General features: G+C 34.0%; 3 protein-coding genes and 2 long non-coding RNA genes across 5 annotated transcripts; all 5 read right to left on the bottom strand.

Annotated features, from left to right (window-relative positions):
- Window positions 1–897: 897 nt before the first annotated feature.
- On the bottom strand, window positions 898–1585 carry Cp16 (Chorion protein 16). Its single transcript, XM_075306135.1, has 2 exons — window positions 1159–1585; window positions 898–1054 (listed from the first exon to the last, which is right to left on the bottom strand). Exons 1-2 carry the CDS (start codon window positions 1523–1525, stop codon window positions 984–986), a joined length of 438 nt encoding a protein of 145 aa, XP_075162250.1. The 5' UTR covers window positions 1526–1585; the 3' UTR covers window positions 898–983.
- Window positions 1586–20530: 18945 nt separating this feature from the next.
- Window positions 20531–23277, bottom strand: Cp19 (Chorion protein 19). The gene is made up of 2 exons (XM_075304426.1): window positions 23118–23277; window positions 20531–22939 (listed from the first exon to the last, which is right to left on the bottom strand). The coding sequence occupies exons 1-2, from the start codon at window positions 23130–23132 to the stop codon at window positions 22565–22567; spliced, it is 390 nt and encodes a 129-aa protein (XP_075160541.1). The 5' UTR covers window positions 23133–23277; the 3' UTR covers window positions 20531–22564.
- A 13685-nt stretch (window positions 23278–36962) lies between these two features.
- Window positions 36963–38103, bottom strand: LOC142233046 (uncharacterized). Its single transcript, XR_012721294.1, has 5 exons — window positions 38048–38103; window positions 37877–37919; window positions 37641–37705; window positions 37243–37318; window positions 36963–37146 (listed from the first exon to the last, which is right to left on the bottom strand). It is a non-coding gene; the product is annotated as an uncharacterized LOC142233046 (long non-coding RNA).
- Window positions 38104–65147: 27044 nt separating this feature from the next.
- Window positions 65148–67220, bottom strand: LOC142232909 (uncharacterized). The gene is made up of 2 exons (XR_012721249.1): window positions 66994–67220; window positions 65148–65312 (listed from the first exon to the last, which is right to left on the bottom strand). It is a non-coding gene; the product is annotated as an uncharacterized LOC142232909 (long non-coding RNA).
- A 2144-nt stretch (window positions 67221–69364) lies between these two features.
- LOC142234678 (uncharacterized) lies at window positions 69365–70878 on the bottom strand. Its single transcript, XM_075305858.1, has 2 exons — window positions 70192–70878; window positions 69365–70112 (listed from the first exon to the last, which is right to left on the bottom strand). The coding sequence occupies exons 1-2, from the start codon at window positions 70217–70219 to the stop codon at window positions 69415–69417; spliced, it is 726 nt and encodes a 241-aa protein (XP_075161973.1). The 5' UTR covers window positions 70220–70878; the 3' UTR covers window positions 69365–69414.
- Between the last annotated feature and the right edge of the window lie 1211 nt (window positions 70879–72089).

Raw genomic sequence — 72089 nt, forward strand, 5'->3', positions numbered from 1 at the left:
TGTTTCCAAAATTTTACGTTTATATATTTTTTCTATAGAAAGTCTTGACCAAACTTTGTCCAAATTTTATTTCTATAGATAAATTTGGTCAACATTTTATTCGATTGAAAATTGGGACAAAATTTATATATAGAAAATTGAAATACCTCTTAGTTGGAGAGGAATATTTTGCAAAATCTACCAATTCATAAAGAATTCTACAAATCATTAAACAATTTACCGTTTTTTTTGGTAGAATTCTATCAATTGTGGAAACCGTGGATATAACTCGATATACAGCATTTGAAAAATGCTTTACATTCTGCAACAGTACAAGGGAAATCGTAGTTTCCAGACTCTCACTCAACACTAGTGTTTTCAAGAAATAACCAGCAAACTCTTAAAAGAAACATGCACATGACAGGCCATGCAAACAAATTTTTCTCAACTTTTTTGCTATTGCATAAAACCAAATTGAACGTGCAGAACACGAATTTACTATAAACTCGTCTCCATGGCCATCGCAATATTAACATCAAGCTATGAAAAACCCAATTCCCACAAACGTAACTGAAATTCAATTTAGTATCCTGTATTTGTGCCCAAATGGCAACGAGGGTTCCGATGATGGCTAACAAATTGGGGGTCCTTCGAGTTCTCTTTACCGATTTTCAAAGTGGAAACTTTTTTCTGATATAGAAACTGATGGCTCAAATCTATGGTAAATGTTATTTGGCTTTGGGCCGGGTTAATTTAGCTCTTCCTATATCTCACTCTATTTTCAATCGCCCTGGGTACTCCTATTCCTGTCCCACAAGGTATTTTAGGGGGAAATAAAAAACAAATTTTTTTTGAGTGGGCTTCATTAGAAAGACATCTCTCTGCAGATTGCACTTTTATTTAAGATGAAAAAAGGGGTTCTTTTTCCGTTGTGTTGTCTTAATTAAGGTACATTAGCATTTAAGGGATACTGAGCGGTTGTTAAGAGCATCTTTAAGAGCAACTTAGATGGCGATGGCACCGACGGCGGTTTCATCACGGAATTTAACCTTGCCGTAGGAGTCTTTGTAGAAGCCTGGAAATAAGAAAGATAAGTTTCACAATAAATATTCGCTCAGTGTGGAAAGGAGGAGGGGGGCGAAAATGGGTCAAGAGATGAAATCGTAACTAGCTACCAACCTGAGTCGATTGTTCCAACGAAAGAACGTTTGGGGGCCAAAGCAGAGTACAATGGGGTCAATGGGCCATAAGGACGGACCAATAGAGGAACACCAATTTGATGACCGTAGTTGTGGACGGCATGGAAGTTAACTTCATCGATTTTGGCAGCGGAAGCCTTGGCGGCAGCAATGTCGGTAACGGCGGCAGCGGCAGCTTCGGCATTTTCGGGGGCGTAGACGGCATTGTGTCCATAACCATGGTGGCCATAGCTATGTTTGTCGTAACCGTGGTTGTCATAACCATGGTGACCATAAGGAGCAGCGTAGTCAGCGCTGACAATGCCGATAACGGCGATAACGGCCAAAGTAACGAAAGAGAATTGCATGTCGACAAAAAATTGGATTTCTCCTCTAATGTGTCTTCAGGAAAGCGTCTGTTGAAACTAATGTTGCCCTAATGGCTAAAAAACATTTTTATAGTGAACTCATTTTGGCCAGCATCCAGATCTCCTACGTGACTTAAACTACAATTTCCACAAGAACTCCAAATGCACCGTGTGTGTGGTGCGACGCGACGTAGTCATCAAAGCCCCCCAATGTCTTTTGTATTCTTTGCGTGGTGTTTGGTCGTCTTGTTTTTCTGTATGTGTCTTATTGCAGTTGCTCCATCCGTCCAACCATCCACCTAACCCGCGAACCATCCATTCAACCTGAAACCTAGTCCCATCATCTTCCATTTCTGTCCATTTCTGTAGTAGTAGTAAAAAACCACAAAACGGGGACTGTTGTTTGGTCAGTTAAGGTGGTAGGTGATGTCTGGCTGAGTGGGCTAGCAAGGTTGATTGATTGTCAAACTGCGACGTATGCAGAGCTTTATGGGTTAGCAAGCGGTGGTTTTGTGGATCGTATTAACTTTTATAGGTTTTCTTGCCTCTGGTCTGTTGTTCTTAGCGCATCCAGTGATAAAAAGCTCTTTTAGCATTTTGTATTTTCATATACCACAGTGATAACAAGGAAGCCAATTAAAAGCTAACTAAGGAACGTTTAAAGTTGGACGTTGCCGACTATGTTATACCCTATGCTATTCTCTAAGACATGCAATGGCAGTTTCCCCGCAATTCGTGGGTGGTCGTTGGCCAAAAAGAAGTATTTTTTGTGTCAATTAAATAAAGCAACGATAGCAAATCAATGCTTACACTGAAATGTTTCCCAATTAAAATTTTAATTTGATTTACCCCCATTTTCATAAAGCTCCGTTAGTGTTCCGTTAACTAACCAACTTTTAAACCGTATTATGGACGAGGCTGTCATCTTGCCTTTATATTCCATAGGCCAGTTAGGAACTTAACTGACGAAAATGTTTCTGTTAAAGTTAACCGGAGAGAAGATATTTGCAATTTACTTTCTGTTAACTGGCAGTTAAAGCCTAACGGAGCTACATGAAAATGGCCGTTAATAAAATTTATTTTTTTAAGTTAGGGTATAATAACTTTGATCTACAAAAAATGTGCCTACCAGAAATATTAATTTTAGACCACAACAAAATGTGTACCGGATGACTCGGAATCCCCTCTTGAATCCATTTAGCTCTTGGTATTCGTTCGTCCGTCAGTCCGTGTATTTGTTGTTCGCAGGATTCCGGTAGCAAGTATTAAACCATTTTGATTAAATTTGGTACATAGTGTTTTTCCCATATCTACACGCAAAGAAAACTGAACGTTTGGAAAACGTGTATCGAAAACAGAACCTCTAACAGAAGAGTTAGAGGTTTTTGAATTTCTTCGAAAATTTCAATTTTTTACACCCAATTTTTATTTTTACAAAATTTTTATTTTTACAATAAAAAAAAATAATCTTTGTTCCAAACATTTTGGAACAAACATTTTGCGAACATTTTGGGAATATATGTAAAATTAAATTATTTCTGTTTCCAAAAGTTGTATTTTTAGAAAGTGGTCAACTAAAGGTATGTTAATGTGAAATAAGATTTCTTTACATTGGCTCGAGAGCACTCAAAACTATGCTCTATAAATATAACTGCTTGACTGTATGCGTTGTTTGAGCGTTGATGACTATAGCGATAATTGTCCATATTTGAAAATTTAATAACAATCTGATCAGAAATGTCTGAACCTACAGAGTTATTTTGCCACTAATATTGAGTCCATTATTAAATAAATGCATTCTGACCCCATTTATCGAAATGGCATGACACATATATATTTGATCCGATTTCAATAGCGTTCGTCTCTGTACCAAAAAACCGCCACATACCAAATTTCATCAAAATCGGTTAATAATTCCGACCGGATTCCTGCGAACAACAAATACATGGATGGACGGACGGGCACCAAGCGCTAGATCGACTCAGGAGGTGATTCTGAGTCGATCGGTATATATTTTATGGGGTCTAAAATCAATATTTCTGGTAGGCACATTTTTTGGCAGATCTAATTTATTATACCTTGACCACTATGCGGGTTAGGGTATAAAAAGAGGAAATCGCTCAATTAGTGTGGTAATAAATCAAGATGATATTATCCAGATTTGGTTGATACCACAGAAGGATACCTTGTGCTAAATTAGAGTTAGATCGGGGACTAAATAAGACTATTATGGTCAGAAATAAAGTTATAAGGAGTACATTTTTAAAAAACGGGTCGTGGGTTCGATCCATGCTACGACCAAAGTTTTTTTTTGTTTTTTTTTTTACATATATTCCAGATATGTTCGGAAGATTCCGAAAAAATGTTCAACATTACATTGTACTATATTAAATTTTGAACTGTAAAATGTGTCTTATTAAAGACCAAAAGTCAGAAAACAACAGTTTTTGATATAAATGAAATTGACTGTGTTGTTGGTTCCAAAATAACTTTTTTTATTGAAAAAATAAAAATTTTGTAACAAACGAATTTTTTTTGGTGATAAAAGTGTAAAATTTTCGAAGCAATTCAAAAAACTCTAACAAAAGAAAAACGTTTTCAGTACACGTTTTCCAAACGTTTTTTTTTCTTTGCGTGTATGAGGAAACACAATGGATCAACATGGTCTAAGTGGGATCCAGCCGTTTTTTTGCTACGGGCTGGTCTCATCCTCCGTAACCTAACCTAACCTACACTCACAAAAAAGTGAACCCTACACAGAAAAAAATATTGTGGTGAAACCAAAGATTTCATGTTCTTTAAATGAAAATGAATGCGAATTTAGCTTAGAATGAAGACGCATTTCTCTGTTATAAAACTTCTTTCCTTGCCCAAAAGTCGATAAACTTTTCAATGAAGACCTCTTGTCCTTATTGTTAAGTGATTCGATTTAAAAATATGTATATTAACATGAAAGAAAATTTCGTTTGACTAAGGTCAACATGGCTTTAATAATTCTGAAAAATTATTCCAAATAAATGTAATTCTCTATAATTTTTTTGTTTTTTCGTGCATCTTGATTACAGACCAAAAATTCGTTCATAAATAGGATATGTTTTTCAAATGTTTATTTTAGAGACTTTTTTACTTCAAACATAGCATAATTTCTAGTTGAAGACGAGTCTCAATTTGAATTTTTTTGCTCTCTTTAACACATTTTTAAAGGACTTTGAAATAAAATCTTTTCCTAGAGAAAAGTACGCAAAACTATCCTTACTTCAATTCACTGTTAGCGTAAGAATAAAATCTTTGGAACAGGACATGCTTTTTCAGTCTATATAAAGGGTGATTTGTTAAGAGCTTGATAACTTTTTAAAAAAAAAAAACGCATAAAATTTGCAAAATCTCATCGGTTCTTTATTTGAAACGTTAGATTGGTCCATGACATTTACTTTTTGAAGATAATTTCATTTAAATGTTGACCGCGGCTGCGTCTTAGGTGGTCCATTCGGAAAGTCCAATTTTGGGCAACTTTTTCGAGCATTTCGGCCGGAATAGCCCGAATTTCTTCGGAAATGTTGTCTTCCAAAGCTGGAATAGTTGCTGGCTTATTTCTGTAGACTTTAGACTTGACGTAGCCCCACAAAAAATAGTCTAAAGGCGTCAAATCGCATGATCTTGGTGGCCAACTTACCGGTCCATTTCTTGAGATGAATTGTTCTCCGAAGTTTTCCCTCAAAATGGCCATAGAATCGCGAGCTGTGTGGCATGTAGCGCCATCTTGTTGAAACCACATGTCAACCAAGTTCAGTTCTTCCATTTTTGGCAACAAAAAGTTTGTTAGCATCGAACGATAGCGATCGCCATTCACCGTAACGTTGCGTCCAACAGCATCTTTGAAAAAATACGGTCCAATGATTCCACCAGCGTACAAACCACACCAAACAGTGCATTTTTCGGGATGCATGGGCAGTTCTTGAACGGCTTCTGGTTGCTCTTCACTCCAAATGCGGCAATTTTGCTTATTTACGTAGCCATTCAACCAGAAATGAGCCTCATCGCTGAACAAAATTTGTCGATAAAAAAGCGGATTTTCTGCCAACTTTTCTAGGGCCCATTCACTGAAAATTCGACGTTGTGGCTCGTTAGTAAGTCTATTCATGATGAAATGTCAAAGCATACTGAGCATCTTTCTCTTTGACACCATGTCTGAAATCCCACGTGATCTGTCAAATACTAATGCATGAAAATCCTAACCTCAAAAGAATCACCCTTTAGTACTAAAGTCATTTTAGTTCATGTTTTTAGAAAATTTTCTTGACTTTAATAAATTTATGTGTATGTTAGTAAATGAACTGAACAACGGGGAAAATTACACTAATAAAAAAAAAACGAAACTTAAACGTTCACAAAAATTCGGAATGTTCACGATTTCATGAACGACATTCGTTTTTCTTTGGACATGGTGCAGACAACAGAGGTTCGAGTCATGGTAGCGGAAATCTGTTTACTTTACTTTTTTAAATTAATTAAATTATAAATATAAACTGTTTCACAATCTATTCCTTAGATCTCTTCCAATCATTAATTCACAAGACTTTATAAAAATATAATCGGCTTCATATATATTTTTGTACTTTTAATTTTGTCTTTTTGGTGAAAAATACGACCATAGTACTCACATTTACAGTGAAAAAATTTAACTTCTCCGATTTACTTGAAATTTACAGAGAACGTAGAAGGAGATTATGAAGTTAATATGAGTTACCAAATTTTTTAATATTTGGACGCAGAGGGGCACTTCCCCTTGCCAAGCATTTTGCAAATCGGACCTAAGGTATTCGATTTGCTTGAAAATTTCAAGGAGGAAGTTCTTCGATTTGCTAGAAATTTTCAGGGTTGAGGTTGGCATCTAAACAAAAAGCCGCTACTATAGTTTACGATATTTAGTCGGGGAGGGAGACCTCCCCCTTACGCGACTTTTTTTAAGTGCGGTGAAAATAATTTAATTTTAGAAGAAGAAACCGACAATAACAAAACTTCTCGGATTTGCTTACAATTTTCAGAGGACGTGGAGGAGGCTATGACTTTTATATGGGGTACCTGTTTCTTAATATTTGGACGGGGAGGGGGATCTCCTCCTTTGAAAGTTTGACCAAAGATTTCCGATTTTCAGGAACCGCTACTTTATTTTTATACCCTCCACCATAGGATGGATTTGGTGTAAGTATATGGTCTCTAACAACCATGCAAAAATTGGTCCATATCGGTCCATAATTATATATAGCCCCCATATAAACCGATCCCCAGATTTGACCTCCGGAGACTCTTAGAGGAGCAAAATTCATCCGATCCGTTTGAAATTTGGTACGTGGTGTTAGTATGTAGTCTCTAACAACCATGCAAGAATTGGTCCATATCGGTCCATAATTATATATAACCCCCATATAAATCGATCTCCAGATTTGTCCTCCGGAGCCTATTGGAGGAGCAAAATTCATCCCATCCGGTTAAAATTTGGAACTTGGTGTTAGAATGTGGTCTCTAACAAACACGCAAGAATTGGTCCATATCGGTCTAAAGTTATATATAGCCGATCCACAATCACACAAGAATTGATCCATATCGGTTCATAATCATGGTTGCCACTCGAGCCAAAAATAATCTACCAAAATTTTATTTTTATAGAAAATTTTGTCAAAATGTTATTTCTATAGAAAATGTTGTCAAAATTTTATTTCTATAGAAAATTTTTTCAAAATTTTATTTCAATAGAAAATTTGTTCCAAATTTTACTTCTATAGAAAATGTTGTCAAAATTGTATTTCTATAGAAACTTTAAACTTAATTATATAAGTATTTAATCGGCCTTTTTTGTTTAATATATACCACGTATGGACTAGGTTAGGTTAGTTTATGTGGCAGCCCGATGTATCAGGCTCACTTAGACTATTCAGTCCATTGTGATGCCACAGTGGTGAACTTCTCTCTTATCACTGAGTGCTGCCCGATTCCATGTTAAGCTCAATGACAAGGGACCTCCTTTTTACGTATGGACTATATTGTTTATATTACGGTGTTAGTAAGTTTTAAGATACCTTGCCATCGGCAAGTGTTACCGCAACCCAAGTAATTCGATTGTGGATGACAGTCTTCAGGGTACATAAGCTTCGGCCTAGCCGAACTTACGGCCGTATATACTTGTTTGAATTTGAATTTTGAAACTTTAAGAAAAGTTCCCCGATTTTTTTTTTTTTAAAATAGCGTGGAAGTTTAGGGTTGTCTCTAAACAAAAAATGCCTAGCCCTTTTCAATATTTGATCGGGGAGTGGGATGTCCTCTAAAACAATTTTTTTAGTACGAACTCAAAATAGTGGTAATAGGACATGGCTAAAAATGACTTAGACCACTTTAGACCGAACAAAGCTTTTTGCCCTTTTTTGATTGGAAAAACTGTAGTCATCACAGGCTACGTACAATATTAACCATAATTTTTGATAGAAGTGTCAAATAAACTCGACCTTTTGCAAAATTAAAATTATATATATATATATATATATATATATATATATATATATATATATATATATATATAATATATATATATATATATATATATATATATATATATATATATATTTTTTTTTTAATTTTGCAAAAGGTCGAGTTTATTTGACACTTCTATCAAAAATTATGGTTAATATTGTACGTAGCCTGTGATGACTACAGTTTTTCCAATCAAAAAAGGGCAAAAAGCTTTGTTCGGTCTAAAGTGGTCTAAGTCATTTTTAGCCATGTCCTATTACCACTATTTTGAGTATATATATATATATATATATATATATATATATATATATATATATATATATATATATATATATATATATATATATATATATATATATATATATATATATATATATTATATATATATATATATATATATATATATATATATATATATATATATATATATATATATATATATATATATACATATATATATATATATATATATATATATATATATATATATATATATATATATATATATATATATATATATATATATATATATATATATATATATATATATATATATATATATATATATATATGTATATATATGTATATATATATATATATATATATATATATATATATATATATATATATATATATATATATATATATATATATATATATATATATATATATATATATATATATATATATATATATATATATATATATATATATATATATATATATATATATATATTTATATTGCACATATAGTCAGTACTGTAGAAATTAGTGTAAGCCAACTTTGAGTAAGATCGGTTTATAAATAAGGGTTTTATGGCACAATTTGTGAAAATCGGGCGATATATGGGAGCTATAGCCAAATCTTAACCGATTTCGTTGATTTTGTGCACATATAGTGAGTGCTATAGAAAATTAAATTTGGCCAACTTGGTTTATAAATAAGGGACTTATGGCCAAATTAGGAAAATCGGGCGATACATATATATGGGAGCTATATCTAAATCTGAACCGATTTCGATGAAATTTTGCACATATAGTTAGTGCTATAGAAGATTACATTTAGCCAACCTTGGTTACGATCGGTTGAAAAGTAAGGGTTTTACGGCCGAATTTGGCCAAATCGGTCGATACATATACGAGTATATGGAAGCTATATCTAAATCTGAACCGATTTCGATGATCTTTTAGCACATATTGTCTGTACCATAAAAGATTAGAGTAAGCCAGGTTTGAGTAAGATCGCTTAATAAATAAGGTTTTTATGGCCAAATTTGGGAAAATTGGGCGATACGTATATATGGAAACTATATCTAAATCTGAACCGATTTCGATGAAATTTTGCAGACTTGAAGGGTGATGAAAAAGTTTACTATGTACAAAATATGATGACGATCGGTGAAGTTTTCTGCCACTGAATTCATAAGTTTCTCAACTGAGTACATTTTACTTAAATTGTTTCTGTCTAGAACTTCATACAAAAATTGTTAAAAGATATTTTAACAATTTTCAACTTCAATTTTTTTTACCAAAATGTGAAATTTTATTAAACATTAGAAAAAAATTAATTATTTTTATTAATTTTTTTTTTTCAATTTGAAAAAAAAATTAACTTACTTGTATCATATTGCAATCACTAGAATATTTTAGTTAACATTTTGTAATATAAACCTACATTTTCTTTTATGGTGGGTTCACTTTTTCTGGGTGTACTACATAGTTGTCAATGATGCTCGTATTTGCTTTTCTTCTCTGTGGTTGTGTGCTAAATCGCAAGCTTTAATTTAGGGTATCATATGGTCGGCTCCGCCTGATATAATTAAATCGTATACTCTCATATTTTAGAAGCCAAACAAATAAAGCTTTTGAAGCAAGAAGAAAAGCTCTTTACTAGAAGTATCATATAATTGATCTACTATCTGCTATGATAGCTTGTTAACATTTCACAACTATTTTGAATTGTCTAAATACCACCAAGACAAACACTTCAACAATTAATCATTGTAAAAAAATAAATCACAATTAAATGCAATGTAATCCAAAGCTTTCTTTGTAACTCTCTATTCTTACAAACAAACAAAAATAAAACAAGTATATACGGCCGTAAGTTCGGCCAGGCCGAAGCTTATCTACCCTCCATCATGTATTGCGTAGAAACTTCATCTAAACACTGCCATCCACAATCGAATTACTTAAGTTGCGGTAACGCTTGTCGATGGAAAGGTATCTTAAAACCTCCTAACACCATCTTCTAAATTGTATGTAAGTCCATACGTGGTATATATTAAATCAAAAAAGATCGATCCAATACGTATATAATTCAGTTTGACAAAGTAGACATAAAATTTTGACAAAATTTTCTACAGAAATAAAATTTTAACAAAATTTTCTATAGAAATAAAATTTTCACAAATTTTTCTATAGAAATAAAAATTTTGACAAAATTTTCTATAGAAAGAAAATTTTGACAAAAATTTCTACAGAAATAAAATTTTAACAAAATTTTCTTTAGAAATAAACTTTTGACAAAATTTTCTATAGAAATAAAATTTTGGTAGATTATTTTTGGCTCGAGTGGCAACCATGATTATGAACCGAATAAAATTTGAACAAAATTTTCTATAGAAATAAAATTTTGACAAAATTTTCTATAGAAATAAAATTTTGACAACGATGAAAATTTTATTATGAACCGAATAAAATTTTAACAAAATTTTCTCTAGAAATAAAATTTTGACAAATTTTCTATAGAAATAAAATTTTGGTAGATTATTTTTGGCTCTAGTGGCAACCATGATTATGAACCGATATGGACCAATTTTTGTGTGATTGGACTAATTTTGGTATGGTTGTTAGCGACCATATAAAGGGTGATTCTTTTGAGGTTAGGATTTTCATGCATTAGTATTTGACAGATCACGTGGGATTTCAGACATGGTGTCAAAGAGAAAGATGCTCAGTATGCTTTGACATTTCATCATGAATAGACGAACGATCTGCCACAACGTCGAATTTTCAGTGAATGGGCCCTAGAAAAGTTGGCAGAAAATCCGCTTTTTTATCGACAAATTTTGTTCAGCGATGAGGCTCATTTCTGGTTGAATGGCTACGTAAATAAGCAAAATTGCCGCATTTGGAGTGAAGAGCAACCAGAAGCCGTTCAAGAACTGCCCATGCATCCCGAAAAATGCACTGTTTGGTGTGGTTTGTACGCTGGTGGAATCATTGGACCGTATTTTTTCAAAGATGCTGTTGGACGCAACGTTACGGTGAATGGCGATCGCTATCGTTCGATGCTAACAAACTTTTTGTTGCCAAAAATGGAAGAACTGAACTTGGTTGACATGTGGTTTCAACAAAATGGCGCTACATGCCACACAGCTCGCGATTCTATGGCCATTTTGAGGGAAAACTTCGGAGAACAATTCATCTCAAGAAATGGACCGGTAAGTTGGCCACCAAGATCATGCGATTTGACGCCTTTAGACTATTTTTTGTGGGGCTACGTCAAGTCTAAAGTCTACAGAAATAAGCCAGCAACTATTCCAGCTTTGGAAGACAACATTTCCGAAGAAATTCGGGCTATTCCGGCCGAAATGCTCGAAAAAGTTGCCCAAAATTGGACTTTCCGAATGGACCACCTAAGACGCAGCCGCGGTCAACATTTAAATGAAATTATCTTCAAAAAGTAAATGTCATGGACCAATCTAACGTTTCAAATAAAGAACCGATGAGATTTTGCAAATTTTATGCGTTTTTTTTTTTAAAAAAGTTATCAAGCTCTTAACAAATCACCCTTTACTAACACCACGTTCATAATTTGAACCGGATCGGATGAATTTTGCTCCTCCAAGAGGCTCCGGAGGTCAAATCTGGAGAATGTTTTATATGGGGGCTATATATAATTATGGACCGATATGGACCAATTCTGGCACGGTTGTTAAAGATCATATACTAACACCATGTTCCAAATTACAACCGGATTGGATGAAATTTGCTTCTCTTGGAGACTTCGCAAGCCAAATCTGGGGATCGGTTTATATGGGGGCTATATATAATTATGAACCGATGTGGACCAATTTTTGCATGGTTGTTAGAGACCATATACCAATATCATGTACCAAATTTCAGGCGGATCGGATGAAATTTGCTTCACTTTGAGGCTCCCCACCCCAAATCTGGGGATCGGTTTATATGGGCGCTATATATAATTATGGACCGATGTGGACCAATTTTTGCACGATTGTTAGAGACCATATACCAATAGCATGTACCAAATTTCTGCCGGATCGGATGCAATTTGCTCCTCTTTGAGGCTTCACAAGCCAAATCTGGGGATCGGTTTATATGGGGTCTATATATAATTATGGACCGATGTGGACCAATTTTTGCATGGTTGTTAGAGACCATATACAAACATCATGTACCAAATTTCAGCCGAATCGGATGAAATTTGCTTCTCTTTGAGGCTCCGCAAGCCAAATCTGGGGATCGGTTTATATGGGGGCTATATATAATTATAGACCGAGGTGGACCAATTTTTGTATGATTGTTAGAGACCATATACCAACACCATGTACCAAATTTCAGCCGGAACGGATGAAATATGCTTCTCTTAGAGGCTCCACAAGCCAAATCTGGGGATCGGTTTATATGGGGGCTATATATAATTAAGGACCGATATGGACCAATTTTTGCATGGTTGTTAGAGACCATATACCAACATCATGTACCAAATTTCAGCCGGATCGGATGAAATTTTCTTCTCTTTGAGGCTCCGCAAACCAAATCTGGGGATCGGTTTATATGGGGGCTATATATAATTATGGACCGAGGTGGACCAATTTTTGCATGATTGTTAGAGACCATATACCAACACCATTTACCAAATTTCACCCGGAACGGATGAAATATGCTTCTCTTAGAGGCTCCACAAGCCAAATCTGGGGATCGGTTTATATGGGGGCTATATATAATTAAGGACCGATATGGACCAATTTTTGCATGGTTGTTAGAGACCATATACCTACATCATGTACCAAATTTCAGCCGGATCGGATGGAATTTGCTTCTCTTTTAGGCTCCGCAAGCCAAATCAGGGGATCGGTTTATATGGGGGCTATATATAATTATGGACCGATGTGGACTAATTTTTGCATGGTTGTTAGAGACCATATACCAACACCATATACCAAATTTCAGCCGGATCGGATGAAATATGCTTCTGTTAGAGGCTCCACAAGCCAAATCTGAGGGTCCCTTTATATGGGGGCTATACGTAAAAGTGGACCGATATGGCCCATTTTCAATACCATCCGACCTACATCGATAACAACTACTTGTGCCAAGTTTCAAGTCGATAGCTTGTTTCGTTCGGAAGTTAGCGTGATTTCAACAGACGGACGGACGGACGGACGGACGTACATGCTTAGATCGACTCAGAATTTCACCACGACCCAGAATATATATACTTTATGGGGTCTTAGAGCAATATTTCGATGTGTTACAAACGGAATGACAAAGATAATATACCCCCATCCTATGATGGAGGGTATAAAAAAATAATATACACCCAAAAAAAGTGAACACACCGTGGAAGAAAATGTAGGTTTAAATGTAGGTTTTAACTAAAATAGTTTTCTAATTCAACATGTTATAAATAAGTTAATACTTTTTGTCAAACTGAAGAATTTTTTTTAAAAATAATTCATTTTTTCTGTTATTTAAGAAAATGTCATATGTTAAAAGAAAAAATTGGATTTAGCAAGTATATGCGGCCGTAAGTTCGGCCAGGCCGAATCTTATGTACCCTCCACCATGGATTGCGTAGAAACTTCTACGAAAGACTGTCACCCACAATCGAATTACTTGGGTTGTGGTGTATTAAAACTTCTTAACATTGTTTTCTAAATTGTGAGTTAGTCCATACGTAGTATATATTAGACAAAAAAGTTATGTATAGGTAAGTCTACAAATAATTACGAATCGACATGGACTTTTGCACGGTACGTAGAGAGCCAGAATTGAAATATGGGGGTCGCTTATATGGGGGCTATATAGAATTATGATCTTGATATGGACCAATTTTGGTGTGATTGGGGATCGATTTATCTGAGGGCCATATATAACTATAGACCGATATGGACCTAGTTAGGCATGGTTGTTAACGACTATATACTAGCACTCCAAGAGGCTCCAAAACCAAATCTCTGGATCGGTTTATATGGAGGCTATACATGATTATGGACTGATGTGGACCACTTTTGGCATGGTTGTTAAATATCATATACTACCACCACGTACCAAATTTCAACCAGATGGGATGAATTTTGCTTCTCCAAAAAGCACCAGAGGTCAAATCTGGGGATCGGTTTATATGGGGGCTATATATAATTATGGACTGATATGAACCAATTCCTGCATGGTTGTTGGATACCATATACTAACATCACGTACCAAATTTCAACCGAATCGGATGAATTTTGCTCTTCCAAGGGGCTCCGGAGGTCAAATCTGGGGATCGGTTTATATGGGGCCTATATATAATTATGGCCCGATTAAGACCAATTTTTGCATGGGTGTTTGAGGCCATATATAAACACCACGTACCAAATTTCAACTGAATCAGATGTGTTTTGGTCTTCCAAGAGGCTCCGGAGGTCAAATCTGGTGATCAGTTTATATGGGGGCTATATATAATTATAGACCGATATGGACCAATTTTTGCATGGTCATTAGAGACCATATACTAACACCATGTACCAAATTTCAGCCAGATCGGATGAAATTTGCTTCTCTTAGAGGCTGCGCAAGCCAAATCGGGGGATCGATTTATATGGGGGCTATATATAATTATGGACCGATGTGGACCAATTTTTCCGTAGTTGTTAGAGACCATATACTGACACCATGTAGCAAATTTCAGCCGGATCAGATGAAATTTGCTTCTCTTAGAGCAATCGCAAGCCAAATTTTGGGTTCCGTTTATATGGGGGCTATACGTAAAAGTGGACCGATATGGCCCATTTGCAATACCATCCGACATACATCAATAACAACTACTTGTGCCAAGTTTCAAGTCGATGGCATTTTTCGTTCGGAAGTTAGCGTGTTTTTAACAGACGGACGGACGGATCGACACAGAATTTCACCACGACCCGGAATATATATACTTTATGGGGTCTTAGAGCAATATTTTGATGTGTTACAAACGGAATGATAAAGTTAATATACCCCCATCCTATGGTGGAGGGTATAATAAAAGTAGAAAATAAAGTCGATTTTCAAATGATTGATTTATTTTGAAATTTATTTCGACATTTTCAAATTTCGAAAGTCTAGAGTTCGAATTTATGAAAATTTCGACAGTCGATTATTCGTGTGTTTGATTTTTCAAAAATCGGAAAAGATTAAAAATAAGGGAAGGCCGAATTTTCGACTTTTTCATAATTTTAAAACACCGAATTTTTTGACTTTTTAAACATTTAAAAAAGTCGATTTTTTAAGATAGTTTTCGACTTTTTGAATAGAGGAAAGTTCGATTTTTTAACATTTTCAAGATTAGGAAAATTCGATTTTTCGACTTGCAATTTGGAAAAGTCTTTTGAAAATTAGGAACGGTTGACTTTTCGACCCTCCGATATTGTTAAAAGTAGGAATGGTCGACTTTAGAAGAAAAAGTTTGGAGAAGTAAATTTTTGGGTGATTGACTTTTTGAAAATCAGGAAAAGTCGATTTTTTTGGGTTTGATTGCTTAAAGAGTGGTAAAGAATGAAAATAAGAAAATTTGGAATTTTTGATTTTTCGACTTCTTCAAAATTTGTGAAAAGCCGAAGTTTTCGACTTTTTGAAGAATCGATTTTGAGTGTTCTGCTTTTTGAAAATTAGGAAAGGTTGATTTTTAGGCCTTTTTTATAAATTTGCAAAAGTCAAATTATCGGGTTTCGATTTTTTTTTAATGTATAAAATAATGATTTTTCGACTTCTTGGACATTAGGAAGGGTCGAATTTTCGACCTTTTGACATTTTCAAAATTAGGAAAGGTCGACTATTCGAGTTCGCGACCTCTCTGCAATTTAGAAGAGTCGATTCTTCGGGTATTTGATTTTTTGAAAATTAGGAAAGATTGACTTTTTGACCCTTGTATATTTTCTGAAGAAGCCAGGCTCGACTTCACGACTATTTGGAAAATTTGGAAAATTGAACTTTCGAAAGCCTGTTTTTATAAAATTTAGGAAAGGTTGATTTTTTCGAAATTTTCAAAATTAGGTATTCGATTTTTTTGAAATTCGTAAAGTTGACTTTTCCAGGAAAGTCGAATTTTCTAATTTTCTAGTATTTTGAAATTTATAAAAGCCAATTTTGTGAGTGCTCGACATTTTGAAAATTAGGAACGGTCAAATATTTCTAGTTTTTGGAAAAGTCGACTTCCTGACTTTTGCAACATTTTTGAGGTGCAACCGGTACGTAAAATTAATAATACAGCCAGTGTTACCATATCAATTTTTCTCATAATTTCAAATAAATTCTTGGAATGTTTTAGTTAAAGTCGATTATTCAACTTTGGTTAATATCAACAAGTATAGTAGTAAGTTCGGCAGGGCCGAATCTTAAATACCCACCACCATCAATCAAATATTATAGTTTCTTTTGATATTTCAGGGGGGTTTGATGAGAGGTATTCTCCCAAGCAGAGCAGTTCAACCAGTACACTTCCCGAAGACAAATTTAAAGTTTTTACCTATGAAGCCAATATCAGATTCTGGATTTATAAGAACCATTTTTGTTTGAGTTTTACAGGAATCATTAATATCTCTTGTAAGTGTGCAAGAAAATGATGAAATAACATCTTGATTTGAAATCTAAAATCTGCAGATTTTCATCCCCATTATTAAAATTATTACGAGAAGTAAAATCTGGAAACTTTACTTTCAGCCTCAAGCAATTTGCATGATCAGTGCGCCTTCTATACCCTCAAGAAGTGAAATCGGTCTTACCAAATGGACCGATAAAAACTAAATCAGATACACGTTTGTTTGAGTCTAAAATTCCAGTATATTTACAATTTCATGCAAATCGGATAAAAACTACGGTTTCTTCAAGCCCAACAATTTCCCGTAGGGAATGGACTCAATATTTGTAGCATACTAACTCTGTAGGTGCAAAATAAACTATAGCTCCTAATATCTGACATTTCTGCTCAGATTGTGACAAGACTCCCATAAACATGTACCCCTTAATGCTCTTAAATATGGAAATGCGGTTTGTCTCCAAAACCCACACCAATGATACCCCACAAATGCTTATGTTTACTAGGTTAGGTTAGGTGGCAGCCCGATGTATCAGGCTCACTTAGACTATTCAGTCCATTGTGATACCACATTGGTGAACTTCTCTCTTATCACTGAGTGCTGCCCGATTCCATGTTAAGCTCAATGACAAGGGACCTACTTTATTTTTTATGTTTACTAATAGGGGTGGTTTAGGGTATGATATAGTCGCCCCCGCCCGACTTTCTACTTTACTTACTTGTTTTTTATTCATTTTTATAAAATAAACCATTAAATTAGCCTATAACTTCAGTTCATTAATTTTTGCTAGGGGGCTAGGGAAATTCTAAAACAGCAACGTAGACTTTGTTCATAAAAATGTGTTCATAGACAAACGGACGAACGGACCGACAGATAGATATGGTCGAGATCGACCATCATTTTTTGCAATCTAAATAATTTAAAATTAGTGTTAGTTTAACCACGGATTTTTTTTCGGTGCGTTATTTCAACAGCAGACGGACGGACGGACATCGCTATCGACTCAGAATTTCATCACGACACAGAATATATAACATATGTATAGATTATGGGGTCTAACGAATGCGTTCAATGTGTTACAAACGGAATGACAATGTTAGGGTACCCTCCATTCTATGGTGGAGAGGAAAACAAAATGTAATATAATTCAAATGAATATAAATTGCTCTAAGTGTAAAGATAGATAAAAAGATGACAATGAGTCTTATAATACATTTTCGAAGCCAGGACCAAGAAAATTCTTTAACAATTAAAAATAATCATTTTTGGAAAACAAATGCATTAAAAAATATTAATTTAGGCCCAAAAAAAAAATTGGCAGTTGCAACACGGTTCACACCTACTATATTGGAGTAGATATATTAACGTATGCATCTTCTTGTCTGAGATGAAAGCGAAAACTGATTTGTGAGTATGTACACGCAGAAAAAAGGGGCACTAATGCCAACTGAACTTTATTTTAGTTCACGAAGATTAGTTGATTTTAGTTAAATTTTGCACTATATGAGTAAATGTTCCTTATTTGAATAATTTTTTGCTAACTTTAATCACGTGAACTAAAAATAAAAAAAAAGTTGTATACAACTATAGTGCACAATTTTACTATAAAATAAAATAGTTCATATTTTCTTAAAATGGCAGAAGTTTGCTTAAATTGCTTAATTTGCATAAGTCTCTAAAATGAGTAAATTTTACTAAAATTGTACCTGTCTTGAACTTCGTACAGCGCTAAAGAAATTTAACAATTTTTATACCCTCCACCATAGGATGGGGGTATATTAACTTTGTCATTCCGTTTGTAATAGATTGAAATATTGCTCTAAGACCCCATAAAGTATATATATTCTGGGTGGGTGGTGAAATTCTGAGTCGATCTGAGCATGTCCGTCCGTCCGTCTGTTGAAATCACACTAAGTTCCGAACGAAACAAGCTATCGACTTGAAACTTGGCACAAGTAGTTGTTATTGATGTAGGTCGGATGGTATTGCAAATGGGCCATATCGGTCCACTTTTACGTATAGCCCCAACATAAACGGACGCCAAAATTTGGCTTGCGATTGCTCTAAGAGAAGCAAATTTCATCCGATTCGGCTGAAATTTGGTACATGGTGTTAGTATATGACCATGCAAAAATTGGTCCACATCGGTCTATAATTATATATAGACCCCATATAAACTGATCACCAGATTTGACCTCCGTAGCCTCTTGGAAGAACAAAATACATTTGATTCAGTTGAAATTTGGTTCGTTGTGTTAATATATGGCCTCAAACACCCATGCAAAAATTGGTCGAGATCGGTCCATAATTATATATAGCCCCCATATAAACCGATCCCCAGATTTGACCTCCGGAGCCCCTTGGAAGAGCAAAATTCATCCGATTCGGTTGAAATTTGGTACGTGATGTTTGTATATGGTATCCAACAACCATGCAGGAATTGGTTCATATCAGTCCATAATTATATATAGCCCCCATATAAACCGATTCCCAGATTTGACCTCTGGTGCTTTTTGGAGAAGCAGAATTCATCCGATCTGGTTGAAATTTGGTACGTGGTGGTAGTAGTCCATAACAGTCCATAGTCATATATAGCCCCCATATAAACCGATCCCGAGATTTGGTTTTGGAGCCTCTTGGAGTGCTAGTATATGGCCGTTAACAACCATGCCTAACTAGGTATCGGTCTATAGTTACATATAGCCCTCAAATAAATCGATCCCCAATCACACAAAAATTGGTTCATATCAAGTTCATAATTCTATATAGCCCCCATATAAGCGACCCCCATATTTCAATTCTGGCTCTCTACGTACCGTGCAAAAGTCCATGTCGATTCGTAATTATTTGTAGACTTACCTATACATAACTTTTTTGTCTAATATATACTACGTATGGACTAACTCACAATTTAGAAAACAATGTTAAGAAGTTTTAATACACCACAACCCAAGTAATTCGATTGTGGGTGACAGTCTTTCGTAGAAGTTTCTACGCAATCCATGGTGGAGGGTACATAAGATTCGGCCCGACCGAACTTACGGCCGTATATACTTTTTTTATAAATTTTCAAAAGTCAAATTATCGGGTTTCGATTTTTTTTAATATATATATATATATATATATATATATATATATATATATATATATATATATATATATATATATATATATATATATATATATATATATATATATATATATATATATATATATATATCAGATCGCTTGATAAATAAGGGACTTATGGCCAAATTTGGGAAAAACTGGCGATACATATATATGGGGCCTACATCTAATTCTGATCCGATTTCGATGAAATTTGGCACACTTAAGGGGTGATCTATTAGATTACTTTGTGGCAGAATTTGACGCCGATCGTTTAGTAAATGAACGCAATCTGACCCCATTTATCGAAATCGGCCGATACATATATATGGGAGCTATATTTAAAGTTGATCCGATTTTTTTCCAAATTCAATAGCGTTCGTCTCTATATCAAAAAAAAAAAACGCCACATACCAAATTTTACCAAAATCGGTTAATAATTGCGACCGGAATCCTGCGAACAACAAATACATGGACAGACGGACGGACACCAAGCGCTAGATCGACTCAGGAGGTGAAGCTGAGTCGGTCGGTATATATTTTATGGGGTCTAAAGTCAACATTTCTGGTAGGTACATTTTTTGGCAGATCAAAGTTATTATACCCTGACCACTGTGTGGTTTAGGGTATAATTATACTCGAGCCAGTAATAAGGATTTATTTTTCTGTCAAGAAAATTTTGTTAAACAATGTAATACATGTAGTCACAATCAGAAATATTCTTTAAATTAATTAAAATGTTAATTTAATTAATCTTCGTTTAAAAAACTGGAAACTTGATGACTTAGAGAGTTAAACGGCATTATTTATTATTCATGGTTTTGTTTGAATAAAACTTTTAATTTGTTCCTAAAACTTTTTTCAGCTGTTTTATGGGGGATGATTTTTTGACGAATTTTTTGGGACGATTTTGACGAAAAATATTTTAAAAATTGACAGTTGGCACCACGGTATGTAATATGTACTTTTAGTTTAAGTGAGTCTGAAACTTAATCGGGCTGCCTAACCTATCACATAAAGCACATGTAAACCTAGAATGGCTAAAGAAATCATGTTCTACAATTAATTTCCTCCACACAGATACCAATCTAGCGTCCAAAAACAATACAAATTATAAAATCCAAAAATTAATTAAATCAGTTAAAATTTATTTAACCGCAATTTCTTTGATTGAATTTTGTGGTGATTAAAATGTTAATGTCAACAATTAAACTTTTAACTTAATTTCTGTTTTCGAAATTCGATTAACATTTTAATTGAAAATAAATTTTTGATATTTTTTCTGTACGGACTTTTCTATTTGGACCACTTTGGATAGTACGGTGATCAGAAAAAATATAATATTTCCTGTTTAGTTTCAATCACGAAATTAATTCCGATCCAATTAATTTTAATTTAAAAGTTGCTTCAATCACGGAATTAATAATATCAATCAATGACACAAATTAAAAAATTAAAAATTTAATTGGATCTATTAAATTTTAATGTAAAGTAATTTTTGTGTTGATTTATAAAATTAATCAACACAAAATTTAATTTAAATAATTAATTGATTTTTTTTTAATGTAATTAAAATTAATTTAATTAAAAACATATTCCTGATATTTTTTCTGTGTGGAACTTTCTATTTGAGCCACATAAGTAAGCACATTTTTGAAATATCTCTTGTGTTTGTGCCAAACCATTTTAAGGTGGACCCACTGTTTTGCTTACCACCATATTGAGGTATTCAAATAAGCACAAAGCGATTTAGCAACGAAGCTTCTTCAAAGTATGTACGCTGATAACCCCCATATACGATAGTTGCATGTTTGTTCTTGTTTTTAGTGTTTTAAATATTTTTTTTTTTTTGTTAAATGTTTATGGGTTCTTCTCTGTTTTTTGCTCTCCGAAAAGGGGGAAATGCAGAATATTGAATTTATCACCTTTTTTTTTTTTTGCTGACAAAACACACCTCACTGCAGCTCAGACAATGAGTACGACGATGTCTGTTCTGTTTACGGGTGACGGTAAGGTGTGTAATGCTGCTGAGGTTTGTAGAATTCCAGGGAGACAGGGGGCGGGAGGTGATTGTTTAATTGATATTATTATGATTATTAAAACACTTTTTCAAGTTTGATTTTTTTGCTTTGTTTTTGTATTTGCTGTAAATCTTCTTGGTATTTGGTTTTTAATCATCTTTACTTCTCATCACCAACATCAACATTGTGCACTTTTTTCGAGTAAAACAAAAACATTTTTTTTCTTATTAAAATTTTGTTTATCAGGTATAAAAAAGCGACTTTATCAAAACCAACAAAAATTTAGGAAATTAAATAATTGTCGCGTTTCGAGTAATAAAACAAAAACACAAAATTAGACCAATTGCATTGGGGAAAAAAAAATTCTAAATATCCAACATCAAAGTAATTTTGAAGACTATGTTAAATTTAGGGAACTGGTAAGGGAAGGGCGTGGGGGGACAGATGAAAGGGAAAGGGATCATACACTACACACTAGCTAGACTATTTCGCACCATTTCACTATAATCTTTGGTATTTACAGGATCTTAGAGGCACGCGTGAGAGAGATCATGGAGCAAGTGATGAAATCCTTTTTAATAGGAAGAGTGACCATAACCACCATAAGATTTAGGGGTGTACAATTTAGCCAAAGGAGCATCTTGGACAACGGGCAAAGCAACTTGGCTGTAGGAAGAGTGAGTGTTGTATTGTTTGTAGTGGTGGTCCTTGGGGTACAATTCGGTGGCGTAGGCGGGTTGGTAAGAGTATTTGTGGCCATAGGATTTGTGGTTGTAAGCTGGGGCAGAGTAGTGGTTGTAGTGGTGACCGCCATAGCTGGCACCATCAGCAGCAGCAGCAGCTGAGGAAGCGGAAGCGGCAGAGGGGTGGCCATAGTGACCATCATAGTGGCTTCCATATTCGTTGCAGCTACCGGAAGCGATAGCGGCGAAGAGGATGACAGCGATGCACTGAAAAAAACACGCAAAGGAAATCGATTAAAGTTGAAATCGTAGACATCTAACTTTCTCCACCCTCTGGGGGGAAATTTCTACATTGGCTTCCGCATTTTTTTTCTTCTTTTTTATTTTGCCTATTGATATTTTCCATTATTTTTTTTTTTAGTTTTCATTCACTTTTTCTACTTACGATGAATTTGTTCATGATGATGTGTTTTTAGTTTTCTACGATGTGTAGTTCCACCAACAATTGGTACTAATAAATTCTGTTTTTGGCATGCACTTCTTTTTATATTAATGGTCTTTTCCAATAGCATTTCAAACGTGATCTTCGCTCATTGGAACAGCCGTCTCATGTTCTCATGTCTTTGCTTTGGAAATCTTATAGCTGATGCTGTGTTGTTGCACATTAACCCCTTGTGGTAACTGCATCATACCCAACTTGGATAAAGGGGGGTTTCACCAAAAGCCCCCAGTAACCATTTTCTAATAACTTTGTTATTGATACGTAGAGGGGGAAGAGGGTTGGTTGGCTTTGCGGGCTGGATGACTGACTGGCTGTGGAATATGCAATGTCTTTGAGAGCTATGATAAGGCTCTGAGTTAAGTTTCATTCCGACCATCTACATTTGCTTTCGATGGTGGTGGTGGTAGTGTTAATAATGACCTACGCAAAAATTCTTTAGGGAATATTTTATCTTTCCAATAGAGAAATTAATTAAATTAAAATAAAGTAAAAATAATAAAATGAAATAAAAATTAAAAAAAAAACTTAGTGTCAACCAAATTGTCATAATCTGAAGCGATGGGGATTTAGTTAAGCATCGGGAGCCACCGTGGTGCAATGGTTAGCATGCCCGCCTTGCATACACAAGGTCGTGGGTTCGATTCCTGCTACGACCGAACACCAAAAAGTTTTTCAGCGGTGGATTATCCCACCTCAGTAACATAATGCTGGTAACATTTCTGATGGTTTCAAAGCTTCCCTAAGTGGTTTCACTGGAATGTGGAACGCCGTTCGGACTCGGCTCTAAAAACGAGGTCCCTTGTCATTGAGCTTAACATGGAATCGGGCAGCACTCAGTGATAAGAGAGAAGTTCACCACTGTGGTATCACAATGGACTGAATAGTCTAAGCCTGATACATCGGGCTGCCACATAACCTAACCTAACCTAGTTAAGCTTCTAACACTGAATATGATTAAGTTGTCGTATGGTATGAGACGCGTCTAAACCACTAGGGGATCCAAACCGAATTTGGGACCATGGAAGGAAAGTAAGATGAATATAAATGAGGGTAGGCGGGGTTAATGTAGGCCTTGTGGCAATTAGATTTCGTACCACTTTACTCCTCCACGGAAATGCGTCAAGGAGCTTGGCCAAGTGCTAAAGGATTTTATAACACGGACTATATGCTCCGACTTTTTTCTAATTTCTGTTTTTAATATAGTGTATGATACCAAGCTTCGAATAAAAAAATAATTTTTTGCTAAATTTCACTATAATTTTTTTAATATTTGAATTTTAAGCATTTTTGGTTAAAAATTTAACCCCATTTTGTGGATGGTGAAAAAGAACGAGTTGTTCTATTTTAGTCAAGTTAAATGTTTTGCGTAGGTATTGGTGGTGGTGGTTTTTCTGAACTAAACCCAAAATAAAATACAATTGAAATTTTGCTAATTTTTTTTAATTTTGGGTACATTTTTATTCAAAAAGAATAATTTACAAAAAACGCCAAAGGAAATTATATGTCTCAAAGTTGTTCTCACACAATTTTTTTTGTTTAGGTTAAAGTTTATTTTCAAGCTCACTTAGACTATTCTTGGGAGCCACCGTGGTGCAATGGTTAGCATGCCCGCCTTGCATACACAAGGTCGTGGGTTCGATTCCTGCTTCGACCGAACACCAAAAAGTTTTTCAGCGGTGGATTATCCCACCTCAGTAATGCTGGTGACATTTCTGAGGGTTTCAAAGCTTCCCTAAGTGGTTTCACTACAATGTGGAACGCCGTTCGGACTCGGCTATAAAAAGGAGGTCCCTTGTCATTGAGCTTAACATGGAATCGGGCAGCACGCAGTGATAAAAGAGAAGTTCACCAATGTGGTATCACAATGGACTGAATAGTCTATGTTAGGCTGCCACCTAACCTAGACTATTCTTCAGTCCATTGTGATACCAAATTAACTAAAAGTACCTATTACATATGGGCACTTCTAGTTTTAAACACGCTGAATCTACTCGATTAGTTTCTTCCGTTGAACCAGCCGGATTGTTCAAAAAAATTAGCAGACTGTTTGAGTTAACATTTTCCAGGTCCGCCAGTAATCTAAAGCTGTATGGTCCTAAAATTCGCTTACGCCTTACACAAAATGCAGGACAATGACACAAGAGGTGTTTAATTGATTCCTTTTCCTCCACATCATGACAGCTCATGCAGTAGTCATTATACTTCGCCCCAATAGTTTCAGGCAGTGACCCGTTATAGCAGATATCAGGAGAGATATCTGACGTCTTAACAACACTAACATATCTAGTGTGCATAGGCTTGCCAGATGACCGGGATTCGCTTGGATTGTCCCGAAATTTCGTCTCGAGAAAGTGTCCCGAGTCTTCCACAAAATTCGCCAAAAATCCCGGAATTTCAATTTCTCAAGGCATAATTTTTTTTCCAATGTACGATTTTTTGCCATTTCATTCAATCTCATCACTAACAGAAACAAATCAAATGACTTTCACTGTCTTTCGAATCATCAGTTGTCACTTGTGCAGTAAATGTAAAAAATTTTATTTCAAATTAACGTTTTTCTGTGAAATGTATTTTTATACCCTCCATCATAGGATGGGGGTATATTAACTTCGTCATTCTGTTTGTAACACATCGAAATATTGCTCTAAGACCCCATAAAGTATATATATTCTGGGTCGTGATGAAATTCTGAGTCGATCTAAGCGTGTCCGTCACGCTAACTTCCGAACGAAACAAGCTATTGACTTGAAACTTGGCACAAGTCGTTGCTATCGATGTAGGTCGGATGGTATTGAAAATGGGCCATATCGGTCCACTTTTACGTATAGCCACCATATAAAGGGATCCTCAGATTTGGCTTGTGGAGCCTCTAACAGAAGCATATTTCATCCTATCCGGCTGAAATTTGGTATATGGTGTTGGTATATGGAAAAATTGATCCACATCGGTCTATAATTATATATAAACCCCATATAAACCGATCCCCAGATTTGGCTTGCGGAGCCTAGGTTAGGTAGCAGCCCGATGTATCAGGTTCACTTAGATTATTCAGTCCATTGTGATACCACAGTGGTGAGCCTAAAAGAGAAGCAAATTTCATCCGATCCGGCTGAAATTTGGTACATGGTGTTGGTATATGGTCTCTAACAACCACGCAAAAATTGGTCCACATCGGTCCATAATTATATATAGCCCCCATATAAAACGATCCCCAGATTTGGCTTGCGGAGCCTCAAAGAGTAGCATGTTTCATCTGATCCGGCTGAAATTTGGTACATGGTGTTGGTATATGGTCTCTAACAACCATGCAAAAATTGGTCCACATCGGTCCATAATTATATATAGCCCCCATATAAACCGATCCCCAGATTTGGCTTGCGGAGCCTCAAAGAGTAGCATGTTTCATCCGATCCGGCTGAAATTTGGTACATGGTGTTGGTATATGGTCTCTAACAACCACGCAAAAATTGGTCCACATCGGTCCATAATTATATATAGCCCCCATATAAACCGATCCCCAGATTTGGCTTGCGGAGCCTCAAAGAGAAGCAAATGTCATCCGATCCGGCTGAAATTTGGTACATGATGTTGATATATGATCTCTAACAACCATGCAAAAATTGGTCCACATCGGTCCATAATTATATATAGACCCCATATAAACCGATCTCCAGATTTGGCTTGCGAAGCCTAAAAGAGAAGCAAATTGCATCCGATCCGGCTGAAATTTGGTACATGGTATTGGTATATGGTCTCTAACAACCGTGCAAAAATTGGTCCACATCGGTCCATAATTATATATAGCGCCCATATAAACCGATCCCCAGATTTGGGTTGCGGAGCCTCAAAGAGAAGCAAATGTCATCCAATCTGGTTGTAATTTGGAACATGGTGTTAGTATATGATTTTTAACAACCGTGCCAGAATTGGTCCATATCGGTCCATAATTATATATAGCCCCCATATAAAACGTTCTCCAGATTTGACCTCCGGAGCCTCTTGGAGGAGCAAAATTCATCCGAACCGGTTCAAATTAGGAACGTGGTGTTAGTATATGGTCGCTAACAACCATACCAAAATTGGTCCAATCACACAAAAATTGGTCCATATCTGATCATAATCATGGTTGCCACTAGAGCCAAAAATAATCTACCAAAATTTTATTTCTATAGAAAATTTTGTCAAAATTTTATTTCTAGAGAAAATTTTGTTAAAATTTTATTTGGTTCATAATAAAATTTTCATCATTGTCAAAATTTTATTTCTATAGAAAATTTTGTTCAAATTTTATTCGGTTCATAATCATGGTTGCCACTCGAGCCAAAAATAATCTACCAAGATTTTATTTCTATAGAAAATTTTGTCAAAAGTTTATTTCTATAGAAAATTTTGTTAAAATTTTATTTCTGTAGAAATTTTTGTCAAAATTTTATGTCTACTTTGTCAAACTGAATTATATACGTATTGGATCGATCTTTTTTGATTTAATATATACCACGTATGGACTTACATACAATTTAGAAGATGGTGTTAGTAGGTTTTAAGATACCTTGCCATCGGCAAGCGTAACCGCAACTTAAGTAATTCGATTGTGGATGGCAGTGTTTAGAAGAAGTTTCTACGAAATCCATGATGGAGGGTACATAAGCTTCGGCCTGGCCGAACTTACGGCCGTATATACTTGTTACAAATTATACTTATCAGTTCACACTTAGTGTCCAACTCTATTCAAGTCTCTATTCCCTGCCAACATTTCAAAATCAATTTTATTCCTATCACTACCATAAACTCTTTAGTGACACTATGACAATCGCCAACTGTGATGCAAAATATACCCAAATTCATGTCCATGGCGATACCCAAATTAATAGTAACGAAAGGCACTACGAAAGAATCAGCGATTGTCATCTCAGATCTAAATTTTGTTTGCCATAAGCGAAAGTAATTGCCAGTAAATATGAGTTTAGGCCTCCGACTTTCAAGAGACAACTTGATATAAAATCATCGCAGCCATCTTGGCAGAAAGTTTCAGATGCTCCAACATATTTAGGAATTTCAAAGTCTGCAGGCAACAACGACTACGACATGGCGTTCATGCAAATTTATCAAAAGAAATACCAAGTGATAAAAAATGCGCAACTATTTTCGAAAAAATTTGACTGTTTTTGATTGTCCCGACATATCCCGAAATGTACGGCGCAATGTCCTGGATTTCGGCAACCATCTTCTGGCAACCCTAAATGTGCGGTATAAGTGTAGATGGGGCCATATTTGCTTAATGTTGTTGCAACCCTTGCAATTCTCTCATCGAACATTCGGTATCATAACAGCCTTCTCACTCAGTATGAGCTAGCAGGCATACCAGCAAATTCGAGATCCCCTTAGTAGGTAAGGTAGTTCCCACACTGAAAAAAATAATATCGTGAGGTTAAAGATTTCTTGTCTTTAAAATACGAATGCAAATTTTGCTTAATATAGAAGATGCATTTCTAAAGTTTTTTTTCCGTGTCCAAAAATCGATAAACTTTTCAACGAAATCGTATTGTCTTTATAATTAAGTGATTTCACTTAAAAATGGGTATCATAACATGAAAGAAAAAATGTTTGGGCTAAGGTCAAATTGACTTAAATAATTCAGAAAAATTCTTGAAATTTAATGAAATTGTCTTTAGATTTGTTGTCTTTTTGCATCTTGACTACAAAGCAAAAAATCGTTCAAATATAGGACATGTTTTTCAACACTTTATTTTAAAGACGTTTTTTTATTTGAAACTTAGCATAATTTCTACTAGAATTCGAGTCTTCATTTGGAAAATAAAGTTGTCGTTAACTCGTTTTTAAAGGACTTTAATAGCATATGAAGAAAAAAAGCTGATAAAATGAAAAAATTAAATTTGCTTCCTAAAAGCAAGTACACAAAACCCAAATTTAAAAGAGAATTGTGTCTTAAAAGTATGCTAACTTGTATTCTCCGCTTCTTTGGCTCGGAATCAATACCAAAATTTTAAAAGTAAAGACAAAATCTTTTGAACCGGGCATGCTTTTTTTTCAGTGCAGCCTTTCTAACTCATCCACTTCACTGTTCCCTGGTATGTTACTGTTGCCAAGCACCCATATTGTGATGCTCAGTCATCTCGTTAAGAGATTTGCGGCAGTCTATGGCCGTTTTGGAGTTAAGGAACACATAGTCCAAGGACTATATTGCAAGTGTACCGTCTGAGTATATATTAATGCCAAAATATTTTGGAACATTACTGCTCAACCAATTTGCCACCTAATCTTTTCGCTATTTTAAGTTCCAGGACTTCAGAATATACTCTGAAACCCACTTGTCCATCCAACTTGGAGCCATAGGTGAAGAAATATATTTAACAATTAATCTCCGAGATCTGAGTCCGAACTGTGGAACGCCGTTCACCGTTTGCAGTGAAACCACTTAGAGAAACTTTGAAACACTCAGAAATGTTACCAGCATTACTGAGGTGGGATAATCTAACGCTGAAAAACTTTTTGGTGTTAGGTCGAAGCAGGAATCGAACCCACGACCTTGTGTATGCAAGGCGGGCATGCTAACCATTGCACCACGGTTGGCATGGTTGTTAGAGACCATATACTAATACCACATTCCAAATTTCAACCGAGTCGGATGAATTTTGCTCCTCCAAGAGGCTCCGGATGTCAAATCTGGGGATCGATTTATATAGGGGATATATATATTTATGGACCGATATGGACCAATTTTTGCATGCTTGTTAGAGACCATATACTAACACCACGTACAAAATTTCAACAGGATCGGGTGAGTTTTGCTCCACCAAGATGCTCCGGAGTTCAAATCTGGGGATCGATTTATATAGGGGATATATATATTTATGGACCGATATGGACCAATTTTTGCATAGTTATTAGAGACTATATACTTAACAAACGTACAAAATTTCAACAGGATCGGGTGAGTTTTGCTCCACCAAGATGCTCCGGAGTTCAAATCTGGGGATTGATTTATATAGGGGATATATATATTTATGGACCGATATGGACCAATTTTTGCATGGTTATTAGAGACCATATACTTAACAAACGTACCAAATTTCAACCGGATCGGATGAATTTTGCTCTTCCAAGAGGCTCCGGAATTCAAATCTAGGGATCGGTTTATATGGGGTCTATATATAATTATGGACCGATATGAACCAATTTTTGCATGGTTATTAGAGACCATATACTTAACAAACGTACCAAATTTCAAACGGATCGGAATGAATTTTGCTCCTCCAAGAGGCTCCGGAGGTCAAATCTGGGGACCGGTTTATATGGGCCTATACGTAAAAGTGGTCCAATATGGCCCATTTGCAATACCATCCGACATACGTCAATAACAACTACTTGTGCCAAGTTTCAAGTCGTTTCGTTCGAAAGCTAGCGTGATTTCAACAGACGGACGGACGGACATGCTTAGATCGACTCAGAATTTCACCACGACCCAGAATATATATACTTTATGGGGTCTTAGACCAATATTTCGATGTGTTACAAACGGAATGACAAAGCTAATATACCCCCATCCTATAGTGGAGGGTATAAAAAGAGATCGGAAAAATACCAGTGGGTATGGAATTATAAAGCAATTTAAATAAATAATTAAAATTCACGATAAAAGCCAAACTAGATCACTAAAAAATTCCGTAAGTGTATTTGAAATTGTATTTGGCATTTTGAATCTGCCTTTTAAGTCAAATTTCATATTTTTCAGCGTTACGGATTAGTTAGTGTAAGGCGGTGTTCACGTTACCGCGAGTGCACTGTATATACTTTATGGAGTCTTAGAACAATATTTCGATGAAAGGTATAATTTTTGGTTTAATGTATAAAATTTTCAAGAAGAATTAACACACCCACCATTTATATAGGGTATCAATGTGTTGGCTCCACACGATTTTATATAAATATCGTGACTCGTACATTTCCGAGCTATTAGCTGTGATTACCTTGTAACTCTCAAAATCAATTCCACCTCCTCAATCTAGTCTTATTCATCTCCCGTTTTTCACAACATTTTCGCACAACTCCCACCGACAACACGCCATCTCTATTGATAATGCTTCACACACAAGACGAAGTTTGATACTAGCCATTTACAAAAATTTAAGACTCTTAATCATGAACACCGCATAGCAGTTATACAAAAATAAATGTTTTCGGATTTTTATTTTCGTACTATTCTCATGGTTATTAGTAAATTGAGAAAAACAAAACCCAAGAGATGGACAAAAACAAATAAGAAAGAAATAGAGTCGGCCTGAGCTGACTATACGACACCCTAAACTCAGCCTAATGAATTGGATTTACTTATCGTAAAATTAGCGCATTATGCACTGAAAAAAATATTGTCGTGAGGCCACAGACTTGATGTCCTTAAAATACGAATGCAAATTTTGCTTAGCATAGAAGTCGCATTTCTCTAATATAAAGTTCTTTTCCTTGTCCAAAAATCGGTAAACGTTTCAATGAAGTCGTTTTGCCCTTATAAATAAGTGATTTAACTTAAAACTGGGTATTATAACATGAAAGAAAAATTTTTTTGGGGTAAGGTCAACTTGACTTTAGTAATTCAGAAAAATTCTTTAAAATTAATGAAATTGTCTTTAAATTTGATGTCTTTTTGCATCTTGACTACAAAGCAAAAAATCGTTCAAAAATAGGACAAGTTTTTCAACACTTTATTTCAAAGACGTTTTTTACTTGAAGCATAGCATAATTTCTACTTGAAGTCGAGTTTGAATTTGGAAAATAAAGTTGTCGTTAACTCGTTTTTAAAGAACTTTGATAGCATATGAAGAAAAAAATTTGAAAAACCGAAAATTTAAAATTTGCTTCCTAAAAGCAAGTACACAAAACCCAAATTTAAATGAAAATTGTGTCGTAAAAGTATCCTTACTTGAATTCTCCGCTTCTTTGGCTAGTAATCAATACCAAAATTGTTAAAGTAAAGAAAAAATCTTTGGAACCGAGCATGCATTTTTTCAGTGTGGAGTTGCATCGAAATCTTCATTTGTGAGAAATATTCTAGGGTTCGCTTCTCGAAGTTAAACTTAAACAAATGTATACGGCCATAAGTTCGGCCAGGCCGAATCTTATGTACCCTCCACCATGGATTGGGTAGAAACTTCTACGAAAGACTGTCATCCACAAATTTCAACTCACATGGTTGTTAACTATCATATACTACCACCACGTACCAAATTTCAACCAGATCGGATGAATTTTACTTCTCCAAAAGGCACCGGAGGTCAAATCTGGGGATCGGTTTATATGGGAGCTATATATAATTATGGACTGATAGGAACCAATTCCTGCATGGTTGTTGGATACCCTATACTAACATCACGTACCAAATTTCAACCGAATGGGAAGAATTTTGCTCTTCCAAGGTGCTCCGGAGGTCAAATCTGGGAATCGGTTTATATGGGGCCTATATATAATTATGGACCGATATCGACCAATTTTTGCATGGTTGTTAGAGACCATATACTAACACCATGTACCAAATTTCAGCCGGATCGGATGAAATTTGCTTCTCTTAGAGGCTCCGCAAGCCAAATCGGAGGATCGGTTTATATGGGGGCTATATATAATTATGGACCGATGTGAACCAATTTTTGCATGGTTTTTAGAGACCATATACTAACACCATGTACCAAATTTCAGCCGGATCGTATAAAAATTGTTTCTCTTAAAGGCTCTGCAAGCCAAATCGAGGGATCGGTTTATATGGGGGCTATATAATTATGGACCGATGTGGACCAATTTTTGCATGGTTATTAGAGACCATGTACCAAATTTCAGCCGGATCGGATGAAAATTGTTTCTCTTAGAGGCTCTGCAAGCCAAATCGGGGGTTCGGTTTATATGGGGGCTATATATAATTATGGACCGATGTGGACCAATTTTTGCATGGTTGTTGGAGACCATATACTAACACCATGTACCAAATTTCAGCCGGATCGGATGAAATTTGCTCCTCTTAGAGGCCTCGCAAGCCAAATTTTGGGGACCGTTTATATGGGGGCTATACGTAAAAGTGGACTGATATGGCCCATTTGCAATACCGTCCGACATACATCAATAACAACTACTTGTGCCAAGTTTCAAGTCGATAGCTTGTTTCGTTCGCAAGTTAGCGTGATTTCAACAGACGGACGGACGGACGGACATGCTCAGATCGACTCAGAATTTCACCACGACCCAGAATATATATACTTTATGGGGTCTTAGAGCAATATTTCGATGTGTTACAAACGGAATGACAAAGTTAATATACCCCCATCCTATGGTGGAGGGTATAAAAACTGCTGTGTCTATAAGCCCTAGATGTCAAAAATCAACTCAAGTATCCTAAAGTACCCACAGATTTCCTTTTTCCAGCTAAATCGGATAATAAATGCAGTGTTTAGGAGCGCCATATTCGGCACACTTGTTTATGGAATTAAAATATCTCTAGATTTCCGACGAATCGGATAAAAATTGCAAAAAGTCAAATGGAGCTATATGGGGGCATCATCGGCACACTTATGTCTGGACTTAAAATACAATTTCAAACAAATCGGATAAAATTTACGGTGTTCTAAAGCTCAAGAAATCGGGCGATCGGACTATGTAGAGGTTATACCGAAACGGAGACTGATACACACATTTTCGGCACATCGTCTTAGAATTTCTCCCTGAAGAATATTTACCTTATATAGTCGGAAATTGATATTTTCTATAGTAATAAAATTTTGACAAAATTTTCTATAGAAATAACATTTTGGTAGATTATTTTTGGGGATCGGCTATATATAACTATAGTTCGATATGGATCAATTTTTACATGGTTGTTAGAGACCATATACTAACACCATGTACCAAATTTCAACCGAATTGGATGAATTTTACTCATCCATGAGGCTCCGGAGGTCAAATCTGGGGATCGGTTTATATGGGGGCTACATATAAATATGGTCCGATATGGACCAATTCCTGTATGGTTGTCAGAGACCATATACTAACATCAAGTACCAAATTTCAACCGGATCGGATGAATTTTGCTCCTCCAAGAGGCTCCGGAGGTCAAATCTGGGGATCGGTTTATATGAGGGCTATATATAATTATGGACCGATGGGAACCAAAGTTTGCATGGTTGTTAGAGACCATATACTAACACCATGTACCAAATATCAGCCGGATCGGATGAAATTTGCTTCTCTTAGATGCTCCGTAATCAAAATCTGGGGTTCGGTTTATATGGGGGCTATATATGATTATGGACCGATATGGACCACTTTTTGCATGGTTGTTAGAGACAATATACTAACACCATGTACCAAATTTCAATCGGATCGGATGAATTTTGCGCCTCCAAGAGGCTCGGCAAGCCAAATTTGAGCGTCGGTTTATATGGGGGCTATACGTAAAAGTGGTCCGATATGGCCCATTTGCAATACCATCCGACCTACATCAATAACAACTACTTTTGCCAAGTTTCAAGTCGATAGCTTGTTACGTTCAGAAGTTAGCGTGATTTCAACAGACGGACAGACCGACATGCTTAGATAGACTCAGAATTTCACCACGACCCACAATATATATACTTTATGGGGTCTTAAAGCAATATTTCGATGTGTTACAAACGGAATGACAAAGTTAATATAACTACATCCTACATCCATCCTACATCCATTAGAGTTCTTTTGGACATATAACATAAACACATATGGCAAAATAGAGTACTTATATCGGTCTACTTTTGGAACGCTACACTTTCAAATTACAATTGGAATACTGTTAAAATGAGATTTAGGTACACCACCTGGAGTCGACTCCGGAGTCGGAGTCGAGGCCAATAAGAAATGCTGGAGTCGGAGCCGGAGTCGAGCAAAATTGACTCGACTCCACAGCCCTGCTCTTGAGTCGATCTAGCGCTTGGTTTCCGTCCGTCCGACGGTCTGTCCATGTATTTGTTGTTCGCAGGATTTCGGTCGTAATTATTAACCGATTTTGAGCACAAGGACGAACGCTATAGAATTTGGAAGAAATCGGACCAAATTTAGATATAGCTCCCATATATATGTATCGCCCGATTTTCACAAATTTTGCCATAAATCCCTTATTTATAAACCGATCTTACTCAAATTTGCCTTACTCTAATGTTCTACAGTACTGACTATATGTGCACAATAACATTCAAATCGGTTCAGATTTAGATATAGCTCCCATATATATGTAGCGCCCGATTTTCAAACATTTGCCTCTTATAACCATATTTTTGACTATAGTGGTCTCATTTATTAACCGATCTTACTTAAATTTAGTACAAGGTACGAGTATACTCCTCTAATATCAACAAAAACTGCAAAATATAATCCAAATCGGTTCAGATGTAAATATAGCTTCCATATATATGTGTCGCCCGTTTTTGAAAAATGTACTCCTTATAACTTTATTTCTGACCATAATAGTCTTATTTAGTGCCCGTAAGATCTAGCACAAGGTAACCTTCTGTGGTATCAACCAAATCTGGAAAATATCATCCAAATCGGTTCAGATTTAGATATAGCTCCCATATATATGCATCGATCGATTTTCCCAAATTTGGCCATAATACTCTTATTTATTAACCAATGTTGCTCAAATTTCAAATGCACATGTATTAGGCGATGTATTTAGACTTACATTTAGCTCTTACATAAATATATTGCCCTATTTTCGGAAATTTGGATTTATTACCACACTAATTGAGCGATTTCCTCTTTTAATATCCTAAACCGCATAGTGGTCAGGGTGTAATAACTTTGATCCGCCAAAAAAATGTGCCTACCATAGATATTGATTTTAGATCCCATAAAATATATAACGATCGACTCAGAATCACCTCCTGAGTCGATCTAGCGCTTGGTGTCCATCCGTCCGCCCATCCACGTATTTGTTGTTCGCAGGATTCCGGTCGCAATTATTAACCGATCTCGATGAAATTTGGTATGTGGCGGTTTTTTGGTACAGAGACGAACGCTATTGAATTTGGAAAATCGGATCAAATTTAGTTATAGCTCCCATATATATGTGCCGTCCAATTTCGATAAATGGGGTCAGATTGCGTTTATTTAATAATGGACTCAATATTAGTGGCAAACTGTCTGTAGGTTCAGAATCAACTATAGCTCCTAAAATCAGACATTTCTGTTCAGATTGTTATTAAACTTCCATTCTTAAATATGGAAATGCGGTGGTTCCCAGAAACTATACCATTGATACCCCACAAACAATGGTTACTAATTCAGTAAGGGTTGTTTTGGGTATGATATAGTCGGCCCCGCCCGATTTTCTACTTTACTCACTTGTTTTGCAACATACTTGGAATAAAACACGTACACTGAAAAAACAGTGAACCCTTTTCCATTGCAAAATGAACTAAACTGTAGTAATATTGACCATGATTTAGCCCTTAAGATTTTTTTCAACTTGTCTAGTTTATAATTTTCTTAAATTTTAGTTCATCTATAACATTGTAGTTTAGTTCATTTTTACAACACCATAAGATTTATATACCCCTACCAAGTTAAAAAGTCAGTATTATTTTGGTTTACTTGCTTATTTTGTGGGAAACCCGATAATAAAAATTGGTTAACAGTCTCTTTAAAATGTCGACGACTAAACTATAAATAAATCAATCATTCCACAGTACAGAGAAATTAAATAATTAAAGGAACAACAAACCGTTTTACTATTATGAAAATTTTCATACATTAAAATTAAACTTTCTTTAAGCAAAAGTACTTTATTATAAAAACTTATTATGAAAGTTCTTAATACAATGTCTTTTGTGAATAAAAATGATGACCACGTGGAACAGAGAGTAGTTCATTTGAACCCACTGTTTGGACATTTTGACTTATCCTTTTTTTATTCATCGTAGGTAATTTTTCACATATCTTGCTGGAAAAAAATGGAAGCAATAATGGAAAATGTTAAAAATTAACACCATGTAATGAAATATAATAGTTTAAATCTTTATTTTAGCTTGTAACATACCATATTTGGGGCATTTTATCAAATGGGGTAAGGAATTCAACTTTTCTTTGGAAAACGTATCTCACAAAATGTGTACCTGAAACAATTAGAGAATTAAGTAAGTATTCTATATAAACTCATAAAACTGTGTTGTTATCGATGTGGAGGATATAATAAAAAAAATACTTGAAAGAAAGCCAAAGTTTTAATATAAAATTTACCAATTCTCTATTAAATTGTACGCTGAGGGGAAATATAAAAAGTTGCCCAAATTTATTTGGGCTACTCTGAAATTTTAATATTTATTTTTTACATTAAATAATATTATTAAATAGGTTTCCAAAAAATCTAATGGAAAAAATAATATTATGCATAAACAAACAAATATTCTGGTTAAAAGAAAGTTAAAGAATCCTTACCAATTCACTATTAAATTACAGGCAAAGGAGTACTAAAACTTTGTCCAAATTTTTAAGGGGTTATTCTGAAATTAAATAGTTGCTTTTAGATTAAAAATATTACATTGGTTTCCAAAAAATTTGATTAAAGAAATACTAAAATAAGGCATTAAAATCCTGTAATTTTGATGATAAAAAGGTCACAAAAACGTAAATATTCTAGTTGAAATAAAGCCAATTTTTAAAAGAAAACTTACCAATTCACTATTTTTTATTTGTTCGAATCTATCTGGAGTTGCTCTGAAATTAAATATTGTTTTTACAACAAAGAAAAACATTAAACTGGTTTCCAAAAAAATTAATTAACAAATAATAATATACATAAATAATATTCTTTTTAAAAGAAAGTCATATTAAAAAATACTTACCAATTTATGAATAAACTATACGCTGAGATATAACAAAAATTTTCCAAATGAATCTGGAATTGAATATTAATTTTTTACATTGAATAATAAAAATTTCAATACACTTTCAATTTCAACATATTTTCCAAAATATTCTTAATAACTTTTTTCTAAACTGCCCTTAAAATATTAATAACTGTCATTTAAAAGGTTTAATAAACAAACACCAATATACATATGTCTCAAAAATACAAAATATTCCATGCCTTTATATTTCCTTGTTGCATACCTGCTTAAAAGATGCAACAACCCACGCCAACGCTCACTATACAACTGAAGCATGTCAAACAAAACCAAGCAAAGCCAAAACATTCCTACAACAACAAAAACACATGTGCCTTTATTGAAAACAACACCTCATCCAGCCAAATAAACTATCCGCGAATAACAAACACACACACACACAAACCACTAAATGAACAAAAATAAAAACAACCCCACGATCATGTATACACAACAAAACTCAAGTAACATCATCTTTACATTATTCACATTCCACTATGTCGATAAAGATCTTTGTACTATGCATTAGTTCATCGCATCTGCTGACAATTTACTCTAAGAATAATATTCGTAAAGGCACACCAGTTTATGAACAATGAAACATTTAACTTAAAATTTGCAAATTTTTCAAGAAATGTTATCTACCATTTTTGACGAAAATGTCTATAAATTTAATTACATGTGAACTAAAAATATTTCATTGGGTAATTTTTTACCAACAATTATTAACTATAGGAATTGTCAGTAAGAAATTGCTATCCACTTTCAAGTTCATTTTTCGTAAAAAAAAATATTTTCTCATACAAAAAAATCTTATAGTAAATTTCACTTATTATTTAGAAAATACTTTACATTTCACAAGTAGTTTTATAGCATGACAAACGAATTTTTAACTACCAGTTAAGAAATTTTTTAAGGAAATTTCCATCGTATTTTGTAGGCCATGAACTAAACGATTGCTACTTAGAATTTGTAAAATTTCCTTCCGAGTAGTTAATTTTCGTTGAAGATACGAGAAATGAACTAAAATTCTGGAAAATTCTTGTAATAAATTATTGTAAAAATCTTCTTAAATTTACGAGACACTTTTTTTTCTGTGTATATATGTTAGTACAGCAGTAAGTTCGGCCGGGCAGAATCATAAATACCCACCACAATGAATAAAATAAAATAGTTAAAAAAAAACTGGAAATTTTACTTTCAGTTTCAAACAATTTTCGTGAACAATGCGCCTTCTATTCCCTCAAGATAGTGAAATCGGCCTATATGGAGGCCTTACCAAATGGACCGATAAAAACTAAATCCGTTACAATTTCAGGCAAATCGGATAAAAATTACGGTTTATATAAGCCGAAGGAGCTATATTTGGGAGATTAGTCTATATGAGTGCTATGCCAAAAACATGCACCGATACACACCAAATTAAGCACACGTAATTGTGGTTCTACAGAATCTAGAGCCCAAATCGGAGGGCAGCTATGTAAGGGGGATATAACAAAATTTTTACCGATATACAATATATTCAAAACACCTATTTATGGTCCTAAAAAAACTCTAGATTTCAAATTTCAGGCAAATAGGATTAAAACTATGCTTTCTAGAAGCCCAAGAAGTAAAATCGGAAGATCGGTCTATAAGGGGCTATATGGGGGCTATATCAACACATGAACCGATACTCACTATTATCGCCTCACCTATTTGTGATCCTAAAATAAGTCAAGATTTCAAATTTCAGACAAATCGGATGGTAAATACGGTTTCTAGAAGCCCAAGACCCCAAATAGCCCATCTTCGAACTTTACCTGCCTGCAAAAAAACGAATCTGTGCCAAATTGCAGAACGATAGCGCCATTATTGAAAGCTGTAGCGTGATTACAACAGACAGACGGACATGGTTATATCGTCTTAGAATTTCTCCCTGATCAAGAAAGTGTTACAAACGGAATGACAAACTTATTATACCCCCATCACCATTCTATGGTGGTGGGTATAAAAAATCGTTGGGCTGGAAAAAAAATTCTTCTTAAATTTTTAAAAATATACCAAAACAAAATAATTTTTTTTGTAATAAATTTAAGTTAATTGTAGTACCAGTTTTGCAACTGACTTTTTTTCTGTGTATGTTCACTAGCCCCTGCAAAAGTACAAAACGGCTTTTTTGTTGAGTGTATTTTTACTATAAACACCAGAAAATATTAATTATATTGCTTCTATTCAATTTTCCATTGTAATCAATGGGAAAAAACTAAGCTTGTGAATATGAGAATGCCAGAAAGTTTGTGATAAACTCCTGATATTGACCTGATAAAAAATTTTTCAAGATTAACAAAATATTTTAACATTGATCAAATTAATAACAAAATGAAAAACATTGGTCAATGTTGAATGCATTCTACATTTCTGTTTTCGCTTTATTTCAGTTAATTCCCATATATCGTACGTAACATGTTTACTTATATCCAAACAAAGATTATCGGAATGAGAAATTAAACAAGTATATACGGCCGAAAGTTCGGCCAGGCCGAATCTTATGTACCCTCCACCATGGATTGCGTAGAAACTTCTACGAAAGACTGTCATCCACAATCGAATTACTTGGGTTGTGGTATCATATACTATCACCACGTACCAAATTTCAAGCAGATCGGAAGAATTTTGCTTCTCCAAAAGGCACCGGAGGTCAAGTCTGGGGATCGATTTATATAGGAACTATATATAATTATGGACTGATAGGAACCAATTCCTGCATGGTTGTTGGATACCATATATTAATATCACGTACCAAATTTTAACCGAATGGGAAAAATTTTGCTCTTCCAACGGGCTCTGGAGGTCAAATCTGGGGATCGGTTTATATGGGGCCTATATATAATTATGGACCGATACCGACCAATTTTTGCATGGGAGTTTGAGGCCATATATTAACACCACGTACCAAATTTCAACTGAATCAGATGAATTTTGGTCTTCCAAGAGGCTCCGGAGGTCAAATCTGGTGATCGGTTTATATGGGGGCTATATATAATTATGGACCGATGTGGACCAATTTTTGCATGGATGTTAGAGACCATATACTAACACCATGTACCAAATTTCAGCCGGATCGAATGAAATTTGCTTCTCTTAGAGGCCTCGCAAGCCAAATCGGGGGATCGGTTTATATGGGGGCTTTATATAATTATGGACCGATGTGGACCAATTTTTGCATGGTTATTAGAGACCATATACTAACACCATGTACAAAATTTCAATCGGATCGGATGATGCTCCTACAAGAGGCTTCGCAAGCCAGATCTGGGGGTCGGTTTATATGGAGGCTATACGTACAAGTGGTCCGATATGGCCCATTTGCATCAATAACAACTACTTGTGCCAAGTTTCAAGTCGATAGCTTGTTTCGTTCGGAAGTTAGCGTGATTTGACGGACGGACGGACGGACATGCTAAGATCGACTCAGAATTTCACCACGACCCAGAATATATACTTTATGGGGACTTCGAGCAATATTTCGATGTGTTACAAACGGAATGAAAAAGTTAATATACCCCACTCCTATGGTGGAGGCTATAAAAATATGAATCGTCGAACAACTGGCGTAAATTAGCCATAAATTGGGCCCAGATTTTATTGCTTATAAAGCATATTACAATAATAAAAAAAAACTTAACTATTGTGGATATGTTGCTATACCTACCCAGCAAAAAAATTTTGAAGTTATTCTAAAGGCATGACTTTAGAAGCACTTTCAAAAATGTCCTCCAAAAGATGTTCTTTATTTTAACTGCACAGGAAGTTCATTTTAGCCAATTTTTTATACCCTCCACCATAGGATGGGGGTATATTAACTTTGTCATTCCGTTTGAAACACATCGAAATATTGCTCTAAGACCCCATAAAGTATATATATTCTGGGTCGTGGTGAAATTCTGAGTCGATCTGAGCATGTCCGTCCGTCCGTCCTTCTGTTGAAATCACGCTAACTACCGAACGAAATAAGCTATCGACTTGAAACTTGGCACAAGTAGTTGTTATTGATGTAGGTCGGATGGTATTGCAAATGGGCCATATCGGTCCACTTTTACGTATAGCCCCCATATAAACGGACCCCCAAATTTGGCTTGCGATTGCTCTAAGAGAAGCAAATTTCATCCGATCTACTTGAAATTTGGTACATGGTGTTATTATATGGTCTCTAACAACCATGGAAAAATTGGTCTACCTCGTTCCAAAATTATATATAGCCCCCATATAAACCGATCCCCAGATTTGGATTGCGAAGCCTCAAAGAGAAACAAATTTCATCCGATACGGCTGAAATTTGGTACATGGTATTAGTATATGGTCTCAAACAACCATGCAAAAATTTGTACATATCGGTCCATAATTTTATATAGCCCCCATATAAACCGATCCCCAGATTTGAACTCCGGAGCCTCTTAGAGGAGCAAAATTCATCCGATCCGGTTGAAATTTGGTACGTGGTGTTAGTATATGGTTTCTAACAACCATGCAAAAATTGGTCCACCTCGTTCCATAATTATATATAGCCCCCATATAAACCGATCCCCAGATTTGGCTTGCGAAGCCTCAAAGAGAAACAAATTTCATCCGATACGGCTGAAATTTGGTACATGGTATTAGTATATAGTCTCTAAGAGCCATTCAAAAGTTGGTCCATATCAGTCCATAATTATATATAGCACCTATATCAACCGATCCGCTTGAAATTTGCAACGTGGTGTTAATATATGGCCGCTAATAACCATGCCAAAATTGGTCCATATCGGTCTATAGTTATATATAGCCGATCCCCAATCACACAAAAATTGGTCCATATCGGTTCATAATCATGCTTGCCATTCGAGCAAAAAAAATCTACCAAAATTTTATTTCTATAAAAAATTTTGTCAAAATTTTATTTCTATAGAAAATTTTGTCGAAATTTTATTCCTATCGAAAATTTTGCCAAATTTTATTTCTATCGAAAATTTTGGCAAAATTTTATTTCTATAGAAAATGTTGTCAAAATTTTAATTCTATAGAGAATGTTGTCAAAATGAAAATTTTGTAAAAATTTTATTTCTATAGAAAATTTTGTCAAAATTTTATTTCTATAGAAAATTTTGTCAAAATTGTATTTTTATAGAAAATTTTATCAAACTTAATTATATACGTATTTAATCGGCCATTTTAAGTTTAATGTATACCACGTATGGACTACGTGGTATATATTACGGTATTAGGAAGTTGTAAGATACCTTGTCATCGGCAAAAGTTACCGCAACCCAGTAGTAAAAGTTTCTACGCAATCCATGGTGGAGGGTACATAAGCTTCGGCCTGGCCGAACTTACGGCCGTATATAGGGTAAGTGCAGCGGATGTGGTATAGGCTGGTAATGTGGTATAGTAGTTTTTTTCTCTATCTAACAACATACGAAGAACTAAACCAAGCTGAATAGATTGTGGCTGTCAGAAAATGAAGCAATCAAAGATCAATTTGATTTTTGCAACTCTTTCTTTGTGCCAGTTGAAAGAATTCACATTTACCCGTGCTCGAAGGTTTTTTTTTGGTGGTTCTTAATCATTTCGTTTTCTGTGAAGATACACTGTTAGAAAAATATGTTTTTCATATGTTCCGATATAAACAAAATGTGTTTCGGGCACGATTTTAAACCACAATATATTTAAGTGCGAACATGTAATGTTCCTAAACTAACACTAAATGTTTGGGACATCTATGTTAATATGTTAGAATATATTATGTTTGGGGCATCAATGTTTCATAAAAATCATATGTGTGAATACAAACATATATAAATTTACAAATTTCGACTAAACATACATATGTTGTGATATTTTATTCAAAGCGACAGAGAGAGTATAGAGAGAAATAGAGATGGAAACCGGGAGAGTTGACGAAAGATATCAATATAACACAGCAAAAGAGTCAAAAGAGAACAATTTCTGTGAAACCGCTTGTATGTTGTTTCGGAAAACTGTTTTATGATAAGGCCAAAAATTTGATATGTTTAAGTCTAAATATTATTTAATTTGAATAAAGAGAATATACATTCTGAACCAAGAGAATAGACATTTGAAAAACAAACAGCTTATGTTTTCGCCTTGAGAGCAGCATTTTATGTATGTGTGGACATGTGTTTTGTTTATCATTTTGGCATTATGGGCACAATTTTTTTCTTGCTTCGTTAAAAGAAATCAGGGGTCTTCATAAAAATAACGAAAGGGCACTATACTCTTTTTAGAGTTGGGACAGTAAAATGAAATAAGGAGGAAATAGTGAAAAATTACACAGTAAAATGTAAAAAAACAAACTTTAGTTCCTCTTTATTAAAAAGTAGTCCACGAGGAGTTGACGGACACCATCAAATATAAAAGCGGCCATTAAGTTCGAGTTTTACAGCTAAAACAATTTAAAAAGTTTATTTTCTTTAAAATGAATTATTAAAGAAAAATAAAAGGAATTTTAGAGCGATGGTGTTAAATGCTAGTAAAAAACTGTTCACTCCTAAATAAATTTATGTTTATATTATAAAATTATGTATGTATGTTTATACTCGACTCCACGTTCTTCTTTTGTTAGTTTTTGAATTGCTTCCAAATTTTAAAGTTTTGTACAAAAACAGTTTTTTATTACAAGATTGTTATTTTTGCAATAAAAAGTAATATTTTATCCAAAAATCAGTCAATTTCGTTTATATCAAGCACTGTTACTGACTATAAATCTTTAATAACACACATTTCGAAGTTTCATTTAAAAAAATTAATATAGTATATATATATAAATGTGTAAATAAAAAAAAAAAATGTTCGGTCGGAGCAGGGATTGAACCCACGACCCTTTGCATGCAAGGCAGACATGCTAACCACTGCTCCACGTGGCAAACAAATGTATGTTTCTGTTAAATAATGTTATGTTTGCATGGGCTCGTGGGCGCTGCAAACTATGCTATATAAATGTAACTTAAAACGATAATTATCTACTGGTGACTATAACAGCTACGTAGCCCAGTGGATAGTGTGTTGGCTTACAAACTGTATGGTCCTCGGTTCGATTCTCCGTGCAGGCGAAAGGTAAAATTTAAAAAATTTATAAAAGTGAATAATTTCTTCAACATTATTTGTATTACAGAAAAAGGTGCCAATAACTAAAAAATTTCGTGGAAGTGAAAATTACGAGTATGTTAGGGAATGAGCACAATCGTGTTTGGGAAAAATTCTTCCAAGCATATAATATTTTTGGCTCAAAATGCTTCCAAACATATAATATGTTCACATAAAACAAACATATTAATGCTTCGGCAGTATGCAATAATATATGTGCTTCCTGCAAAATATGTTTGGAACATATGTTAAAGAAGCGATTTTTTTTGAGGGTGTATATTTTAAATTTATTAATTTTCGGATGTAAAAAATTGACGAGTACTAAATAAGCATAAAATGTATGCAATTGCGATACACATATTGCATTTATTTTTTTACAAAAAAAATCTATATTATGGTGTACCACATTACCTGCACATTTTATGAATTCGTGCCTAATGTGTTTTTTAAGAAATTCGCAAATATATCCGAAATTATTGGTTTCTTATTTTTTGCTCATGGTTGCGTGGATGGCTAACACTTGTAAAATTAATGTGGTAAAATCTTAGACTTGTCGAAGAACAACAAAAAATTTGGCTTTCGAAAAACCAATGGGTATACCACATTTGCTGCACTTACCCTACTTGTTTATAACTCGATTTTTCCATATTTTCAATGAGAAATTAATTTTTTTTTTATTTCAAGTAGAATAAAAGCAGATTAAGAATTAATAAAATGGTACAAATTATTTAAATTTTACCATATAAAATGCTAAATCAATTCTAGAATAACTGCGAAGTTTTGAAAATATTTGATGTCAAACGTTCCAGACAGCATTAGAAATCATATAAAATTGTAAAAATTATTTATTTGTCAAAATATCACAAAATTCACAACCAAATGTTTAATCTCTTTTTAAATAGGTTTCACATTCAAGCTTAATGATTCAAATCCATCAATTTATTGTCATTCTTTCTTATTTAATTCATTAACTTTCTGCTCTTAATATCAATAGCCAACAATATTGTGGTGCTACTGAATTTTTACGATTTTTCTTTATTATGACTTGCATTATTTGCAGTTTTAATTTAAAGACTTTATAATAATATTGAAATTGCATCTTCAATTAGTTTTCGAAATGTTCATAATTAGAATACGATAATCTTCAAAAAATGCTTGTTTAAAATTAAAATTGCCTTTACGTGGTCTTAAACAGAGACTTTGATCTAAATCGATTTTCTGAAATTCCAGATAAAGGTCGATATGTGAAATCGAATATCATCCCTATGGAATTTTCATAAAATTTCGAATCGATTTTTCATAATCACATTATAATATTGCAAACTCACTTTCACCAAGGTTTTCCGCAAATCCATGTGTTTTTAGAAATTAAAAATTAAAACTCAACATAAACTTCTAAATCGAAATAAAAGGGGAAAATAATCGTCAAGAACGCGATCTTCAAAATAATTAATTAGCTTTTTATGGCCTCACATATTTTTGAAAATTAAGAACACATCTTGCCTTGACCATCTATGTTGATTAAAACCAATATAAGACTATTTAAATTTTGCAAAATGTGAAAACAAATTCCATATTTTAATTATTTATTGCTTATTTTAATGACGTGAAAATGAAAAATGGTTTTATATACATGAAGAGCACAATTTTACTAAATTGGAAATCTGCGCAAAAGAGTTCATATTTTCTAACATTTTATTTAAGTTCTCTTCATACTTTTTAAAATTAGCATATTTTACTAAAATTCTGTCTGTCGTGAAACTTTGCAAAAATTCGTTTTCTGTCTGCATGCAGATCAAGTTGAAATCTCGAGTATTTTAGCATCTAAATTCCTGTGCTAAATTTGATATACATCGTTCCATGTTTTGATATAGCCCCCACATTGGCCGATCTCACGATTTGACTTCTTGAGGGCATGGAAATCGAAATTTTCATCTGATAGTTTAATTCTATACACGGTTGCCACTCGAGCCACAAATAATCTTCCAAAATTGAGGGAAAATTTTACCAAAAAACTACCAAACAAAAAATTTTATTTTGCAAAATTTTATTTCTAAAGAAAATTTAGTCAAACTTTTAATTCTATAGAAAATTTTGTCAACATTATATTTCTATAGAAAATTTTGTCAATATTTTATTTCTATAGAAAATTTTTTCAAAATTTTATTTCTATAGAAAATTTTGTCAAAATTTTATTTCCACAGAAAATTTTGTCAATATTTTATTTTTATAGAAAATTTTGTCAAAATTTTATTTCTATAGAAAATTTTGTCAATATTTTATTTTTACAGAAAATTTTGTCAATATTTTATTTTTATAGAAAATTTGTCAAAATTTTATTTCTATAGAAAATTTTATTTTTATAGAAAATTTTGTAAATTTTTTTTTTAGAAAATTTAATCAAAATTTTATTTCTATAGAAAGTTTTTCAAAATTTTATTTCTATAGAAAATTTTGTCAACATTTTATTTCTACAGAAAATTTTGCCAAAGTTTTATTTCTATGGAAAATTATGTCAAAATTTTATTTCTATAGAAAATTTTGTCAACATTTTATTTCTATAGAAAATTTTGTCAAAATTTTATTTCTATAAAAATTTTGTCAAAATTTTATTTTTATAGAAAATTTCGTCAATTTTTTTTTTAGAAAATTTAATCAAAATTTTATTTCTATAGAAAATTTTGGCAATGTTTTATTTTTATAGACAATTTTGTCAAAATTTTATTTCTATAGAAAATTTTGTCAATATTTTATTTTTATAGAAAATTTCGTCAATTTGTTTTAGAAAATTTAATCAAAATTTTATTTCTATAGAAAATTTTGTCAATATTTTATTTTTATAGAAAATTTCGTCAAATTTTTTTTTAGAAAATTTAATCAAAATTTTATTTCTATAGAAAATTTTGTCAATGTTTTATTTTTATAGACAATTTTGTCAAAATTTTATTTCTATAGAAATTTTGACAAAATTTTATTTATATAGAAGAATTTGGCAAAATGTTATTTCTATAGAAAATTTTGTCAATATTTTATTTCTACAGAAAATTTTGTCAACATTTTATTTCTGTAGAAGATTTTGTCAAAATTTTATTTCTATAGAAAATTGTGTCAAAATTTTATTTCTATAGAGATTTTGCCAAAGTTTTATTTCTATAGAAAATTTTGTCAAAATTTTATTTCTATAGAAAATTTTGTCAACATTTTATTTCTATAGAAAATTTTGTCAAAATTTTATTTCTATAAAAATTTTGTCAAAATTTTATTTCTATAAAAATTTTGTCAAAATTTTATTTCTATAAAAAATGTTGTCAATATTTTATTTTAACAGAAAATTTTGTCAAAATTTTATTTCTATAGAAAATTTTGTCAATATTTTATTTTTATAGAAAATTTTGTCAATTTTTTTTTTTGAAAATTTAATCAAAATTTTATTTCTATAGAAAATTTTGTCAACATTTTATTTCTATAGAAAATTTTGTCAAAATTTTATTTCTATAAAAATTTTGTCAACATTTTATTTCTATAGAAAATTTTGTCAAAATTTTATTTCTATAAAAATTTTGTCAAAATTTTATTTCTATAAAAATTTTGTCAAAATTTTATTTCTATAAAAAATTTTGTCAATATTTTATTTTAACAGAAAATTTTGTCAAAATTTTATTTCTATAGAAAGTTTGTCAAAATTTTATTTCTATAGAAAATTTTATTTTTATAGAAAATTTTGAATTTTTTTTTTTAGAAAATTTAATCAAAATTTTATTTCTATAGACAATTTTGTCAATATTTTATTTCTATAGAAAATTTTGTCAACATTTTATTTCTGTAGAAAATTTTGTCAATTTTTTTTTTCTATAGAAAATTTTGTCAAAATTTTATTTCTATAGAAAATTTTGTCAAAATTTTATTTCTATAGAAAATTTTGTCAATATTTTATTTTTATAGAAAATTTTGTCAAAATTTTATTTCTATAGAAATTTTGTCAAAATTTTATTTCTATAGAAAATTTTGGCAAAATGTTATTTCTATAGAAAACTTTGTCAATATTTCATTTCTATAGAAAACTTTGTCAATATTTCATTTCTATAGAGAAATTTGTCAAAATTTTATTTCTATAGAAAATTTTGTCAAAATTTTATTTCTATAGAAAATTTTGTCAAAGTTTTATTTCTATAGATAATTTTGTCAAACTTTTATTTCTATAGAAAATTTTGTCAAAATTTTATTTATATAGACAATTTAGTCAAAATTTTCTTTCTATAGAAAATTTTGTCAACATTTTATTTCTATAGAAAATTTTGTCAACATTTTATTTCATTTTATTTCTTTTATTTTTATTGTCACAGAAAATTTTGTCAAAACTTTATTTCTCCTCTTTGCAAAATCTTTCAAAAAATAAAGAATTCTACCAATCTACCCAACAGTAAACAATCTACCATTTTTGGTAGAATTCTACCAAGTGTGGCTACTGTGATTCTATATCGATCCATATTTTGACATAGCCCGCTTATAAATTGCTCTTCCGATTTGACTTCTTGAGGGCATGGAAACCGATTTGTCTTCCTATGTCAAATAAATCGATCAATGTTTCGATTCGACTTCTTGTACCAATAGAAACAACATTTGGTACCAGGCATTACTGAAATTTATTTAAGGCACAAATACCATTAATATTTTAATTTTTATTTTAATTTACGTAATTTCGATCTGAAATCATATGAAAGGTGATATTTACATTCGAAAATAGAAATTTAAGATTCCCTCTAGAGGTGTGCACGTGAGTAATTTTTTACTCACGCTCACGCACATTCATGGCGGAAAAATCTTACTCACGCACACTTAGGTTAGGTTAGGTTAAAGTGGCAGCCCGATTAAGATTCAGGCTCACTTAGACTATTCAGTCCATTGTGATACCACATTAACTAAAAGTACCTATTACATATGGGCACTTCTAGTTTTAACCGCTGAACCTTCTTGATTATTTTTCTTTGTTGAACCAACCAGATTGTTCCAAAAACAGTAGCAGACTGCTTAAGTTAACTTTTTCCAGATCCGCCAGTAATCTGAAGCTATATGCTCCTAAAAGTTGCTTGCGCTTTACACAAAATGCAGGACACTCACACAAGAGGTGTTTAATTGATTCTTTTTCCTCCGCATCATGACAGCTCATACAATAGTCATTATACTTCGCGCCAATAGTTTTTGCAAAATCGCCTATCAGGCAGCGACCCGTTATAGCAGATATCAGGAGTGATATCTGACGTCTCGAGAACATTAGCATATCTAGTGTGCGGTTTAAGTTGAAATGGGGCCATATTTGCTTGGTGTCGTTACAACCCTTGCAATTCTCCCATCGAACATTTGCCATCATAACAGCCTTCTCACGCAGCATGAGCTTGCAGGTAGCTAGGGGCATACCAACAAATTCTAGTTCCCCTGGAATATGTAAGGTAGTCCCTAGCCTTGCCAACTCATCCGCTTCGCAGTTCCCCGGTATGTTCCTATGGCCAGGCACCCATATTAGGTGAATATTGTACTGCTCAGCCATCTCATTGAGAGATTTGCGGCAGTCGATGGCCGTTTTCGAGTTGAGGAACACAGAGTCCAAGGATTTTATTGCAGGTTGACTGTCTGAGTATATATTAATGCCCACATTTTTTGGAACATTACTTCTCAGCCAATTCGCCACCTCTCTTATTGCTAATATTTCAGCCTGAAAAACACTACAGTGATTAGGTAATCTTTTCGCTATTCGAAGTTCCAGATCATTAGAATATACTCCGAACCCCACTTGTCCATCCAATTTGGAGCCATCAGTGTAGAAATCTATATATTCTTTATTCCCCGGGGTCTGTGTGCACCACGCCTCACTGTTGGGGATTAGAGTCTCAAACTTTTTGTCGAAAAGTGGACTCGCCAAAGTGTAATCCACTACGTTAGGCACATCTGGCATTGTTTTGAGGACAGAACTGTGACCGTAACCTTTTTCCGACCACAGCGATAGTTCGCGCAACCGCACAGCCGTTGTTGCAGCTGACTGTTTGGCCAAAATGTCTAAAGGCAATAGATGCAGCACGACATTAAGGGAATTTGTTCCTGTCTTGCTGAATGCGCCTGAAATACACAAACACGCCATACGCTGAACTTTATCTAAACAAGTCGGTTTCTGAAGTGCCGGCCACCAGACTACAACACCATATAGCATTATAGGTCTAACCACTGCCGTGTATAGCCAATGCACAATTTTTGGTTTCAGTCCCCACTTTTTTCCTATTGCCTTTTTGCACGAGTACAAAGCTACAGTTGCCTTTCTCGCCCTTTCTTCAATATTAAGCTTAAAGTTCAGCTTCCTGTCCAAAATAACGCCAAGGTATTTTGCACATTCACCAAAGGGAATTTCAATACCCCCTAAGGAAATAGGCCTAACCGTGGGAGTTTTGCGATCGTTGCAGTACATGACTAATTCTGTCTTTGCAGGATTTACCCCAAGACCATTGTCTTTCGCCCATTTCTCAGTCATCCGGAGGGCCCTCTGAATAATATCTCTGATTGTGGATGGGAATTTTCCCCTGACTGCCAGAGCCACATCATCTGCGTATGCCACCACTTTTATCCTTTCTTTTTCTAGAGTAACCAGAAGGCTATTTATAGCAACATTCCAAAGAAGAGGTGATAGGACTCCTCCTTGGGGAGTGCCTCTGTTCACATACCTTTGTATGTTTGCTTGTCCTAGTGTGGCTGAAATACGTCTCTTCATTAGCAGTTCGTCTAACAGCCTGAGTATACATGGATCAACATTCAGAGTTGTCAGTCCATTTAATATCGAGCTCGGATGGACATTATTGAACGCCCCTTCGATGTCTAGAAACGCCACGATTGTGTATTCTTTGACAGATAGTGAGCTTTCAATAAAGCTGACTAGTTCATGTAGTGCGGTCTCAGTAGACCTGCCCTTCGAGTATGCATGCTGTCGTTTCGAGAACAAACTTGAATCGATGCTAGTTCTAAGATAAATATCTATCATCCTCTCCAGAGTCTTAAGTAGGAATGAGGATAAGCTGATTGGTCGGAAATCCTTCGCCCTCGAGTGAGAGGCTTTTCCCGCTTTAGGTATGAAAACGACTTTTGTTTCCCTCCACTTTCCTGGGATATATGATAAGTTGATACATCCTTTATATATCACCGACAACCAGGGGATAATTTTGTCAGTTACAGCTTGTAACTCCGCCGGAGTAATTCCATCAGGTCCAGGGGATTTGAATGGTCCAAAGCTATTTAGCGCCCATCTTATTCTAGTTTCCGATACAATTTCCTCGACAGGAAACGACCGCTGAGCAACTGTGGCACCGCCAGTACATGGTTCAACCGTCTGATTTCCAGGAAAATGTGTGTCCAATAGTACCTCCAGCGTCTCCTTACTGGACGTTGTCCAATTGCCCTCCGATGTTTTAATGAAACCTGGAGCGGAGTTGGTGGATGCTAGAACCTTCCGTAGTCTGGAAGCCTCGGACGTATTCTCAATACTGCTGCAGTAAGCATTCCAAGAGTTATGCTGAGCCTTTCTCAGTTCTCGCTTGTATCCTCTCAGATTCTTCTTGTAAGCGTCCCAGTCCTCAGGGGCTCTGGTGGACTTTGCCTTGTTAAAGAGCTTCCTGCAGGATTTCCTCATATTACTTAATTCCGTAGACCACCATGGTGGTCGATGTTTCCCCCTTGGCTTTCCTCTAGGGCATGCAGCTTTCAGTGAGATGTTGAAGGCCTTAGTAATCCGCTCCACTGTGTGTTCGATATCTTGCACATTTCTCATATTTGTCTCTGTTATTTCCGGTATCATCATATTGAACGATTCCCTATACCTATTCCAGTCAGCTTTCCTAACATTTGGCGGAAATATGATCTTGGTGATATGAACATCAAATTTGAAACTGATGTAGCGATGATCTGAGAAGCTGTGTTCACTTAAAACCTGCCACTCAGATATCATTTCATTTAGTTCTTGCGAGGCCAAGGTGATGTCCAAAACCTCTTGCCTGTTTTTAGTGACAAAGGTTGGGACATCTCCCTTGTTGCAAACTACCAGATTAGTACGCAAAATAAACTCTATTAGCGACTCTCCCCTTGCATTAGTATCACTACTTCCCCATATACTATGATGTGCATTCGCATCGCATCCCATAATGAGTTTCGCCTTTGTTTTCAGTGACTCCTCCACTAAGGTCTTAACGGCATATGGAGGCATCTCCCTGTCATGTCCCATGTAGACCGAAGATACCCAATATTTGCATTTGGCTATTTCTAAACTTGCAACGACAGTGTCTGTATTGCACATTGAGGGAAGCAGAAACAAATTGAGCTCGTTTTTAGCAATTATACAGGCTCGATTTACATCATTACCAGTATACTGCAATAGTTTGAACCCCGGAGTACTTAATTCACATATTTTGTTTTTGTAAACATATGGTTCTTGAATAAGAACTATATCTATGTCCCCTTTCATCAGGAGAACTTTTAAGGCAGCACATGCAGCCTTACAATGATGAAGATTTATCTGGAGGATCCGTAGGACCATCGAGATTTTCAACAACCGTCACATCAGCCGCTTCGATCGAGTCATCAAGAATGTCCTCTTCAGAGATATCGGTGACTCTCGCAATAACCATAGGTTCGACTTTGGTGAGTTCTGAGGCAATAGAAGCCTCCTCACGCATACGGTATCTATCCATGTCTTCAACTTTGGTATCTCCCTCGACTTCGCAAGAGGATCCGCTTACTTCTGATTCAGACAGAGGCTTGTCCATTTCTGAATCCTTTAGCTGATCGTTTTTATACACCTTCATTTGGATATAATGAAAGCCATAACATACACGGCCCTGGGACTTTGCCAGATGTGGCAAAGACTGAGTGTTCAATATAAACACTGCATGCCGTCTTGGTCCATCCACTTCATCCAAACGGCCAACCTTCCAATCAGCTGTTGGAAGATCTGGATTGCATCGTTTCAGTCTATTTAAAATAGATTCAGGGTCAGAAGGGTTTGCAGGTATCCAGGCATGTGCTCTAGGTCTAGCCGGTATGTCTTTCTTCTCGACTAACTCTAGAGCAGCTCCTTCCCAAACTTCACCAATTAGTATCAGAGCAGCTTTAAAACATTCTATAGACCTCTGGTCCTCAAATGCGACTAGCTTAAATCGTCCTTGATACCAACCAGCCTCTTGGTGTCGAGGATCTGGGCCGGGAAACTTTTCCAGTACCTGTGAGTAGACGACAGATAGAGCATTCTCAATTTCCCCCCATTTTTGCTTTGGAACCATACCGTCCAATGCTCCTTTATTAATGATAGCCATCACAAGGCTATCTTTAGCAACTGAGGCAAACGATCTTTGATCCCTTTTGGAGGATGGCAGCTCATCCGGCGATCGTTCCCTTTTTCCAGTCTCAAGAATTCCTTGAGCCCATTTTAAGGAATCGCTTTGTTTAGCCGACAACGTGCTTGGGTCGACTGATCCTAACTTCTTTAGGATAAACAAAGCATTTCTGCGTTCCTTGAATCTCTTTCGTGAGGGATTACCTCCTTTTGATGTCGTTACCTTAGAAAAAGTTCGACTTGTCAGTGTGTCGCCACCTGTCGACCCGTCTACAGGTCGACTAATTGGGCCTAACTCTTGGTCATTGCCCAGATTTATAACTCCAGTCGATACCCGTCCACTGGGCCCTGAAGTTAGCAACCCAGTGGATGACTTGGAATTTCGCTGCATGGTGGCTTAATATCCCACCACACTTGAAATTCGTAGTAGGTACCTATTACTATGAGTTTATCCGCTATTGAAAAAACACGTCCGTTCCGTTCGACGGTTGAATAGGAATCACGCACACTTACACACGATATTGTTTGGTAGGACTCACGCACACTCACGAAAAGAAAATTTGTACTCACGCACGAAATATCGTGACTCACGAATAATTTTATGACTAATTTACCTTAGGGACATGTTTGATAACATGAGCATGATTAAAATCGAGAGAGTTATTAAACTCTCAACATCCCAGGTGTCACTAAAATTGTAAAATAATTCATCTCGTAAGCGTTTTATGTCCATGGGCGAGATTTTTTTCGTGAGCATATTTTTCCGAAATTCTTTACTCATGCACACTCACGAAGAAATTATTTTCGTGACTCACGCACGACTTTTGGTTTGTTAATGACGCTCACGCACACTCACGCAGTTGCCATCGGCGTGACTCACGACTCATGCGTGAATCACGAAATTGTTAGTGATTCACGACAATTATACACAAATGATGAATTCAGATTTACTATATTCGTCTCCCTCAAAAACTAGGTCAGAATTTCTAAAAAAAATATAAATTTTACCAATAATTCGCCCATTTTTCCTTCAAACTACTAAATTTTCTTTGACAAATGAAAAAAAAAAATAATTATGTCAAAAAATTGTTCTTGAATTTGTCAATAACTATTTACTTATTTTGGTGAAATCTGGCGCAGGTAGGTAATGTCACCTTAAGATTTATCCCCCATATGCAAAAAAGTTAAATGAAAACTTCAAGCCTACTCTTACAATATAAATTTCTTCGATAAACTGTCAATAAATTATTTTATATATGGGCATATATCTTTACATAAAAGATAATTCTTTTAAACTTAAGACAATTCGAGCAAAAAAATCTGCAACAAGTCTTTAATAATATTGACATCGTCTAAATTCGATAATCGATTTAAATAAAAGTCCCTGTTGAAGATCACGAAAACGCAGTTACAATTTTAAACAAGCATTTTTGAAGAAAATCATAAATCGAGTTTTAGAATCATTATGAAAACGAATTTAAGATGTAAAGTCAATTTCAAGTTTATTATAAATTGAGTTGCGTTGTTGAGTTAAAACTGCAAAGACGATAATAAAGAAAACTCACTACCTAAGCGAAGTAGTTGGATAGTTGGATATTGATATTAAATCCAGAGCAGAAAGTTAATGAATTAAATAAGAAAGAATGATCCGATCCCCAATCACAGAAAAATCACGATTGCCACTCGAGCCAAAAATAATCTACCAAAATTTTATTGCCATAGAAAAGTTTGTCAACATTTTATTTCTATAGAAAATTTTGTCAACATTTTATGTTTTTAAGACATTTAGTCAAAAATTTATTTCTATAGAAAATTTTGTCAAAATTTTATTTCTATAGAAAATTTTGTCAATATTTTATTTATTTAAGAAATTTTGTCAAAAATTTATTTCTATAGAAAATTTTGTCAAAAATTTATTTCTATAGAAAATTTTGTCAAAATTTTATTTAAATAGAAAAATTTGTCAATATTTTATTTCTATAGAAAATTTTGTCAACATTTTATGTCATTAAGACATTTTGTCAAAAATTTATTTCTATAGAAAATTTTGTCAAAATTTTATTTCTATAGAAAATTTTGTCAATATTTTATTTATTTAAGAAATTTTGTCAAAAATTTATTTCTATAGAAAATTTTGTCAAAAATTTATTTCTATAGAAAATTTTGTCAAAATTTCATTTAAATAGAAAATTTTGTCAATATTTTATTTCTATAGAAAATTTTGTCAGAATTTTATTTCTGTATCAAAATGTTATTTCTATAGAAAATGTATGAAGCATTTCATAGTTGGAGAGGATTATTTTGCAAAAAAGAAAATTTTGTCAACATTTTATGTCTTTAGGAAATTTTGGCAAAATGTAATTTCTAAAAAAAATTTTGTCAATATTTTATTTCTATACAAAATTTTGTCAAAATTTTATTTTGTATAGAAACTTTTGTAAAAATTTTATTTCTATAGAAAATTTTGTCAATATTTTATTTCTATAGAAAATTTTGTCAAAATTTTATTTCTATAGAAAATTTTATTTCTATAGAAAATGTATGAAGCATTTCATAGTTGGAGAGGAATATTTTGCAAAATCTTCCGAAACATCAAGAATTTTACCAATCTACCAAACAGCAAAAAATTTGCCATTTTTGGTAGACTCGTGTTCATAATTGTATATAGCTCTCATATAAAGCGACCCCCATATTTCAATTCTGGCTCTATAATTACCGCACAAAAGTGCATATCGGTTCGTAGTTATTTCTTCCCTATTTATACCGGTCAAGAACTGAATATATATATACGTATTTAATCGACCTTTCTTTTGTCTACTATATGTTATATCCCGCATGGACTAACTTACAATATACAAGATAATGTTAAGAAGTTTTAAGATGCCTTGCATCGGCCGCAACCCAAGTAATGTAATTGTGGATGACCGTTTTAAGTAGTAGTTTCTACGCCATCCATGGAGGAGGATGCATAAGATTCGGCCTGGCCGAACATACGGCCGTATATACATGTTTTTATTTAAAATCAATTTTAAATTTGGAATTTTATGTTGCAGTTAGAATGGGTAAACATAATACATTTCAATTTACTAAATAAAAGTTAAAATATTTCGAACTTAATGTTACATTACACAAATTAATGAGATTTTGTTGATATGCAATTTTTTTATTTTTTAATCTATGCCAGAAAACTAAGAAGTCTTTGATCGCAATTGAAATTGTCTTGACCCATTTCATTTCAATACTCTTCTTTCACTATTACTTTTTACTACTGGGGACCCAAGATCGCAAGATTTCTTTTTATTTTTTTTCTTTCATATTTCCTTAGCCACGTCGACTTCAAAACCATATTTGCTAGAGAGAGATATTTGGGAAATTTTCTAAAAAAGTTCAATTACCAGTTTTTGTACACTTTTATCGACAGAACTCAATAAATACATTTCGATAAAAATTTTCCATTAAAAAAAAAGTATTCTAGTTAAGAAATTTTGGCAAGACATTGGAATTGAATAGAATGTGAGAACAACAAGAATATACGTCTGCAAGCCACTTATAGAAATTTCTTTCGAGAAAATCTCGTCGTAACGGCCTACATTCATATTCAATATAGCATTTTCACTACAAATGAAATATTTTCTAAATAAAATCAATCGTTTTTCAAATCAAATGAAACCTTTTTAATTTCAAATGAGGTTTTTGTTAACAAATCAATGAATCTCTACCCAGCAAAAACTTCTATTACCAGGTATGAGTACAAGTATGCTTGCGCCAAATTAGTAACAACTTCTTCGTACATATATCAGTAGTAATATTTTTACACGGACATGACATTGGAGGAAAGTACTTCCGTGCAAGCATACCATCTCTCCAAAAATAATATCTTTACCATAAAGATACCCAAAAAGTAAGTTATTATTTTTAAATCCCAGGTAATACTGCAAGTAGTAACTTTTTGATTACCGTTATTACTGTGCTCTTACCCTTACCACTCTTACCACTAGTGCTTACCCAGTTTTTGCTGGGTAAGATCAATGAATGAATTTATTATTGGCCCACAAAACTATTATCGAATTTTTGTTTAAAATTTCGTTGAAGAATTATGTGTTACTTTCTTACGTGTATACACAACCACTGCTATTATTTATTTCATTATGAGGTTGTTTTGGCAAAGTCTAAAAATAAGCTATCAAACAAGTCTATAAAATGAATATTAAACATTTTCCAGATGTTTTCTACCCCTTAAAGGTGTATTTTCACTCTCCTGTAAAATTGAGTTTTTAGACTTATGAGGTTTTGTCATACATCCACAGATTTTAAAATTATAATTTAAACAGTATTAAACAGTATCAAGAAAAAATTTTAATATTGAGGACTTACCTCAATTTTTTATAACGCTATATGACTTTCTGCTGAAAATTTAATTTATAATTTTTTGACCAAATGGCTTTTAGAAACTAAGCGCTATTTGGCCTAAAATATCTGTCGAAGTGTGTTTTTATATTAATGTTCATTGACTTGAGACTTAACATACAGTAAAATTGCGTAGTTATCAACTAATAACAAAATTGGTAAAGAAATTTATAAAAATGCATTTTAGTGCCCACCAATATGAAAAAAAAATTATTACATATTTCGGCTACAGCCTCTACTTTAAAATGCCATTGAGAAATAAATCAAAACTAAATGGGGAGTTAGAGTTGAACATTCTTTTCGATTTTTTCTGTAATGGTTTTTATAGATTAACAAATACTACAAATAGATTTCAAATCACATAAAAATTGCGATTACTCAAGAACTCAAATGGCAATGAAAATTGAGCTTGAACTAAAGCCATTAAAATACCCAAAAAGTGCAAGAGCTTACCGATGAAAAAAAAAGTTTGACTGAAGAGACAGGGAATTGCTTCGTTTGCACGAAAGTATCCAGTTATACAATTTGGTTTTCTCCAATGACAAGCCATTTCAAACTGAGCAGTTTGTGAGCAAACAAAATGATCGTGTTTACTCACCAAAGAGGTCAGTTGAAAATGTACATCTTAGATTGGCCACCAGAACTCAAGCACCGCCGATAGTCGCTCTCCGCTCGTATTTATCGACCGTGGGGTGAAAATAAATGCCAAAAATGTCCTAAAGACAGAAAGACATTTCGGCCGCAGAACATGGACATTCCAAAAGTACTCTAGGCACTATCGCACTCAGCTTGCGTCAAGCAAGAATAGTTTACCAAAATCTCAGTCTGCTAGACTTTTATGCCTGGAACATTTTGGAGATAATGTTGGCACTATAATATACCAAAGTGTTGGAATGAGCCAAAATATCGAAGAACCACACTGTTAGAAAAATATGTTTCTCATATGTTTCGATATAAACAAAATGTGTTTCGGGCACAATTTTTAAACACCATATATTTAAGTGCAAACATGTAATGTTCTCAAACTAACACTAAATGTTTGGAACACATATGTTAATATGTTAGAATATATTATGTTTGGGGCATGCATGTTTCATAAAAATTATATGTGTGAATGTAAACATATATACATTTACAAATTTCGAGTAAACATATATATGTTGTGTTATTTTATTCAGAGAGCGACAGAGAGAGAGAGAGTATAGAGAAAGAAATAGAGATAAAAACCGGGAGGGTCGACGAAAGATATCAAATTAACAAAGCTAGAGAATCAAAAGAGAGCAATTTCTGTGAAACCGCTTATATGTTGTTTCGGAAACTGCTTTATGATAAGGCCAAAAATTGTATATGCTTAAGTCTAAATATTATTTAATTTAAGCCTAATTATTATTTAATTTGTGTATATTATAAAATTATTTATGTATGTTTATACTCGACCCCACGTTCTTCCTTTGTTAGAGTTTTTGAATTCCTTCCAAAATTTCAAACTCTTATACCAAAACCAGTTTTTTATTACAAAATTGTTATTTTTGCAATAAAAAATAATATCTTAGCCAAAAGCTCAGTCCATTTCGTTTATATCAAGCACTGTTTCTGACTGTAAATCTTTAATAATCCACATTTCGAAGTTTCATTATAAAAATTTAATATAGTATAAATATAAATGTGTAAATTAAAAAAAAAAATGGTGTTTGGTCGGAGCAGGGATTGAACCCACGACCCTTTGCATGTACGGCAGACATGCTAACCACTGCTCCACGTTGCCAACACATGTTTGTTTCTGTTAAATAATGTTGTTTGCATGGGCTCGTGGGCGCTGCAAACTATGCTATATAAATGTAACTTATAACGATAATTGTCTACTGGTGACTATAACAGCTACGTAGCTCAGTGGTAGTGTGTTGGCTTACAAACTGTATGGTCCTCGGTTCGATTCTCCGTCCAGGCGAAAGGTAAAATTTAAAAAAATTATAAAATTGAATAATTTCTTCAACATTATTTGTATTACAGAAAAAGGTGTCAAGAATTAAAAAATTTCGTGGAAGTGAAAATTATGTTAGGGAATGAGCACAATCTTCTTTGGGGAAAATTCTTCCAAGCATATAATATTTTTGGGCTCAAAATGCTTCCAAACATATTATATGTTCACATAAAACAAACATATTAATGTTTCGGCAGTATCCAATAATATATGTGCTTCCTGCAAAATATGTTTGGAACATATGTTAGAGAGGCGATTTTTTTTGAGGGTGCAATTTCCACCACACGGACAAGAAAAACTGTTTTTCATATGTTTGGGTGTAAATATTATATGTTTGGAACTCAAATTTTTTAACACAATATTTTTAAGTGCAAGCATATAATGTTCATCAAGTAGCATAACATGTTTGGGGCGTATATGTTAATATGTTAGAACATATTATGTTTGGGACATAAAATGTTTGTAAATATAATATGCTTAGATGCAAACATATATTAATTTGGAAATAGCCTATAAACATATATGTGTTTAGAAAGAGAGAAGCAGAGAGTATGCTGCAAGTAAAATAATGGAAGCAACCAATTGGCGCCTTAAAAATATGTCCACACAAAGAAAATTTCATTAATTTTTTTTACTACCAGTGTATGTTATGCCCTAAGGTGAAACATAATATGTTTGAACAATACAAACAATATTTTGTTTGGACCAATCCTTAAAATATATATGCTTGAAGCAAAATGTGTTTGGGGTATATGTTACAGAAGCGATTTTTCTTTTGAGCGTGCAGCGTATGATGGCTTTGTTGGCCATTTTATGGCCATAATTCATGCCAAAGGTAGCCGATTGGAGCAAATCTTTCCTGATTCTAAAATTTATTGTTTTTTTCCGACATTTTTTTACTTTTGAACAATAAAATTAAAAAAGAAATAATTAAAAAAAAATTAACCTGTAATATAGACGATTTATTCATGCCATTGTAAATTTTAAACCTAAGTACACTCTAAAACAAGTAAGGAAAGTCTAAAGTCGGGCGGGTCCGACTATATTATACCCTGCACCACTTTTTAAATCCACATTTTCGATAGCATATCAAATCGGTCAAATGTGTTGGGTGCTCTATATATAAATGTCTTTGTCCCAAATACATGCATTTAAAACTGACTGCATTTGAACAAAATTTATAATCTATAGACTTAAAATTTAAGTCGGCTAATGCTCTGGGATGGTACACTAGCTAGTAAAAAAATATGGGAAACATTTTAATCTGAACCAATTTTGAGGCAACTTCGCAAAAATGTATTTATGATTTATCGGTCGATAGATATGTATTAGATATAAAGGAAAATTTGAGTCACTTTTACAAGTTTTCGACTTTTCGATTCTATAAGAAAATATGGGTATTTTTTTTCCAATTTTTGTCCAAACCGGAAAAAAACATATATATGGAAGCTATATAGAAATCTGAACCGATTTCAACCAAATTTGACATATTTAGTATTTTAGGTTAGGTTAGGTTAGGTTATGTGGCAGCCCGATGTATCAGGCTCACTTAGACTATTCAGTCCATTGTGATACCACAGTGGTGGATTTAGTATTTTAGTTCTACCCCCTGTGCAAAATTTCACGTAAATCGTAAATATATGGGAGCTAAAATCTAAATCTGAACCGTTTTCAGTAAAATTTAGCACACTTGACTATAGTACGTATTGTTCTCCTGGTGCATAATTTCAAGCAAATTAGGGTAAAACTCTGGCTTCTGGGGCCATATAAGTCCATATCGGGCGAAAGACATATATATGGGAGCTATATCTAAATCTGAACCGATTTCAATCAAATTTTGCACACTGGACTATACGACCAAGTGTTATGTTTGTGCAAAATGTCAAGCAAATTAGGGTAAAACTCTGGCTTCTTTGTCCATATGAGTGCATATCTGGAGCTATATCTAAATCTGAACCGATTTCTTCCAAAATCAAGAGGGTTCTATTCTGGCCCAAAACAGGAACTTGTGCCAAATTTGAAGGCGATTGGACTTAAACTGCGACCTAGACTTTGATCACAAAAATGTTTTCACAGACAGACGGACAAGGCTAGATCGACTCAGGGACCCACCCTGAGCATTATTGCCAAAGACACCATGTGTCTATCTCGTCTCCTTCTGGGTGTTGCAAACATATGCACTAACTTATAATACCCTGTTATACAGTGTGGCGCAGGGTATAAAAAGTGAACCCATATATTTCACTAAAGACGATTTAATTCCTAATTTAGTTCATGGAATTATTACGTTTTATGAAAGTTTCCATGACTTTAATAATTTTTTGCATACTTTAGTTAAATTAACTAAAACAGAGGCAAACAAGTATATGCGGCCGTAAGTTCGGCCAGGCCGAATCTTATGTACCCTCCACCATTGTTTGCGTTGAAACTTCTACGAAAGACTGTCATCCACAATTGTCCATTATGATAATGAAAGATCATTATTTATTTCCAAATGGAGTCTTTTCTTGAATGCAGTGTCGAACCAGCTCATCGGCTGATAGCTTTTTAAACTTGAAAATAAGAAGAAGTCGAAAATGTGAACAGCAGTTTGTAACCCAATTTGGTCATGGCGAGATAGAAGGTACTCACCAAAAAAATGTTTTAAAATTGAGTCAATTTTATTGTTCATTGACAAAATGAAATATATGCATTAAGTCATTGTTTTACAGAAAATTCAAAAATTGTCTTTACATTTGTGATTTTTTTGTTTCTCGTTGGCTCAATTTTAATGGTACATTTCGATCCATTTTGATAGGGAAAGAGTAATTATGATCACTAAGTGGGCCCGTCTTTTATCCAATAAATCATGGATTCAGGTCAATAATTCAGTGATATTTGGAACCCTATACAGACGGCTATTGGGTCTAATGTTATTTTGGAAATTTCACGAGTTTAACGCGCGTCGAACACTGAATTGAAAAGGTCTCAGGGTTGAGTTTATGGACTGGACGCTAAAAAAAATGACGCAAACCTGGAACCTTTCCCGCTTCTTATCTCGCCTATCTGCCCTTACGAGATCGTAATTTTTTTTTTGTCATTTTATCGTCCGTTATTACCGATTTTAGGTCCCAACCCATCGAATGAGCTAGTCTGACCATCACTTTTCCACCTTCGTTCGAGCACGGCTACAGGCATAAGTTCAATTCATTTATTTATATGCATACCTATACAACAAAATAAAAATCTTCTAATTATAGCATAGGATTATTAATTTAAGTAAAACATAAGTTGATTATCACAACTGTTTTAATAATTAATTAATGATAACTTTAATATTTTTAAAATGTAATCAATTTAATTAAGTGAAAAAGTTTCTCTACCTACCTTTCTCTACTAAAAAAAAAGTAAAGAAAGTCTAAAGTCGGGCGGGGCCGACTATATTATATTATATACTAATTGTACTCCTAGTGTAAAATTTCAACCAAATTGGGGTAAAACTCTGGCTTCTAGGGCCATTTAAGTCCATATCGGGCGAAAGATATATATGAGAGCTCTATCTCAATCTGAACCGATTTCGACCAAATTTGGCACACATTACTATAATACTTATTGTTCTCTTGGTGCAAAATTTCAAGCAAATTAGGGTAAAACTCTGGCTTCTGGGGCTATATAAGTCCATATCGGGCGATAGATATATATTAGAGCTATATCTAAATCTGTACCGATTTCAATCAAATTTTGTACACTTGACTATACGACCAAGTGTTATGTTTTTGCAAAATTTCACGCAAATCAGGGTAAAACTCTGGCTTCTGGGTCCATATAAGTCCATATTGGGCGAAAGATATATATGCACGCAGAGAAGAAACATGATTGCCACAATCATATTCGAAGAGCAAAATAATATGATAGGAGCTATTTTTGCGGTGACCATGTAACATTTTCACCTGCAACCATGTTCGATCAGGTTCTAAGAAAAATATAATTGTCCTCATCTAATATGTTATTATATTGATAAAAAGAATTTTGTTTTAAACAAAAGACAATGGTCACGATCTAACATGTTATGGTATTCGTCAAAAATGTTTTTCTTCCAGTTAAAAGAACATGTGACCATGTGACCTAAAATGTTTTGATCTATATGAAAAAACTTTTTTCGTCGTCGAAACAGAACGCCACTTGAGAAAAGAAAACACAAAATAAAGTTTTATTTATTTATAAAATAATTCATTGTTTATTTGTAATTATAATGTCGTGTAAGCAAACATCACATGATTTTACACACTCTATTTTGGTTCAATTTCAACAATAAGTAATCATTCCATATTTACGTCGTGTCCATCAAATGTACAAACGCTGGCATCATGTCACTGCAAATAAAAATAAATTATACCATAAAAAACATGCAGAACGAAAAACAGGTACATTTTTATACCCTCCACCATAGGATGGGGGTATATTAACTTTGTCATTCCGTTTGTAACACATCGAAATATTGCTCTAAGACCCCATAAAGTATATATATTCTGGGTCGTGGTGAAATTCTGAGTCGATCTGAGCGTGTCCGTCCGTCCGTCCGTCCGTCCGTCCGTCTGTTGAAATCACGCTAACTTCCGAAACGAAACAAGCTATCGACTTGAAACCTGGCACAAGTAGTTGTTATTGATGTAGGTTGGATGGTATTGCAAATGGGCCATATCGGTCCACTTTTACGTATAGCCCCCATATAAACGGACCCCAAATTTGGCTTGCGATTTCTCTAAGAGAAGCAAATTTCATCCAATCCGGCTGAAATTTGGTACATGGTGTTAGTATATGGTCTCTAACAACCATGCAAAAATTGGTCCATATCGGTCCACTTTTACGTATAGCCCCCATATAAACGGACCCCAAATTTGGCTTGCGATTTCTCTAAGAGAAGCAAATTTCATCCAATCCGGCTGAAATTTGGTACATGGTGTTAGTATATGGTCTCTAACAACCATGAAAAATTGGTCCACATCGGTCCATAATTATATATAGCCCCCATATAAACCGATCCCCCGATTTGGCTTGCGGAGCCTCTAAGAAACGAAAATTTCATCCGAAACGGCTGAAATTTGGTACATGGTGTTGGTGTATGTTCTCTAATGCCCATGCAAAAATTGGTCCATATCGGCCCATAATTATATATAGCCCCCATATAAATCGATTCCCAGATTTGACCTCCGGAGCCTCTTAGAGGAGCAAAATTCATCCGATCCGGTTGAAATTTGGTATGTGGTGTTAGTATATGGTCTCTAACGACCATGCAATAATTGGTCCATAATTATATATAGCCCCCATATAAATCGATCCCCAGATTTGACCTCCGGAGCCTCTTAGAGGAGCAAAATTCATCCGATCCGGTTGAAATTTGGAACGTGGTGTTAGTATATGGTCTCTTACAACCATGCCCAAATTGGTCCATATAGGTCTATAGTTATATATAGCCGATCCCCAGTCACACAAAAATTGGTCCATATCGGTTCATAATCATGGTTGCCACTCGAGCCAAAAATAATCTACCAAAATTTTATTTCTATAGAAAATGTTTTCAAAATTTTAATTCTATAGAGAATGTTGTCAAAATTTTAATTCTATTAAAAAATTTGTCAACATTTTATTTCTATTGAAAATTTTGTCAAAATGTTATTTCTATAGAAAATGTTGTCAAAATGTTATTTCTTTAGAAAATTTTGTCAAATTTGTATTTCTATAGAAAATTTTGTCAAATTTTTATTTCTATAGAAAATGTTGACAAAATTTTATTTCTATAGAAAATTTTGTTAAAATTTTATTTCTATAGAAAATTTTGTCCAAATTTTACTTCTATAGAAAAGGTTGTCAAAATTTTATTTTGTCAAAATTTTATTTCTATATAAATTTTTCTCAGAATTTTATTTCTATAGAAAATTTTGTCAAACATTATTATATACGTATTTAATCGGCCTTTTTTAGTTTAATATATGTGGTATATATTAAACTACTACCTTGCAATTTAAAAGACGGTGTTAGGAAGTTTTAATATACCTTGCAAGTGATACCGCAACCCAAGTAATTCGATTGTGGATGACAGTCTTCAGTAGAAGTACATAAGCTTCGACCTAGCCGAACTTACGGCCGTATATACTTGTTTTCAATTGCACTTTCCTTTCTTGTGTTCACATAATACCACGTGCCACTTCTGAATAAATAAATTAACACAAAACGCAGTAATTCCGCATTCTCCATCCATTCCAAGCAACAATCAACACGCGTCTGACGCGCAAAATGAAAATCGTGTGTACCTACTCGATGTTTTTATAAAATTCTTTTCGCTGCAAAAAAATTAAAAAATTAAATGGTCACGAAAAAATGTACATGGTGTTTATGGCCATGTAATGGTTCAAGAAATGTATATACCTAACCTATAAAAATACTTTTTTCCCTGCAAAAAAAAGTCGAAAAATTTAATGGTCAGGTACATGATTTTCCTGACCATGTAATAGTCTCAAATTCTATCATTTAAATAGTAGAACATGTTTGCGGCATTTGAGAACCATTTAAATGCTTATTGCCAGCATAACTTTTTCTCTGCTCGAAAATTATTTTTACAAAGACAAAATACATGGTTTTTGCGACATTTATATGTTCTAGATAAGCATTAAATGGATGCGGCAACCATGTCCAAACATGTTTTTTCTGTGCGTGTGGGAGCTATATCTAAATCTGAACCGATTCCAAAATCAATAGGGTTCTATTCTGATCCAAAACAGGAACTTGTGCCAAATTTGAAGGCGATTGGACTTAAACTGGGACCTAGACTTTGATCACAAAAATGTGTTCACAGACAGACGTACGGACGGATCAAATTGATCAAATTGTCAAATCATTTTGAAAATATTCAGTAATAAGTCTTTTGAAACGGAAAGCATTGGTGGTAATTTACGGTTTATTTGGAAGTCTGTTCCAGAGATGTATGACCCATATGCGCTTGTGTCATTCTGATACCAATGTTCGATATCTTAAATATGAATAATCTTTTACCATCTGTTAGACCTGGTAAAAAGTAACCTCTCAAATAGGTTTATTGGTAACTTTAGGTTTATTGCTTTGTCTAATCAAATAAGTACCCTTGTCTGAAGTAAGTTGAAATAAGTACTGTATTCGCCTGGAAATATGATCATATCTTCTGATACCATAGACATATCTACAGATATTATTAAACATAAGTTCAATTTTTCTGGACGGCTACTGAGTATCCATGTTATTTTAAAATTTCTCGAATTAACCGCGCGTAGAACACTAAATTAAAATGGTCTCAGTGTTGAGTTTGTCTGGACGCTAACAAATGAGGTAAACCTAGAACCCATACATCCTATTCTCTCATCTGCACGCTCACAAAAAATCGCTTCTGTAACATATACTCCCAAACATATTTTGCTTCAAGCATATATATTTTTGGGTATTGCCCAAACATTTATATGTTTGATCTCTTCCAATATATAATATGTTTGAAAGCATATTGGTCTAAACAATATATGTTTGGGTAGTCTAAGTTTCAAACATTTTGTATTTTTGCATCCAAATTCAATAATGTTGTCTTCCAAAAAACAATATGTTATTATGTGAAAATATAATATGTTTGGAAGCATTTTGCACCCAAAAATATTATATGATTAAAAAAATTCTCCCAAACAATATTGTGCTCAAAATTTTATTTATTTATTTATATATTTACAATCATAATGAATTATGAAAATAAACAGGTAATATAGGTGCTAACAACATAGGTTTTCGAACTGAATGCTCAAAATTTTGTTTCTGCCTAATTATATATTCCCCCACATCTTTCTCACTTCCACGAGATTTTTTAGTTATTAGCACCTTTTTCTGTAATACAAACATTTTAGAAGAAATTATTCAATTTTATGATTTTTTTATTTTAATTTTACTTTTGCCGGACGGGGATTCGAACAGCGGACCACACAGTTTGTAAGGATCAAAGAAGTAGCTGATCAATTGCCCAAGGAAAAATAAAATGTTAATTTTGTAATAACAAGCAACAACCACCAACTTAATTCAATATCGCTCCCTGTTAAATGGCGCTCCAAGCTACTAAACACATATATGTTTATAGGCTATTTCTAAATTAATATATGTTTGCATCCAAGCATATTATATTTACAAACATTTTATGTCCCAAACATAATATGTTCTAACATATTAACATATATGTCCCAAACATGTTATGCTAGTTTATGAACATTATATGCTTGCACTCAAAAATATGGTGTTTAAAAATTTGTTTTCCAAACATATAATGTTTATAGCCAAACATATGAAAAACAGTCTTTTTCATCCGTGTGGGTGGTTAAAATTTCAAGGGCCGATGTTGATTTTGAATAAAACACAAACTATCTAGGAAATTATTGTAATTTTATTTTATTATGATATATTGGTATTACTCAATTATGTATGGAACAAAATATCGGCCAAATGGGCGCCGCGACCTCGGTGGCACACCTTCATCCGATGGTCCAAATTTTCGATGACGCTGAGGCATAATGGAGGTTCTATGCCGTTAATGTGCCGAATTATCTCATCCTTTAGCTCTTGAATTGTTGCTGGCTTATCGACGTACACCTTTTCTTTCAAATAACCCCAAGGAAAAAAGTCCAACGGTGTCAAATCACATGATCTTGGCGGCCAATTGACATCGCCATTACGTGAGATAACACGGCCATTGAGCAAACGGCCATTGTTGCGCAAAAGAGCCATTGTTTCGTTAGCTGTGTGGCAAGTGGCACCGTCCTGCTGAAACCACATATCGTCCACATCCATATCTTCCAATTCGGGCCATAAAAAGTTCGTTATCATCTCACGATAGCGAACACCATTCTCAGTAACTGCCTGACCGGCCTCATTTTGGAAAAAATACGGCCCGATGATGCCGCCAGCCCATAAACCGCACCAAACAGTCACTCTTTGTGGGTGCATTGGTTTTTCGACTATCAATCTTGAATTCTCATTCGCCCAAATGCGGCAATTCTGTTTATTGACGAATCCACTGAGGTGAAAATGTGCCTCATCACTGAAGATGATTTTCTTCGAAAATTGATCATCCACCGTTGCCCATTCACGACGTCCATGGTTCAAATTGAGTAAGTCTGAAATAGAGAAATGTCAAATAAAATTCGGAAAAAACTTGGCGTTTAGGTGTGGTTCACATTCAACATCGGCCCTTACAATTTATCTGCCAATACGAGGTAGTCATTTTATCGCCCGTTGTTGCCGTTTCTTCATAAATTCTATCGCTTCCGATCCGATTTAACTGATATTTCAACAATGGTAATTTGCGAGAATAAAGTATGCATCAGGCGTTCTAGTTCAGCTTATCAGACACTAGCTGCTCGGATGGACGAACGGACAGTTGATCAGCGTGAAAACTTAATTAAATATGAAACAAATATGCAATCAAATTTACCCAATTTTATACAGTTTATAGGTACATTTTATTAAAAATTAAATCTGAGCAAAAAATTCTCTGGCATTTATTTTCTAATCGATTTTGAGTGAATAAAACATTTGGGGGTTCATATTTTGCCCCCTTCTCTAAATGGCATGGCCCGAAAAGTTTTCTATTGAAAACCACTTCCCAAATAATTATCACTGACAAAGTGTAGTTTATTGTTATGTGATCCGATGAATGTCTGATTAATTGTAGCATAGTGTAACTTGCAGAAAATCACAATTCACTTTGAAATCGATACTTCATGTAGGGTGTCTGTTATACTAGCATTTATCACCATTGACCGTCACACCACCAAAGTCACTGAAATTATAGGCCAAGGCAAAAATTTCAAAGAAAATCAACAAAACGAAATGGGTCAAGACAAATTCAATTGTCATCATAGACTCTTGACGCTCGTTCGTTGTCTTCTCACGTAGATTAAAAACAAAAGCTGCAAATCAGCAAAACCTCATTTCTTGAGTAATACTTTGATGTTCGAAATATTTTTTTAACTTTTACTTTGAAAAATGAAATGTAAAACTTTTACACATAAAGTTCTTAAAATGCTATCCATAGATTTTGTTTTGTGTTAAATTTTGTTAAAAGAAAAAACTAAATGTCGAAAGGTTTGCCCAATTAACAAATATTATTAACTACAATAAATTCATAACAGGCAACATTTTCTGGTGAGTGAAAAATTGTGAAGAATTAAATTTGTTAACATTGAATATTTTCTGTATTTGTTATTAAGACTTCTCAAATTAGCTCACCAATTGAGATGAGCAATGCTATAATTTGAGTAAACAAAAATATTGTTTATTTCGAAAACAAATTTTTCGACAAGTTTTATTTACCCTAAACAAAAATACATAGTAGAACTAAGGCTTTTTTTACCGACAATTATTCCACTTTTCATCGAAAAAAGTCGAAGTTCACTTTTGCTGGACCAAAATCGACAATTCGACTTTTCATAAAGATCAAACTCGTCTAATGGTCTTTTAACGAAAAATCGGAAAGTCGACTGTTCCAAAAACGTTTGCAAAAATCTACTTTTTTAAATTTTGCAAATTTTGAAAAAAATATTACTTGGGAGAGTAACCCAGCAAAAAAGCGTCGCCAAAAAAGTAATGAAAATGTTCTTTTTGGATCAGGAAGTGGTGCAAAATTGACGCAGAAGCGATGAGTTTAGGGTTTGTCATAGGACGGAAGTCCTCCATTTCAACAGCAGTTGCACTGAATTTGCATCACTTCTTTAGGTGTGATCCGAACTCAATGTTTTGGATGTAAGTTAAACAAGTAAGGAAAGCCTAAAGTCGGGCGGGGCCGACTATATTATACCCTGCACCACTTTGTAGATCTAAATTTTCGATACCATAGCTCATCCGTCAAATGTGTTGGGGACTATATATAAAGGTTTGTCCCAAATACATACATTTAAATATCACTCGATCTGGACAGAATTTGATAGAATTCTAGAAAATCTATATCCTCAAAATTTAAGTCGGCTAATGCACTAAGGTGGAACACAATGTTAGTAAAATAAAATATGGGAAACATTTAAATCTGAAGCAATTTTAAGACGGACATGGCTATATCGACTCAGGAGCCCACCCTGAGCATTTGCCAAAGACAC

This window comes from Haematobia irritans, chromosome 4, assembly GCF_050003625.1.
Source record: "Haematobia irritans isolate KBUSLIRL chromosome 4, ASM5000362v1, whole genome shotgun sequence".
NCBI classification, from domain to species: Eukaryota; Metazoa; Arthropoda; class Insecta; order Diptera; family Muscidae; genus Haematobia; species Haematobia irritans.

Excerpts from the sequence above, each read along its gene's own strand:
- Cp16 (XM_075306135.1), bottom strand. The coding sequence starts at position 1,525 with ATGCAATTCTCTTTCGTTACTTTGGCCGTTATCGCCGTTATCGGCATT. Across the intron at positions 1,055-1,158 it reads CGTTGGAACAATCGACTCAG|GCTTCTACAAAGACTCCTAC; the intron begins GTTGGTAGCTAG and ends TCTTATTTCCAG.
- LOC142234678 (XM_075305858.1), bottom strand. The coding sequence starts at position 70,219 with ATGACTACCTCGTATTGGCAGATAAATT. Across the intron at positions 70,113-70,191 it reads CTCGTATTGGCAGATAAATT|ACTTACTCAATTTGAACCAT; the intron begins GTAAGGGCCGAT and ends TCTCTATTTCAG.